The sequence below is a fragment of the Hevea brasiliensis genome, chromosome 7 (genome assembly GCF_030052815.1).
Source record: "Hevea brasiliensis isolate MT/VB/25A 57/8 chromosome 7, ASM3005281v1, whole genome shotgun sequence".
Classification (NCBI taxonomy): Eukaryota; Viridiplantae; Streptophyta; class Magnoliopsida; order Malpighiales; family Euphorbiaceae; genus Hevea; species Hevea brasiliensis.
The window spans coordinates 92784084-92856172 of NC_079499.1; the positions used below are offsets into that span (position 1 = coordinate 92784084).

A 72089-nucleotide genomic window follows, 5' to 3' on the forward strand; every position below is an offset into this window, starting at 1 on the left:
AACTTGTTCAAATCAATTTAGAAGTGAAAAGTAACAAAATAGTTAGTTGTACACAAACCTTATACGAGTCACCTCTTGGCCTTGACTCGATGTCTCGGGTTCTTTCCCGGTATTCTTTTCTATTGAAACACATAGTTTCACAGTGTTTCAGTATCATCATTTATCATAACTCCAAAAGTAAATTCAAATATACTTATACCTAGTTTTAATATGCTAAACTTGACATTCTTTAAAATTTGTATTTCGAGGTTACTATTCATGACACTATTCAAGTTAATTTGTTGACTTTCTAATGCTTAATAGGTATGGGAATTCTAATTTCACCCACATACCATATTTTGGTTACCTAATTTGTTGGTTTTGGTTGTTTACTCAAAATCTAAGTCTTTTAGGCAAATTTGCAAATTTTCAGTTTTGGTGTCTTATGTTGCACTGTTCCATTGGTAATTTTTCTGTTAGAATTTGGCAAAACTTTCTTTATAGAAAATGTTCTCTATTGTCTTAAATTTATTCTCCTTTTTGAATTACTCCATTTAGAGTTTTGTAGCTCAAGTTATAGCCATTTGAATCATGGCTGCCGGATTGGACTTAACCCAGATTTCTGGGCACCAAACTGGTTCTGGCAGTTTTAAGTCATCAAATTTGGGTGGCCAGATGACTTGGTTAAGGGAATAATTTGGGTTTGTGTTCTTCATAAAAGTTTTAGGTCTATATCTCAGCTGTCCACTGGTAAAATTTCAGGTCATTTAGACCTGCCTAGCCCAAGTTATGGCCAAATGAATAAACACTATTTATTTGGTCATTTTTGTATAGGTTAGACTGCATAAGTCCAGATTTGGTCAATTTGTTCACTAGGTTTTGGTCACTTTTTGGGCATGATTCCTAAATGAAAAATGTTCCATTTTGTGTCTATTTTCATTCCCAATTGGCCTCACACTAATTGGACTGGTAAATTTTTAGTTTTGGTCCCTCAAAGGGACCTTGGTCCTGCTGCCTACAGCATGGCCATTTTTAGTCCGAATTTAAACTCACTTCTAACACTTTCAACACATCTCAATTGGTCACAAATAACCATATTTCATCTCAAACAAGGTTAAACTCACCATTTGACCATTTCTCCAAATTTTGTCTCCCAAATCCTAGGTGCCAAAAACCCTAACTTACACAATTCATTCAATTAATGAATTTAAAGTACATAATCAACATCTATACACTTAATTCATCTCAAATAATCATTCAAAACCATCAAAATCATTCATTTCAAACCCTAATCCTAGCTGGCTGAAATTTCTATTTGGTCCCCCATAATAGTTTTTTTTTTTGAATTTAAGTTAAAATCTAAGTTAAATTAACTCAAAACATATGTTTTAAACTAAAAATTTAAATTTAAATTCTTACCTCACTTGAGCTTTCCAATCTTCTTAATTCTTCAATTTTCTTCAAATTTTCTCTTTCAAATCTTTTTCTTGAAGCTCAATTTGAGGATTTCTACAAGTTTTCTAAGGGATTTATGTGGTAATTTAGGGTTACAAAAGCTCAAAGTAAGCTTTAATGGAGGGAAGGAAAAGAAAAAAAAAATGAGAGAGAAGAGAGTTCACGGCAAGAAGAAGAAGAAAGGGAAAAAAATGAAATTTCTTTCAATTTTTGCTATTTTTATGTCTTTTAAAATTGCTTTTGACTTGGTCAATTTAGGTAGGAAAATCAAAATTAGTTTTGACATCATGATGATGTCATAAAGGTGATGTAATAAACTTTTTCAATTTTCTTTTTCTTTTGCATTTATTTTTCCATTAGTTCTTTAATTTAATTCTTGGTCCTAAAATTTTCTTTTCTCCGATTTTATTTGACAGTTAGGTCAGTAGTCAGCTCTAGGGGTGAAATGACCAAATTGCCCCTCGCCGGTCTGATCCGGTTGCAAGTTATTTGATATTTCTTTCGAATCCCTGACCTAATTATTTGACCTGCTTAACAATTCTTTTTTGTGATTTTCTCTTTTCTACTGTGTTCGCAATAGTCCTAAGGACCGCAGCGTCACATTTTACGGTTTAAAATTTGAGTTTAAATCGACTTCGCAGTCTTTCCCGAGAACGTCACCCATCGCTGTGACTCTCGGCTCGTTTAACTTCTTATGTTCTGTTTTTCTTATTTATACTTAACTAATTGACAATTACTAATTATTTGTATTCAGAGCTTATCTAGTTGTCTTAAGTGTGGTTCTAATCCCCTTAATTGTCCGGACCGACACTGGTCACTGGAATAGTAAAATATACCAGGCTATACAAATAGGGGTGTTGCAATAACTCAAGCTATAAAAATGAAAATTGCATGATTCTAAAGCTAAAATACATAAAAGACATAGAACTATAACTTTCATGCTTTGACCTAGACCCAGATGTAAGGGTAAAATGGTTGAAATTTTAGAGTAAATCAGAATTTCAAAACTGAAATTTCTGCAACTCAGCAATTCAGCCTTGTGACCTCTGTGTGGTTAACAAGACATATCTTCCTTTGTACATCTCCAATTGAGGTGCTACAAAATGATTTGAAAACTTAAGACAAAGGCCTAAAACTTTTCTTTAGAGACCTGGTACAAATTTTGGGCATAAAGTGCTCGGATATTGAATACAAATTCAGGTAAAAATCTGGAAAACCTGAGAATTGCAGGGTGAGACACCCAGGAGTAGTACCTAGTATTTTGACCATAACTAGTGATCTAGACCCCCAAATTGAGTGATTCAAAATGATAATTAAAGCTAAGACATAGAGGAATAACTTTCATGAAGATCACTTTGACAAATTATGATTAAAACTAGATTGAAATTTGAGTTCTAAGGATATATTTTAATGCTGCCTTGTAACCTAAAATAGTTAGAATGTATAGTTATGTTAAGAATCCATTAGGAATTTATTTGGTTAGCTATTAGTGGAAGTTAGAACAAGTATTGAAGCTTTTGAAATTGTGTATTTTCAGTGGAGAAAAGAACTTTGGAGTAAAAGGAGAATTAAGTCAAAGAAAGGAGTCTAAGATAAGGTTTGTGCACAACTCTAGTTTTCTTATGTTTTAAAATTTCAAATGTGAATTTCCTTTATATTTGAGAACTGTTTATATTATTTTAAGAATATTTTTAATATTGAAAAGAATTTGTAATTGTGTTGAAAATGTGGATGTTTGGCCATTGAATTTATTATAGTAAGGAGGTGGCCGGATGTATGAAATTTAGAAGTATTTGTAAAACTGATGTGTTGCCAACCCTATGTGAAGATTTGTGATGATTTGAAATGTTTGTTATTTGAATGAAAATTGTTTTAGAATTGTTTTAAAATCACAGTTGGCATGATAAACTTTAATTGCTTTCCTCATTAGTAACGGCGAGGAGGGTTAAGATTAATTATGTTACCTTCCCTCTCCGGCTTGCCAGTTGAGGTTGAGATCGGATGGGTGTACTCATATTTGCTAGCTAGCTTTGCTTTCCTTAGTAGTAATAGCTAGTGAGGTTGAGATAGTTTTATCGTGGTGTACAACACGGCATTGATCATGAAATTTTGTGTCATGGCTTAAACTGTGAAATGTTGGTAACACTAATGATTTTTGAATGTTATAATAAATGTGTTATTGAAAATAAAGGATTTGGTAATGATTGAAAATGTTATTATGGTTTCATGATTCATGAAAATTTGAACATCTTAAATACTTTGTTATGCTTTACCAAATTATGTTTAATGTTGGTTTTGCTAATTGATAGTTGTGTACCACTGAGTTTATATACTCAGCGATAGCTATTTTTATGCTATCGCAAGTAAAGGAAAGGAAAAGGCAGTTGAGTGAGCGTAATAGAAGCTGTTTGCACTCGGTAGGCAGGGTACACTTCTAAGTTACCCTTTTGTATTTTGTTTTGATGTAAATAATGGCTATATGTATGTAAGAATATTTGAGCAGTTATACAAAAGTGATGTAATTATTATTCTTTTGATATCAACTGAATGTAAATTGTAAAGAATTATTTCTTTTGGGTTGTGAATGAGGAAACTGTAGGCATGGAAGCATGGATTTAAGGACATTAGAGCATTGAATTTTAAAATTTATTCTAGGGTTACATGCAACATTCAAATAAGTTATGAGACCTATGTGACTTCTAATGCCCTCTAGCCTACCAAAACACACTTTTGGCACATAATAGGAGTTCATTTGATATTTAAGATTGAGAATTAACTTTTAATTCATTTAAACCCTAGCTTAAAGAGGGATTGAATTCAACTAACCTCCAAGGTGCAGAATCAATCAATCTTACTCCCTTAGGGTGCTCCTAAGACTCCAAATGTTGTCCCTCTAGCTTGTCCACCAAGAGCTTCACCAAGACTTACCATTGGCTACCCTTAAGCTCTCTTTTCTTGTTTGTCAAACAACCAAAGTGAGATAGGCTTGCTTTAGTGAGGGTTAATGGATATGGGTGCACTAGAAACACTTTCTAGTAAATTAATTCAAGATGAAAATGGAAGTTTGTTTTAGGAATTAATTGAGAATTGAAGAAGAAATAAGAACTCCCATGGTTGCTGTCCAACATGAAAGAGAAAGGAGAAGATAACTTTTCTTCTTCTTTCTTCATTTATATACACAAGACAAATTCACTTAAATGCTTGCCACATGTCATGCTAGGATTAAATCTCATTTTTGGAAGACTTAATCACATTAAGCCACTTGTCAAAGCTATATTTAATCTTCATTTAATCATCTTGCATGAATAAAAGACAAATGGCAAGCTTGTATGGTGCCATGTGTCACCATCTCGTGGTGCCACATATCACCATGTGAAAAGACCAATTTGCCCTTATGTATATCCTTGAGTTTTCAACCCAAAACTAGTATTTCTCTTCTTTAAATTAATTTATATCATATATTAATTAATTAATTAATTAATATCTATTAATTAATCTTCCAATTAAAGTCATATTTAAACCTTTTTAAATATAAATTTAATTTATATTATACATCTAATAACCTAAATTTGGTTTCAAGTCATGCTAGGGACTTTGCAATCTTATTGCAAACCAAACCTAATTAATTAATTAATTAATTAAACTCTTTAATTAATCAATTAAATCATAATACACTTGGTGAATTGCTTATGTAGATGTGTAACTTACTAGACTCATTACTAATTGGCAATAAGAAATGATATTAACTCTTAATATCATTAGAATTCTTTCTTACCATAAATGATTTCTCTACATCATTATAGGTATCTCATAGACCATGGTTGACACCTAGCATAGCATGCCATGGCCACTCAATCAGTAATAAGGAATACCTTAAATGAACCTTTTAATCATCCATTACCATGCACTAAAATCTCTCCGTTACAATATCCCAATTATAGCTGGAGTCATGGTTAATGTCAAACTCCATATGCTATGAATATTATGTTTTCTTTTTAATTCTAATTCTTGATTAATCAGACTTTCTTGTCAGAAACTCTTTTCCGACTAAGTCCATCTATCCTGACCAGAAACTTGAATCATCAAGAACAATTAAATGAACATAGGGATTTATCCCTATTTACTTAGGGTAATGGATCCCATCTTGATCAACACCTATCTCCATATATAACTAGTAGGAGCCAACACATGCCCATATACCCACACACAGTATGAGTATGAAAGCAGTATCAAACTCAAACCACCTATAAACAAGATAACTGTGTTATCTCAGGTCTAAAGATTATATGCACTAATATGATATATGACAATGCAGTGACAAGAGTAAACTCCACGTGATTGTCATAAGTGTCACTTGTTCGGCCTACTTATCATATATAAGTGCCTATCATATTTGTTATGTGGCATGAGACTCACCACTCCAACTTATTAATGTCTCATTTTAATATTTTGGGAACAAATATGATTACAATCTTTCTGGATAAGTCATATCCTTTGTGAAGTATCATCTATTGTGAACCAATTTATGATAATTTATACTAGAAATACTGTCACTCATATTCTTAACAACTTAAGAATAGAATTTCTAACAAAATATCAATGGACCTTTTCAATTACACATAAATAGATTATGCAAACAGAAAAGTGTAATTGCTTTTTATTAATAAAATGTATTTAAAATACATACAAAATGATATACTCTAGGGCATACTATTTACAGAAACATTTGATGAATTATGGGTTTGATGAAATTGTGATAAATATATTACTACAGGTTTTGTTAACAGGTTTAAAATTTTTGAATATACAGATTTTTAGCCATCACCACGCTGGATTTTTGTCAAATTTCTTTGAGTTTTAAAAATACTATTTCTTTTATTAATTAATTTCATGGTATTTTCTTACATTAAAGAATCACTCTTAAACCTTTTATTGGCAAGTTTAATTTGAAAAGAAATTTGGAATCATTAAAATCTCTTGTAATATATTTAATGGATTATCAATAGAGAGTGTTTCAGTAATTTATTAAGCATATTAAGGGATCATGTCGTATCTTATGTAAGGGTAAGGTGAGACATATATTGGGTTATGTCTATAGGAGACTAAGAGGACTAACTAATATATTTACTATGAGAAGTTTCATTTAAAGATTCTCTTGAGTGTAATTAGGTTAATATGTAGTATAGTTTTGAACTTATAATGATGATTTATTATTTGATTATAGTGGATGATGGCATGCATGTGATGTAGCCGTATGTGGAGAGGGTGAACTATATAAATAATGATATTTTATATATTTATTTTATTTCTTTGTATTTTACATGCTTTCACGATGTACAATAATTGGTATCAAAGCTTAAGGATGATCTTGGTGAGTTTGGTTGAAGGTGGAGCTATTGCGACATGTAGAAAGTTGCACATACAACAATAGTGATGGTGGAGAGTTAAAATTAAGGTGGAGATCTTGAAGCGAAATTAAGATGGTTGAGGATGCGAAAATTTTTTAAAGAAAGAAGCAGGTTACACCCAATATGAAGATTGAAAAATTGATGACTTGAAGAGTTCAAACTCAAGTATGTAGATTAGATGATTGAAGACACCTAAAAATTTAAGGTATGCAATGGTTGATGGATTTTATGTTAGGGTGGAGATTGTTACATTTATGACAAAAAATCCTATTTTATTTGAAAACTTTTAATAGACAGGAGTTTTACCAATTGTTGATGACTTAGTTTTGTCCATTGATGAGAGGTTCTTACCCATTGCAGTCCTATAAAGGGAAAGAGGCTTTGACCTAAGGTGGAGAAAGGACATAATCCAAGAGGAAGGGAGGCATAATCCAAGAGGAAGGGATTACAGCCCATTGTAGTTGAAGATACCTTTTATGGTATAGTAGTTAAAGTAGTAAATATATTAGATTTTGTCTAGAGGAGACTATGAGGACTAACTAATATATTTACTACGAGTAGTTTGATGCAAAGGTTTTCTGAGGTATAATTAGGTTAATAGGTAATATAGTTTTGAGCTTATAATGATGATTTATTATTTGATTATAGTGGATGATGGCATGTGCATGATGTAGCTGTACGTGGAGATGGTGAATCACATAAATATTGATATTTTGTGTATTTACTTTATTTCTTTATATTTTACACGCTTTCACGATGTACAATATTTGGTATCAAAGGTTGAGAATGATCTTGGTGAGTTGGTTGAAGGTGGAGCTATTGCGACATGTAGAAAGTTGCACATGTAGCAATGGTGATGGTGAAGAGTTAAAATTAAGGTGGAGCTCTCAATGAGAAATTAAGATGGTTAAGGACGCAAAAGTTTTTTTAAAAAAGAAGCAAGTTATATCCGAGATGAATATTGAAGAATTGATGACTTGAAGAGTTCAAGCTCAAGTATGGAGAGTTAATGATTGAAGACACATAAGAATTTGAAGTATGCAATAGTTGATGGATTGTGTCAAGGTAGAGATTGTTAGATTTATGACCCAAAATCCTAGTTGATTTGAAAACCTTTAGTAGAGAGGAGTTTTGCTAATTGTTGACAATTTGACTCTACCCATTGATGAGAGGCTCTTGCCCATTGCAATTCTATGAAGGGAAAGATGCTTTAACCTAAAGTGAAGAAAGGGCATAATCCAAGAGGAATGGATTATAGCCCATTGTAGTTGAAGATACCCTTTGTAGTATAGTAGTTAAAGTAGTAAATACATTTAGTTATGTCTAGAGGAAACTATGAGGACTAACTAATATATTTACTATGAGTTGTTTGATATAAGGATTCTTTTGGGTGTAATTTGGTTAATAGGTAGTATAGTTTTAAGCTTGTAATGATGATTTATTGTTTAGTTATAGCAAAAATTGGAATGCCCATAGATGTAACCCAATGTGGAGAAAGTAAATCACATAAATATTAGTGGTTTATATATTTACTTTATTTCTTTATAATTTATACGATTTTGCATTGCACAACATTTAGATTGAAATATAAATGAATTTGACTTAATTAATTATTATATTTCATGCAAAATCGGGATGACAAACTTCAAGGAAACCTTTCTTCTGCCGATTGGCCTACAAAGCAAAACTTGGAAGATCTGGTGAAAGCTGGAGAAAATTTGTTAAAGAGTCAAGTTTATTTTGAAAGTGATTGTCTTCCTTTAACAAATGTCATCTTGTCCCATCTTTCTCCCATCCTATGGGAGTTAAAGGTTGTCATTCTTGATACCGTAGGTTGTTAATGTCCTATCCTGGTTGGTCTATTTACTTTGTTCCTAGAACTACTAATTGTACTACTAATTGGGTTGTTATAAAAAGTAAAGAGGGCTCCCTTCTCTCGGGTTGGGCTTTAACCCTCCTCCTCTTGTAGCTAGCTATTTGCAAAAGAATAGGCTGCAATTTCCTAGTTTCTAGAATGATATTTCATCATTTTCTGTTAAAAAAAAATTATGAGTTTTATGCTACATATTAATTAGGAAGCATCTGTCTAAAATCACCTTTGATGTACCAAATTGTAAATTGTTTGCATGATTGAATCCAACTGCAAGCATAACACTATTTTGTGTACTATGTTTAATTGTACAAAGGCCAAATTATACAAAAAGCCAAATCTTTGTGTACTTTTGCATTTTAATTTTATTATTTTAATTTTGGCAAAAAAAAAAAACTAAAATTGAAAAATTTGCAGAAATTTTATTCAAATTTGAAATCTAATTTGGGGGGAGCGTGTGTCTCTGATGATGTGGCATGCCATATGGATTATTTTTATTGTTAAAATATGAAACCCACTTGACACATCATATAATAAAAAAAAAACTAACCCTCTCTCTCTCTCTCTCTCTCTCTCTCTCTCTCTCTCTCTCTCTCTCTCTCTCTCTCTCTCTCTCTCTCTCTCTCTCTCTCTCTCTCTCTCTCAGCTTGCACACTTTGCCATAAAGATTTAACAAATCATGCAAATAATGTTAATAAATCTCATAATTTGTCTAAAACAAATGGTAAGGATCTTTCATCAAACCTCAAGCTTGGTGATATACTAGAGAGCTGCATGCAAAGTGAGTTGATATTGCAGGAATCATCGGTAAAAACTTTGGAACCATGTTTTCTCAAATATATAGTGTAAAAAATTATGAGCGTTAAGTGCGTAATATGCTCATGCAAGCCTATGCTTGCAAGTATGTGATGCCAACCCAAAAAAAAACATAAGATCAATAAAGGAAAATATGAAGCCTATGTTCAAGTCTGTGACTGCCAACTATAATTAAAAGCATACTATCAATTGTCTATTTGTTGCAATCTAGGTAAATTTCAGAAAACTTCCCACCCATTATCCACACAAATTGTGATAAGAACTCATTCATGGTTCCATCCTCCTTAGAATCATTAGAATTGAAGTTCGGCTTAAAACTCAATTCGTTTTGCTCAAGTTTGTTGAGCAAAGTGCAAAGCATCTCTTTAAAGGCAAATATGTTTAGAGAATTTAGGGTTCTTTGGAAGAGTTGGGAACTAAGGTTATCAATGGATGTGAATAAACGGAGGGAGCGTAAGAAGTTGTACTATTAGAGAAGTCTATGTTGATATGGGTACATATACAACAATCTTCCATTGAACCTAAAAGTTTACTTAAGCCATTCATAAAACCTTCGTATTGGTAACCAGAGGTAGGGAGACAATGGATATGTTACGGCCAATCTAGCGTCAAAAAGTAAGATTGATCTATCGACCAAACATCCAGGAATTAGGTGTTGGTTCATCACGTGAACCGAATAAGAAAGAGGCTCCAAAGGATAAAACTGGCTGACGTCCAAGCAGGACACTTGAGCATGAAGTTTCTAACAAGGTAGCTGGAGCAAAACATCAATGGCACTTGGCAAGGTTGGGTCGAAACTGATTGTGTCCGTCTTTGTCTCGTAGGCAATTAGTTCATAATCCAAAAACCATGAATCTGATCTTTGTATGGTATTTCCTCTCCTCAAACTTAGTGAAATAATGACATGGTAATGGGTATAGTATTTCCTTTCTTCTATGTTTGATGCTAACAAAACTATGACAGATTTAAGGAAGAAGTATTTTAAGCCAAACTATGCAGGCCAAGAGAGTGGGACAAGAGAGAGAGAGAGAGAGAGAGGGGAAGTTTTTTTATTTTTTTAATTATTATATGATGTGTTAAGTGAATCCTACATTTTAAAAACAAAAAAAGTCGTATGACATGCTGAGCCATTAGTAACCATTCCCTCATATCATATTTCAAATTTTGATAAAATTCCTCTAAACCTTTCACTTTTGACATTTTTTTTGGTTAAAATATAAAAAAGATAAAATTAAAATAAAAAAATGCAAAGATTTGATTTTTTTTATTTATATTATTTGGCCTTGTACAGGTACGCTAATCTCCTACTGCATTGATTTCCGTATCTCAGGTTAGATATGGGCTGCACCGCACAGAAGACAACATGAATGGGTTAAAGAAATGGTTTCCTCCAGCAGCTCCTAGCCAAACTAGGAGTATCATCCCCTTTGAATTTTAGATCCTTTCGGCTGTTGACTGGTTCTGAATTTTATTCATTTATTTTACAACATAATAGAATTTAACAATTGGGTATCAAGTTTAAACTTCCAATAATCTTTCATTAAAGGATGTTGTACTTGAATAATGCCCTGAACATAGGGCTTATAACCATCGATAGGAGAAGCCCATACATTTAAACATATGGAAAGAGCTAGTTATTCCAAGCATATCGATACAAAACTATCGCCTTCAGGGAAGGGCTTTGCTCCAATCTCCATCATTGTTAACCATATCCCCATGAAAATCAAGACCCCACAAAAATACTGATCAATTGCTCAAATAGCTTGGAGAGAGAGAGTCAACATCAGTCGAGTCGATTAAATAATTTGCTTTATTAATGACAAGAACACATGATGTAAAATGTACAGAGACCAACAAAAAAGGCTGTGTTCTTTGGCATATGGTACTAGCGCTATCACTATGCAAGTCATCGTATTTGTATATCTACAGCTATGATACAAATTGAATAAAATAATATTTCTTCGAAATAAATAAAACAAATAAAAGTTTTTTTGATACAGTTGTGCATCCCAAGCTATGCAAATATTTGCTGGATGACCGTCTCGGCATTTCCATTGTACTGTGCAAGGAGATGGATGGCATCAGCCCTTGGCAAAGCAAGAAATTCCTGCATCAATCCATTAATTAAACAACAGCTATGCGAGACACTGTGATGAGCACAAGTTGAAGATGGATAAAACAAAGACTTGGTTTATTTAAGGTGAAATTACAGAATTAAAATAATCGACTTTTCAGAGCAACCATTTTAGAGAAGTAGAGATAAGATGTTTCCCTAAAATTATTTTCTGTAAACAATACATTTTGCAATATCCTAAAGATGAAGCTGATCTTTGCAGAGGAAAAATGTTGAGATAAAACATTCCCTAGAATTATTTTCTGTTCACTATTTTGCATAAAGCATGATTGAAAAGCTCAAAAAAGCTTTCCTAGTAGTAAAACAGATCAATTTAGGCAAGTACACTATCTTTGTAAGAGCAAAACAGAAGTCCAATTGTAGTTAAGAGAAAGAGGGCAGAGACAAAAAGCACAGACCGGACATTAATGAAACAGTAACAAGTATGCCTGCATTGGCCTATTCTCATTATGAAGATTAGCATTGAATGAATACTTGTATTATACACGAAGAGCTAGAAAAAGGGTTATTCATGAAGACAAAGAGACTAATTTGGCTAGAATTTTCAGGAGTATTTGAGATTATATGTACAAAATTTTGGACTGGTTGCAGCCTTATCCCTGCTTTGCAGAGAGGCTGTTTCCATGGCTTGAACTCGTGTCCTCCAGGTCAAAAATGGATTAACTTTACTGCAGCAGCTCCAGTGCTTTTTTTTTTTTTTTTTTTCAGAATAAGTTTGACTTGATTACCCCAATGGAGAGAAAGAGAGAGAATCAGGAAGAGAGAGGAATAATCAAAACTGCAGCACAGCAAGACATGCACAACTTACCATAACTTTGAGTATTGCATTTTCATCACATACAACATCTCTGGATGACACTTGAGTTGGACTGCCACCATCTTCAGACAATTTGGTGCTTGAAGATACTGTAACTTGGTTGGATCCCTGGGTGCAGCTATCAGCATTTGACTTCGACAATGAACATGCAGAAAGCATGGGAGTATTAACTTCTTTCAAGGAATCAATCCTCAAAAGACTTTCAAAGCGATCTTTACACATTTGAAGTTTAAACCACTCATTGTGCGTGTGAAGCATTGCTCTCATAAACTTCATAAGCTGCGGTTCCTCAATACCAAGCCTCCTACCAATTGCAACCTATCCAAGAAATTACCATAGATACTTTAATGCATCTACATATAACCCCCAATCAAATATAGAGTTGAGATAGGAATAAAATTATAATTTTCCCAAAATAAGACGCTAATGGAAGTATGGAAGCTGAAATATTTTCAACTCTAAGCAGTCGTCTTTATGCCAAATTGCTTTTTGCACATGAAACAAGAGCTAATTAAGGTGAACAAAATTAAACAGTCAGCTAGAAATCTCAAATGGAGAGCAGATGCATCAACACATTTTGAACATAATTAGTCACTCTGCCCTCTAGGATGTAAGCTTCAACATTTGTAGTGGTTAAAACTGTTTTATTCTTCTAGAAGATTATCAAATTAAAAGACAAATCATCCAACACATGGACAGGAGAAGTACATCTAAAAACTTTATTGCACATTCTTCCCAGGAAATTATTGGGCCCATGCTTATAATTCTCAAAATGTTTGACAACGAACAATGTAATAGTTAAAATATAACCTCATAGTATACTAGAAAAGGACAATGAATACATCATGTTATTGAAAGCATAAAACAGAATCCTATCCACACAAGCAAGAAGGAAAAAGTCTAAAATGGGTCATTTGATGAGTAATGACATTGCTTTTCAAATATGCATGCAAAAACTACTTTAGTTACCAAATTTTGTGTAAATACTCGTAGCTTGGTTTATCAATAATATCTCTGTCGGTATATGGAAGAACTTATGAACAATCACATGCCCTCATTCAGTTAAAAATTTTGGCATGTTACTTCCAAAGCTTCCAACTGTAATTCAATACGATCATAAAACTTGCAACAGAGGAACATTCAACAACAATCATTACCAGTTATATTATGCAAGCATGCAAACCCAATTATCAAAGATTCAAACAGAAATAGCGAAACAAATTAATGGAAGACAAAGTTGACAATGACTGTTATATAATCACCCCACCCAGTCACAAAATACCTGGAGAGAAGTTGCAAGAGCATGTAAAGGCAAGCCTTTTCCTAATGCATCTTCATTAGGACGGAGCAATGCCAACAAAGTCTCCTTCAAGGGCTTCAGCAGAGTTGGATCATTTGCAGCTAAGGGCCCTAAATGTGAGCACGCAACCCTTAGGGCACTTGAATGGTCGCCAGAACCGACCAGCTTAAGAAATTCAACCTGCAACCAATAAAAAGTCAGAATGAGCATCCAGCAAAAATAGCAAAAAATAAAGCCATTATCCTTGATATCTAATTGATGATTTCAACAAAACAATGAATATAAGATCCATTTTCACCTGCTTCAACTGGAAAAGCAAGATAGGATTTTGCATAAAAAAGTGTGGATCCAAAGAATTAACTTCTTCCACAACCTCTGCAGCCATTCCTCTACTTGCTAGTTCCTTCATCCCCAGCACAATCTCATATTTATCCTCCCTAATGTTTAGGTCCATTGGGGAACTTTTCTCAAAGCCCTGCAGAAAAATCTATTACACAGTGAATCTATCACAGAAAAACGTAACAAATTACCAAGAAGTTACCTGTTGTTCCTTTGACATATTTAAGCAGGTAGCAGTAGCACTAAAATCTAGCTTGCTGCATCCGTGGACAGAAACTCCAGAAATATAATCTTGGTCATCTACCCTACCCCTCCATCGCTTGCGTTTGCTCCTTTCTCCAGTTATGTAGTTTCTGTTTCTGTGTAGAACTTTCGAAACTGCAGTTTGATTTGATCCACTGGTGCTACAATCTTCACAATTGCTAGTAGATTCACAAGAATATCTTAACTCAGCATCAGTTGTGCTATTCATATCCACATTATTTTCAGGAGAACCATCTGTATGAGCATTGCTCATGGAAGTTTCACCATCTGAATGTTTACTGGTAGCATGATCCACTTCAAGAGAACAGTTTCTTGATGAACAATAGCTGGGTTCTGGTTGATTGACTTTTAAAGGTTCAGAAGGGTTTTGCACTCCTGAGGAATCATAAATAGTTGATGTGAGAGAGAGAGCATTTAAAATGAAGAGAAAGCATAAGATGGAAGTCTGAGAATCACCAGAAGGGAGAGTAAGACCAGAATCCACAATGCCCCTATAGACACAGTATTCGCAAACAAGCTCATCAAGCATGGAGACATCCAATTTCATCCGACACAATTCATTCTGTAACAGATAAGCACATGAAATTCAAACGGTAAGCTTTAGTCAAGTCACTCAAATACAATAAATTCTAGGACAGCCTCGCACCCAAATACTCAAGTGCACAAATGCAGGTGTGTATAGAGTATTGCCTATTAGAAAGTAAAGCATTGTTCCTTTTATTTATTTATCATTATTTTTAAGGAGTCTCTGTCTCTCAGATCTTTCCCCTTTCTTCAGTAGGAAAACGAAAATGCAGAATCTGAGATCAGAAAATCACAAACTTTGCATGATCAAATTCTTCAATTTAGTAAACTCTCAAATTTTTAACACTGCAGATACATTAGAATCACATCGAACACTACATATTCATAACCTCACCCTTCCAATACAATATGTTAAGTGAAAACATTCAAGCAAAATTCAAATTTATGTCGTTATGATGCAGTAAACATATTGGCTAACAGCTAACAAAATAGCTCAAACGTGTAGAATGACTTAAAGAAGGCATTGGAAAGAAGTTGATATATATATATATATATATATATATATATATATATAGGGAGAGAGAGAGAGAGAGAGAGATAGAGAATTCTATATATTTGTATATGGGAAAAAAAAAATACCCGGAATGCTTGAAACAGATCTCCCTTAGCAAATCTCAAGCTATCAACTGCCCCTTGTCTTGTAAGCTCCACAGCATGCGCAAGAGCTTGTATATCCACCTGAATCAACATGACATATATAAAATAAACAAAGAGATATGCTAGGGAAAAATTATTGATTGTAGACAATGAGTTTCTAGACCATTGATGGCCTAATACATGAAGATAACATGAGGTGTCTCATACAATTTCATGTGCCAGCCACTGGAATGCCAACTTAGCAGTAATTTTTTGTACTATCATCTCTAAGGTCTAAATTTTAGAAACTTACCTCATCAAATGGAGGTGCCTCATACAAACTCTCTTGCGGTACAGCAGGAGGATCACGTTCTTCAAGAAGCAACCTTTCAGTAAGGTTTGAAATGGGTGATGAGACTCCTTGACGATAGCAAAAACCTTTATGTATGCTGAAAAATATAAGGAACATTGAAGAAAATCACACTTGGCTTGATGCATCAAGTAATAACCATACAAAGACCATGAAGAAATTCTTGCAAAGTTAAACTAAAGTTCAACGCCAACCTTATCAAATAACTCAACGTCATTGAAAAGACTGGATCATATGCATGTAAATGAGCTCTTAGGACAGAAGACATTAATCCAGCAATGTCAAACCTTCTCCTCTCAGACCACTGAAACAGACACAGCATGGCAGATTATATATGTCCAATACATGTAGTCTTCGCCAAAAGTTTTACATCCATATCAATATTCTTCGATAAATTATGATACATGAAAAAATAGTATGCTTCATCTACTCTCCACTAATTCCAGAATAAAAGTCTAAGTTGAAATGGTTTTCATGTTAAAAATTATTCCTTTGATGTTAAAAATTATTCCTTTGTGTTTGTTTGGGGAAAAAAGGAGTGAAAACTTTTTCTAGGTTATAAATAAAGTCTTAAGTTGAAATGGTTTTCATGCTAAAAATTATTCCTTTGATGTTAAAAATTTTTCCTTCGTGTTTGTTTGGGGAAAAAAAAGGAGTGAAATTTTTTTGTAGATTAAATAGAAACACTCCAACTGTAACATTAAACAATTGTATTTATATATGCCTTCATGATCATGGGAGGCACCACAATTTCCCACATAATTTCCTCCAAAATCCTAAATTGAAAAAACAAGAGTTCTCAAATCCAACAGGCAACAGATCATTTATTATAACCCAGAAACCTACAAAAGTAGCTTGTTTCACTAATTACCCTTAATAATAAATTACACAATTCCACATATTATAAATATGTACCAACATGATCACTTAATTCATCAAAGTCACTGAAGACAAATTTGTACTCAATGGAGTTGGCATCATTTAAATTAAATCACAAAGAAAAATTCAGCCCAAAAAACCTGTGAAAGAACTATAGAAGTACAAATATAGAACGACACAAATTTCAACTCTCAAGTTCTTGAGTATACGGAAGAGACATGCTGTTATAGCCTTTATATCATATTCGTAAAGATACAATTTGATTCAGACCATAGTTAATCCAGGAAAAAACTCACTATCCTAAGAATTAATAGGATGCCAGGCTTTTTCTTTATTTTCTAGTTAATTCCAACATTTATGCAAACATAGCTGAGAAGAAAAAAGTAAGTAAGCCAATATTGAGGACCAAAAAAAAATGAGAAGAAGAGAAACAACAACAAAAATAATAATGGAGCCACCTCATTTGCCACAGGAGAACTCTGGTCATCTTTGTCATATATGAAGGCAAGAAGGACATGCTTAAATTCCTCATATGCTTCCTTGAACACAGTAGAGAAATGTGTCAGATCCCAACAACTAAAAGCAAACCACTGTATTCAAAAAAAACATTTTTGTATATCGATTCCACATATAAAGCCATTGTTCCAAAGCTCACAGAAAAATAGATTCATCACTTAAAAAGGTTATAATACTAAATTGGTTTAGCAAGTGTAATGCCAATATCATATTGCTAGATCATGCATATAAAAAATTAAAAATGAAAATGAAAATTCACAAGAAGATAAGATACAAATAAAATGGCAACATAATTTAGTCTTTCCTGAGATTCAATTTGCTTAGTAGGGTTTGTATGGTACATCATTTAGACAGAACCCAGACATCACGACTTCAGACTCGTACTCTGCAAATCTTCAAATTGTTTTCAACCACTATGAGCTAATTGAGAGATTAATTATCAACATAGCGACACAATCATTATAATTACAATGTCCAAAGCATACCATCTTAATATTTAGATAGGCATTGGTGACTAACCACCAGTCTAGATGATGTTGGGTTATCCATACAAACCACTCAACTATTGGACATAAATTCACAGCTGCAGCAACTTGACGATTATATCCATGTCAGTTTTGGATATATGTGATTATGTTTAAACATGTTAAGGTTGACTCAAAATAATCATTAATTAATTTATCCGTAAAACGTGTCATATGGTGTTATGTTTGCGTTAGTGGGATTTGTGGCAAATCATATTCAAATTTCTCTCACAAATTCTGTCCATCCAAAATTGTTATCTTTAATTCATCATCTACAGTCTGCACAAATTTCAAGAAATTGCAAATGATGAACCTCCAAAGACAGTCCCTCTCTAATCCCAAGTGGCAGGTCTAATCCACAAATTCAAGTACTTTAGTGATATACAATGAACACACTAACTATTCTATTCCTATATGTCCACTGTCTCAACTGAGTTAAAGAGCCAGTGTGCAACATCTAAACTAAGATCTAAGTTCAGCTTCTGGACAATGTATTCACATTTGCTCCAAAACTTAAATTAATTCACAGCCATGGACTATTCTAATAGAATAAATGAAGCAAAGTCCAAAAGTCAGTTCCAGATGAAACAGTGACTCATGAATTGAAAATTACCATCCTCAAGGCATGGTGTTGATATATGGATAGGAAAGCTACAAAAAAAAAAAAAAAAACAAATAAATAAAGCCTCCTCCCTTAAAAAAAATGAAGTAATTACCGGATAGGCATCAAGAGCACAGGGAGCAAGAGCCGTTCTTATGCATTCAATTGCAGAATCTCTAGCCTCTTCCGTCCCGCTCCTCAATAGCTCAATAAATTTCTTCACCCAAAGACAGAGAAAAGTCTCAATAAAAAAAAATTCTAACATTATAAAATCAAACAAACTAATTTCAATTCTCGTAGCAAGGAAACAATCAACACACAAACAAGCAACATAAAAAACAAACCTGCTTCTGCAACCGAAACAGAAGCCTATGGTCATCGAGGACGAAAGGAGCGTGAGTCCGGAGAAGATCGATGGCTGAATCAATGTCACCAGCCTCCAAGCACCGTCTGATCTGGCGAATGATCAATCTGGATTGGTAAGACGAAGAGGAGACGGAAGGGGAAGGAGAAAGAGTAGGAGAAGATAATGGCGATGGAGAAGAAAAGGAATCCTCGATTAAATTCTCTGATTTCGCAAAATCAATGACAAGACAGTCCAAAGCTTCCCAATTCACGGGCGTCGAGTCCATATTTCGTTTTCTCGGGAAAATTTTGTAGGCTGAGCGCGCGTGACAGAAAATATTTGGAGTGTTTGCCTGGTTTTTCCTTTTTTTTTTTTTTATTTCAATATTTGGTATCTGGGATTTTCTTCCTTGTTGAGAGAGAGAGCATCGCTTCAGAGAGAAAGGCGGCGATGCGAGGCTAAAAATTAAAAAAATAAATAAATAAATAATTATATTCGCAAAATTTGGAAAGCGGGTTTTGTTACGACTACAAGTGGTAAATCCAATATTTTCTTTTATTGTTTACGTGTAATGTCTGCATGCGCGCTTAATTTATGTATGGATATGAAACGACGTCACATTTTCGATCTTATCGGGGGATGGTAAAAAATCTAAAATTGATGATAAAAGTGTATTACCTGTTTAATTATATGTTCAGAATTCTCCTGTAATCCAAAAGTTTGCGGATAATCACGAAATCTCCAAAAGAGATTACTATCATCGAAGAACTGTGCGGGTTGAACAAATTATTTTAATAATATTAAAATATTTTAAAATTTAAAATTTTAATTTCAGTTATTTTTTAAAATAATATTAATTAAAAATAAATAATTAAAAAAAAATTATCAAAAACAACTTAAATATTTATTGAATAAAACTATTTTGTTTATCTACCTATTCAAAAATATTTTCTTTTAATTACTAGTTATATAAATATTTAAATTTAAAATATTAGATAAAAAATCTAATTCAATTCTAAAAATTAGAGGGGATTGAGATTTAAAAGTTAAGACATATATATTCTATATTTAATCATGACGTTAATATTCACTTTACCTTTTTTTCTATAAAATTATACCCTCTTCTCAACGTTTTATACTTACCAAAGAAATTTGAAATTCAAAACCACAAATTTTTTATTTTGAATTGCTTCGTAAAAGGTATGGAGTTACTTATTTGCTAGCCCCTATGTATACACTGGCTAAACTTAATGTCATTACTGATTACTTGATCAATGTGGTTAAAATCAATTATTAAAATATATACTCTAATGAGCAAGTAATTTTTCATAGCGTTTACACCTTCTTTCACTATGATCTACAATATTGTATAATTAAATTAATTTTCAATTTTTTTTTTTTTTACATTTTAATGATGGAGTTTTATAATATGTGTTGGTATTTCATTATATTTAATTTTAGATTCATAATTTATTATGTATAGTTTTGCATAGATATCAATAATTACATATATAAGTTCTGCAGAAAATAAACATTAGTTGATCATATAGCTATCTGCTATTTGTTTTAATATAATTAATTAAGTTAGACAAAAAATAAAAAATAATTTTAATAATATCGTTAAGAAATTCTGATTGTTTTGATTTATAAATAAGTTGTAAATTTAATTTTAGCGCTAATAAATAATTGATCAATTTATAATTATTTTTAATTGAATATACTTATAATATGATGGACAAAATTATAAAATGGTAAAATACCTTAATTATATATATATATATATATATATATATATATATATATATATATATATATATATATATATATATGTGATTAAAAAAAAGCATTTGCTAAAAAAATGAGGTAATAAAAGTTTTTATAGGAATGTCCATTTTCATTCATGTGCCAAATGATTCTAATGTTGAAAATTTTAATAAAATTTAATTTGTATTTAAGATAATTAATTAAAATTTTTAATATTAACTGAATTTTAATATGGTTTTAAAAATATATAAAAAATAAATATTAAATTATATTATTAAAATAAAATAAAAAATAATTCACACAATACAAAGACAATCTGATTACTTTCCGTGTAATCCCAAAGTAGACAGATAATCACAATATCTCCAAAAAAGATTAATACCACGGAATAACTGTGGGGTTAAATAAATTATTTTCATAATATTAAAATATTTTAAAATTTTAATTTTAATTTTAATGTATTTTTTTAAATTTAATTAAAATTAAATAATTAAAAAAGATTTTTTTTTATCGAAAACAACTTGATAAAAAGTTCTCTCATAATTTGTGTTTAATTCAAATAAAAATTTCACAAACATTCAACTATTTTACACGTTAAAAATTCATAAAGAAATTAAATTGAATATTAATAAATTTTGATGACAACAATTTATGCCCTTATTTTCCTCTCTTTTCTTAATTTTTTTTCTTTTTTTTTAATAGGAATAACTCATTTTATTGAAAAATCAATCAATGAGTACCTTTTATTACAAACTTAAGAAAGCAAAAAGGAATAAAAAAAAATCCAAAAAAAAAAAGAAAGAGAAAATTTATTACTAAAGAAACAATACATTGCTCCTAAACCCGTTACTCCCACATGACGTGGCATAGAAGCATTTGTGCTTGACTCCGGAGATGTTTAGTTCAGTTATTGGATGCAACTGACAGCTATTGGACATTTAATCAATCGATAGCTATTAGATATTTAAACAGCTGAATCAATATGCTTAATAATTAATTACTTATAGAGTACTTCTCAGCTATATTTTCTATCATCTCTATAATATGAGCTGTTCATGAGCTGTTGTATAATTTTTTTATTATTTAACAAGAATACCCTTAATTGTAATCCTAATTTAATCAGTTCTTACATTTTTAATAATGGCACTGATTTTTTTCTTTTTTTTTATTTTATAATATCATCATTTATAATGTTAGGTTTTAATTTTTTAAAATTTTTTTATTAGTGATATAAAACATAAAATATTTATTTATTATGAAAATACAAATTTTTTACATGTAAAATTTAATATTATAAGATTTTTTTTCTAATATAATTAATGTATTGTTTCAAGAAAAAATACAATTACTATATTATTTTACAATTACATTTTTAAAAACTATTTAATTTTTATTTATTTATATATTAATAAAATAAATTATATAAACATAATAAAACAGTAATAGTATATTTATTTTAATAACAAAATAAATTATACGATATAATATATTAATAAACATATATTTATTTTAATAATAAAATAAATAATATAATATAATATAATCAATTAATAATTGTATATTTATTTTAATATTAAAATAAATTATATATATATATATATATATATATATATATATATATATATATATATATATAATCTTATTGGTCATTTTACACATTAACAGTAATAGTTACACATAATTTTACCAAACACTTTACACAAATCAGCTATCATCAGCTATCAGCTATCAGTTATCTGTTAACAGTAACCGCTATCAACTGTCAGTTATCAGTTATATCCAATTGCTAAACCATACAGGCCCTTAGTAAAACTAGTAGAGGGCATTGCTAGCAGAGAGACCATTGAATCAGGGAGGATACTCTTTCTTGAGGTTTAGTCATTCCTTCCACATACATACTAACACCAATTGAGCAAAGATGTTGAGGATAATGCCTGAAATTTTCAAACGCTGATTTATTAGTCATTCCATATAAACTGTTGCATAAGAACGAAGAAGATCGTAGCATCATCTTTTAGCTTTATATGACAAGGAAAGAAACCAACTCATACAACCTAAATAGATAGGGGCATCCACATGTAAACTAAGAGGTGATAAGAGCCAAAGTTTCTCCTTCCAACACATGCCTAGGGCACGAAATAGACATATAAACTCTTCTACCTATTAAAGATGTACATTTAGGGAGGCTCACTAATAGGAAGCGTCAAAGAAAAATTCACACTTTGGGAGGGACTTTCATCAACAAAAATTCACACCTTGGGAGGGACTTTCATCAACCATAAATCCTTTCAATTTATAAAAGAATTATATGAGGAGGAAGACATGTGAGGCGCATCATGAAAAGATTATGCAACATAATAACCAGACCTCACACTATAAACACCATTATGGATAGTAGGAAAAAAGAAACTATTATCTAGATCCCTTGGACTTAATGGCAAACTAAGAATCTCCTTATCGTTAAAAGGAAGTGATACTACGGGGAATCAGATAGTTAGCGCTTGGAACAAAATATCCAACTTGGTAGTCAAAGTGTTAATGAGTTAAAGCTGAGCTAAAATATCCAACTTGGTTGTTAAAGCATCAAATGCTCATTCAGAGAGTCAAACCCAAGCCAGAGGCCACTCAACCACCTAAATCGGGCAGGATTAAACCAAAAAAAAGATAGTTTGGTCTAAGCCCAATCCGAACAGCAATGTAAGAAGGAGCAACGTTATCACTCGAGAAACAAGCTGAGCATAACCTATATCGAGCAATAAAAGCATTAAGCAAAGATCAAGCCAAATTTGCAGGTGACAATCTCTATATATCAACCTCAGATTGTCTCCATGATTAAAACAATGACTATTTTCCTTAAAGCCTATATATATCAAAGAAGAATCAAGAATCAGCTTCACATATATACAATTGAAACCAATACTAAATTACTCTCTTATTTTCTCATTTTCAAACTACTATTTTCTAACTTGAGCGTTAGAGTGGCTGGTTAGAAGGCCATCGACCTCACTTTTCTTTGTTTGACAGGCTTACATGGTAATAGGACTGGTTTCTTAAAGCTCACGACTACATGAGTGGCACTGTTTGTGGGAAACTCAAATTACTAGTTAATACCCCACATCTGAAATCATTCTCTTTCTCTTTTACATTTTCTGCGCTATTAAAGAGTTTTAATTTCCACTCATAATTTATATTCATTTTTTTGCACCTTTTTACTATCTTAATGGTTGCAGATCTAAGGACTCTTAATAAGAATGCTGTCCCAATTACCCTCACACTAGGTGGAAATCTGCCAGTAGTCGCAGTAACCTAGAACCTGGCCACACCTACCATTCCATCCAGCGGCCAGGTTTCACCACATAACACTATGGTGCCCACTGTCAAGCCTGATTAATAGGGCCCACTGCAAGGAATGACATTAGAGCAAGTATATCAGTGAATAAGAGAAATAAAGGCTCAAATTGCTTTACTCAAGGAACTAATCCCAATAACTAATTTATCACCTGGAGCACTTATTCTTGGGGCAGAACTTCTCCCAAGAGAACCTTTTGGAGAGGCAAATCCAACCCAAACTAAAGAGGCCGGTCTTGTAATTGTCCGATCGATAAACAATAACGGGAAAAAGATCAATCTAATAGGGGTCGATGAATAGGAAGAGCTCACTGATGAGTCACCCCAACTGAAGGTGAATTGAGGTATAGTGAAAGCTAAGCAAAGGTACAAGAAATAGGTGGAGGAAGAAAATTTTGTGGGTGGGGACAAGTCTTCACTATCCAAACCAATCCTAGCCGTATAGTTTTCATCAAAATTCAAGTTATCCATCTTGGACAAATATGCTAGGAGAAATAAATCTAAGGAGCCATGTGGCGAATTTACAGACAATGATGATGCTCCAGAATGTCAATGATTACCACTTATGTCGAGTGTTTCTAACAATGTTAACTGGGTTGGCCCAGAAATGGTACCAGTGCCTTAAGCCTAGGTCAATTCAAAAATTTCATTAGCTTACCACTGAGTTCAAGAATAAGTTCATATCCTGTATCCCGCTAAAGAAACTATCCTCGGACCTATAAAAGGTGAAATAGCAGGAAGGAGAGTACCTGAGGGAATATATTGATCGGTTTAATTCCAAAGTAATACAGGTTGAAAACCTTAACCATGAGACTATGTGTAACACCCTCACTGTAGCAATTCTGTGCATTCTACTGTTTCGGTGACCGGTGTCAGTCCGGACAACTAGAACGTCCGGAAAAATATTTAGACTAAAGTGAAAAGCCATAATTAACTGAAATATTAACAAGAAAAATGTAGAAAAAATTTTAGAAATAAAATACAACCAAGTTAAATGAGCCGGTGCCCTAGCAATAGGTAACCCAGTAGGAAGTTGTGGTCCTCACAGCTAGAAGCCCTAAACCCATGGGAAAATTCATGAAATAATTTTTGGGACTCCAGAGAAGAGTCATTAAGGTTTCTATGACATTAGAATGCCAAGAAAAGGCTTAGAAAAATTTTTCGATTGGTACAAACGATTTTGGCTCAATAAGCCAAACGGAGGGCATTTTGCTTATTTCGTCTTCGGAGATGATTTTTGACCTGCTTGTCCAATTAAGTAAATAATTATTATGACATAAAATGTGAATAAATATTGCTAAAAATTTAATTAAAAATGAATAGAAAAGAAAGAAAAAAAAATGAATTAAATACCTAATTATGACATCATAATGATGTCATTTAAAAATTTCCACCAACCACATTTAGACAACCACTTAATAAACTAATAAAAAGAGATAAAATTTACAAGAAAATCAGTTGTCTTCCTCCTCCCATTAGCTGGCCGAAACCCACTTATTTCTTCCTCCATTGATTTCTTAATTCAAAGCTTTGATTCTCACCCCATTTCACCATAAAATCTCTTACTCTCTTCATAAAAACTCATCCTCATACCTAGAGCAAGCTTTGGACAGTAAAAAGAAAGGAAGAAAGTGAAGTTTTGAAGTTGTGGAAAGTGACTAAGTCAAGGTTAGTGCCAATTCCTTTTAAAAATTTTGTGTATACCTTATGTGGAGTAGGAATTGAGTGAGAAAATTAAGTAGAATTAAACAAAATTTGCATGAAGAATTTCTACCAATTTTGGCAGCCTTATGGTCTCTTAGGATTTCATCAATTTGATTGCATAATAGTTGTATATGGCTGCCATTGAACATGATTTTGGTGTTTTAATTTATGGATTGTATGTATATAGAGAATTGAAATTTTTGGAGTTAGGGTTTGGGTACCAAAATTTGGATTTTGTTTATGTATTGGTGAAAAGAGGTTGTAATGGTCAATTAGTGACTATTTGGTCATGTTTGAGTAGGAAATTAAGTGAATTGTGCCAAGGGAATTGGGGTTAGGTATGTTGTCCAGTGTGCACTGCAGGTCTAGATGTGAGTCCAGCAAATTTGGGCAGCTATAACTTGAGTTGTGTAAGTTCAATTGGTGCAAGGCCAATTGGACATGAAATTAGACACATAATGGTACAATTTTGATGGAGTAACCCTATCCAAAAAACAAACTTAGGATGCCCTAAAATTGACCAAATCGGGGTAACACACATTCTGCCTGGGCAAAATGACCAAATGAATAATGTTCATTCATTTGGTTCTAATTCAGTGTAGAAATGTCCAATTGACCTGAAATTTATATCAATGAAAAGCTTAGACAATTTAGAACAACTTTTGTGTAGAACACAAACTCAAATTCTGGACTTAACTAAATGAAATTGCTAGCCAAAGTTGAACTACCAAATCTGGCAGAACCAAAATTACCCAGAAATTCTGGGTAAAGGCAATCTGACCAGTTATGGTGAAATATCCATAACTTGAGCTAGAAAACTCCAAATGGATTCAAAAAGTGAAATGTAACTAGACACAACAAAGAACAACTTTAATTAAGAACACTTGGCCGAATTCTCATTGTAGAATGACCTAATGGAACAGTAAACTCTAGTACTCAAAACTGAAATTTTTTATTTATTTTCCATTGGTTAGAAGTATGAATTGGCAACTAATGCCAACACTTTTGGGAACCAAAATGTGATAAATCTATGTGATTAAAACTCATGTAACTATTATATATGAGAAAGTCAATATTTTGACTTAAATGACTAAATGAAGAGTAACCTTACATGTTAAGTACAAATATTCAAGAAATAAGCTTTGAAATGAAATTGACAAGTAATGCCAACAACTTTAGAATGCAAAATGTGGTATGTTGGTGATATTAGAACCAATATACCTATTGTCTATGAAAAAGTCAACATTTTAGTTGACTAATGAAATGAATAGTAGCCATAAAATTTCAATTTTAAAGAATTACATAAATTAAAAGTGTTAAATGCCCTAGTAGGCCTAGTGTGATTGGTTTGGATAGGTTGGCATGCCAATAGGGTTCTGATAGCAGTACTGCATATGGCTTCATGCCATTCTGTGATATGATAGCCTATGGCTATACTGATTATGATGTTATACTTGGCTTTATGCCTTATTGCTTTTATGGCTTATTAGCCATTCTGTTTGCACACCAGGAGACACATTATTACCAATAGTATGACGACCCGAGGTACCTGGTACCCAGTGCTAGTTTACCCGTTTATCCAGTCCGGTCAATTTGTATAGGTTACTTGGGCATAGAAAAGTATAAATGTAATTGAATTGATTATTAAAGAAAATAAGAAAATTAAATATCAAGATAAAGAACAAGAATGATTACAATAAAAAGAGGCTCAAAATCATGAATTAAATAAATGATTGAGAATATTTAAAATAAATTAGATTAGTTATTTAGCAGAAAGAATTGAAATGAATTGGAACGATATTAAAATTTAATTATTATGAAAGAATTGAGCGCTTCTGAAGAGAAATAAATTAGAATAAATGATAGTTAATACTAGAAGTATTATATGAAATTAGATTAAATTCCAGAATATCCAAATTTTGATCAATTTCTTTTCTTTATTATATATTATTTTCTTGTTATATTATTGCACCACTAAGCAGCAATGCTTAGCGCGATGGATTTGTTTCTTCGCGCAGGTACTAAAGGTAAAGCCCAGCGAATATTAAACAGAGATTTTGGAGTTCTGATTTGCAGAAGTGTCTGAAGTATTCAAGGTTGTCACCTCCTCAGCAATGCATGTAGATAGGATTCACATTAGTTTGGCTATTTCATATGTAATCAATTTATATATCATGTAAATTATGAAATTATGTAATTATTTGTAAACTATGTAAATTAAGGAAATTTAAAAATTTTGCTTATATAATTTGAGAATGTTTACATATGAATTGAGTATGAATGGAAATGCATGGAAATGAATATGTAAATAAAATATATAGATGATACATGAAATGATGAGATTTTTATTTTAAAATATTATTGAAATTTCAAACATGTGAATAGTGAAACACGTCAAACGTTAATAAAATAAGGGAAATTCCGTTAGTTTCTCCGTTGAAAAATAATTGATATTAAAAAATAATAACTTGAAATTGATTCAAGGAATAAACTAAAATAAGATAGGGTGCTCCGGCACCGAGTGTGACATGCCTTGTTCAGCTATACTGTAGATGGGTGAGGGGTGTCATAATGAGTGAGAAACATATAAATCACTACAAGAAAAGCGCGGATTAGCAATGGATTTTTTCCATTTCTAATCCCTAAAAATCCGTTACTAAATTATTTAGCAATGGATTTGCAACCTATTTTTGTTTGTTGCAGCGAGGCTTGTTGCTAATTCACTTAGCAATGGATTTAGCAAGGGATAATCCGTTGTTAATAGTAATAGACAACGTTTTTCGTTGTTAATTTAATTTATTTTAAAAAATAGAAAAATTCGCAAAAAAAACTGTTACTATTTGCAACCGATTTAGCAACGGAATTCCATTGTTAATTGCAATTGATTATAATCCGTTGCAAATTTGACTGTTATTTAATATTATAAATTTTTAATTTCAATATTTAAATTTAAATTTAAAATTTAAAATTTTAATATTATAACTTGTTTATAAATTCTAATTGATACACAAATTGTCATTAATAGTTATTATAGATACATTATAATGAGAGCAAAATGTATTATTCAAAAAAAAATTACGGTGAAATAATGAATTGAGGGAAAATCATATTAATGAAAATGAAAAATAAAAGTGAAGAAAGTCATAGGAAAAGTGAGAAAATAAGAGAAATGATAGAAGAAAATAATATTAGAAAATGGAAGAAAATGAGAGGAAAATTGAGAAAATGATGAGAGAATTGGAAAGAAAAGGGAAGAAATAAATGATAGGAAATGAAATAAAAAGGAAGAAAATGAAAGAAAAGGAAGAAAAATAATTAGAGATTTGATAAGAAAATGAAAGAAGATAGAGAAAAATTTGAGATATGGGAAAAAAATAAAATAAAAGGGAAGAAATTGATGATAGAAAATCAATATAAATTGAATAGAATGAAACAAAAAGAAGAAAAAAAATTATAGAATTGGGAAGAAAATGAAAGAAAAGAAAAGAAAAAATTGTAATGGAGAGAAAAGGAAAAAAAATAAGTGAATGAGTGATATGAAGAAGGGAAATGAAGTGTATGAAGAAATATATACGCGAATTAACAACGGATTTAGTAACAGATTCATAATCTACTGCTAAATTTAAATACTGAAATTTATTTTTTCCACCAAAAAGTAATAACAGATTACAATATCCGTTGCTAAAGCCATTGCTAATTAGCAACGGATTTGTGATCCGTTACTAATTATAATTACATACACTTTCAAAATTTTAATGGCGAGATTTTTTCCTCGTACAATAGTAACAAATTATATACTCCGTTGCTATTAGCAACAGATTATCAAATCCATTGCTAAATTTATACTCAAATATTTTTACAAATAATTGTTGACAAAATTTATATAATTATTATTTTTTTAATTTCACGAAAATGGCAACGAATTAAATGCTCCGTTGCTATTAGCAACAGATTGGAAAATCCATTGTAAAATTTTTATTTAAATATTTTTTACAAATAATTGTTGATAAATTTATATAATTATTTTTTTAACTTAACGAAAATAGCTACGGATTAGATACTCCGTTACTATTAGCAATGGATTTTTAAATTCGTTGCTAAATTTATATTCAAATATTTTTACAATGTCGATTTGCAATAAATTTTAGCAACGAATGTAAATTCGTTTCTAATAGCAATGAATTTAGAAACAAAATGTTGTTTTTGTTGCTAAAATATTGCTCTATATAATTTTATTTCAAAATTACAACGAAATCAAAAATTGATTGTAAAATCCATTACTATTAGCAATATATTACAATCCGTTACAAAAATCCGTTGCTAATTCAGATTTTTCTTGCAGTGAGTGGGAGAAAAAATGGGATGAGTGAGAAACATATAAGTAGTAAGGACTTGTTGCCTTAGATTTTGAGTTTGATGTGGTGTCAAACCCATGTGTGTATTTTTTTAAGATCCATTTCTCATGGGTGTATTTTTTTATAAGACTCGTTAAGAAAAATTCTCCTTAACCACTCTGGGCTTGTCATATCTCTAACAAAAAATTTTGGGACATGATAAGATTTTGTATAGAATAGAAAAAGATTTTTTTTTTTTTTTGGCACTTTGATTGGGATTTGATTCTAGAACCTCAAAATCGAGATTAAAACAACAACAACTAACAAATTTTAATGTTGAATGTAAGGCTATTAAAGAAACAATTTAAATAAGATTTCTCTTTTAGTTTAGCCAATGCATATATCAAGACTATGTATGGACATTTAATTTCAAGAAACAATAAAAGATTCAAAAAAAAAATCTAATATGACACTTCAATAAACCACCATTCTGGTATATTTAAACATTTAAGAAAATAGATTCAAGAAATTTATGATTAAATGGTATCCTAATTTTGATTATAATTCACGCCTAAAAAATTCTTCAGGTTAAACACTAAAACAGCTATAGAAAACAATAGAAAATGCATATCCAACAATAGAAAACAGATGAAAGACGAAATTGAAAGAGTTATAAAGGTTATTTTTAATTAATTATTAATTTATTAATTATACAATGAGTATAAATAACATGCATGCACACATTAAAAAATACTAGACATTATAATGTAATAAAAAATTTTAAAACTAGATATAATAATTATAATATCATTAGATGATAATTATAATATAATTATTATCATATTATTTAATAGTTAATGATGAAGTCCACAAAAATTTTGTTGTACCTAACTACTATATGTATTATAAGATTGGAGTAGACGTTCCCAATTCCTGAACTTTTAGTGATAGTTACATACATATCTCCATGATAATATTAGAATTAAATTATGCCATTAAGCCATAATTTAATTGTTGCATTTATATATCCTATTCTCAATTCCATATAATTATATAAAATAATGGTGCTATTTACACTTCACCCTTCTATATATATATATATATATATATACTCTTTATATATTTATTTATTTTAAACTAAAAATAATAAATTTTCCTTGCAATATTTTTATAAATGTCCTATTTTAATATCTCAATATTTAGAATGTTCTTTATTTAGGTACAAGGGAATGTTCTTTTCTATAAAGAAGCTGTTAATTATCTAATATATAAAATTTTGCTTTTAAAACATTTTTATATATGCACTAAAAAACTTCTTTATATAATATTATTTTATTAATAATAAAATGTATAAATAATGAAAAATGAAACAAAACCATGAATAATTAAATTTAACAAAATAAACAAATTTATAAACATTTTATTTTAAAAATCAACTTTAATTTCTTGAATAATACTATTTTCTTAAAAAAATAAAATATATTGAAATGTAATACCCATATAGTAAAAAAAAAAAAAGAAACTAACAATGAATTAATTGAAGTTAATTTTAAAAAAAAGGGTTTATTTCCAACTAAAATAGTTAATGCCACCATTTTTTAAATATAGTAATTTTAATTTTTTAATTTAATTGTCCCTATAAAATATCATCCATAAATGTTAATATAATTAGTTATATTAAGCGTAAAAAATTAGTATCTTTTCTATTTTTGTATCTTTTTATCTTTATTATAAATGATTATTTCCATAATAAATTAAACACTATAATTTTCATATCTCACAAATAGAAAAACTTTATTATGTTCATGAATCATGAATTTTTTATATATTACTATTTGTATAAAAAAATCACTATTTTAATTTAATATTTTATATTCTTTTTTCATTTTTTTTCTTACTTTAACAATTAATAAATATATTTACAACCAATTTAATTTTTGGACATTGAATGCTCTCCAAAATTTTTACAGCGTTCGCAATTAATCACTGTTATTACCTTAAAATAACAAGTTAGCCGTTATTTTCAAAGAAAAAAAAATAATTTTGTAAGATTATAATTTATTTTTGAGAAAAAATAAAATAAAAAAGAAACAAATTAAAAAAAAAAGAAAAAAATATTAAAAATTAATTAAAAATATGTACTAAAATTTAGAAAGATTTTTTTAATGATAACGAAAAATAAAACTAATAAGTTTTTTCTTTTATAATTGTAGAGAAATGAAAAAATTAGGTAGATACTATGTTTAAAATTTATTTACGATGATCAATAATTTATTTATTTATTTATTAAGGAAAAATTATTTACAATAATTATGAAAATAACTAATATTTTTTATTTAATAAGGTAATATTAATTGTAGCTTTATATAAATTACATTATTCAGGGATAATTTAGCCAGTATCTAAAAAGTTGCAGTGATAATTATTATTATGGTAAAAAAAAAAAAAACCCTCATGCGTTAAAGAAACCAACAGAAGTCTATTCAGCTGCCATTTAAAAAAAAAAAAAATAATAAATAAATAAATAAAAAAAACCTAATTGAAGAGGGAGAGCTAATCATAACAAACATCATACCAACAATTGGCTACGTTCAAAATATATCCCAGCATAGCACGACTGGAGAAGCATCTAGAACTTCTTCCAAGATTTGGATTAATATTTTTTTTTTCCTTTTGAGTTAATACGTAAAACCTGTTGATCCTTTTCACAATATAAGATAGGCATAAAGAATTCCCCTTCGAAAAGACATTCAGTTTTCTATTGAAAAGACGCAGACACGTACGACGGAGTAGCCATGGCAGCAGCTTCCAATGGGGCCGAGTACTTGGAGCTCCAGATTGATCCTGCCAGAGAGTCATTTGCTCGTCCATCCAATGCCGATTCTGTCAAGGATGACGAGGACGACTTACTATGGGAAGCCATTTCCAAGTTACCGTCTCAGAAGCGAGGGAATTTCGCATTGTTGCGGCGATCTTCATCGGGCCAAGGAGGAGAAGGTAGTAGTCGAACGGAGACGATTGACGTCACGAAGCTAGATCGAGCCAACAGAGAGCTTGTTGTTAAAAAAGCTTTGGCCACCAATGCCCAGGACAATCAGAAGCTCCTTTCCGGCATCAAAGAGCGTCTTGATAGGTAATATGGCAATTATGCAACGCACGCAAATTTTTTCTTTTAGATCCAAAATTCACAATAGATTTTTTTTTTTTCTTGTGTGTGTGTAAAACTTTTAAAGAGTTGGATTGGAGGTGCCAAAGATCGAAGTAAGGTTTGAGGAATTGAATATAGAGGCGGATGTGAGAACTGGCTCAAGAGCTTTGCCTAGCTTGATTAATGTCGTACGAGACACCGTTGAGGTTAAGTATCATCTCCTAATCGTGATTTTATAATTAGTTATCTATCCTTGTTTGGCTCTGCATATATTGCGGACGTTCTAATTAATTAAATATGGATCGAATAATATATATATATAATGCAGGATATACTGACCACTTTGAGAGTATTTCGACCTAAGAAACATTCTTTAACCATTTTGAACTACGTCAGTGGCACTATCAAACCCGGAAGGTAACTACCTTTACCACGTTACGACTCATACGGTGATTTTCATTCTCAAGTAATGTTTTAGATATGTGCTTACTCCTTTCAATTTCTTTCTTATATAAAATTAACACGCAAAAGGCAAGCTGAATTTGTTATTTTATTGCGTTGGATGATTTATTAGGTTATTATCTGTGTTTAATTTGTAGGATGACATTGCTGTTAGGACCACCAGGTTCTGGAAAATCAACATTGCTTTTAGCTCTTGCTGGAAAACTTGACAAGAAATTAAAGGTTAGTATTGCTGGGTGCAATTATGTCCAGGTGCAGTTTACGAACACGGGTATCTCCTGCACTAGACCTAGATTAGTTTTATTTCACGGGCGTAATGATCTTTTTGCTTCCAGACTTGAAACGGCAATAGTTTCTCTCTTAATTTATTTGTCATTGCACATGGTTTGTTTGCAAATTCCCTCTTGTTAACAGGGCTTCCAAGGTCATGAGTGCAATGTAAGATTAGGAGACAACAAGGAATTGCAATGAGTCCGTATAGACAGTAATAGATGCTAAAATATTAAAATTGATGATATGCATGTTTAATTCGGTTTCTTCTTCTTGGCCTAATCAACTGTCAACCTGCGTCTGCTTGCATATATATCATTCTGAATACATAAACTGCTGATAATGGTCTAATGGGATTGGCATTAGAGGGAAAGAATAGATTAACTCATGTTTTGCCTTGAATAGAAATTGGCTTTTCTTAGGCATTTCCTGTACACTCAAAGCAAATAATGAAGAAAAGAAAACAATTAAAAAAATTATTTGGAAAAATATCCAACCCAACTAGCCTTTTTGATATGACTAGCTATTATTAGTACAAGCCTTAATATACAGATTTTTAATATTTTCAGAAAACTGGAGATATCACATACAACGGCGAGAAACTTGAAGATTTTTACGTTAGGAGGACTTCTGCATACATCAGCCAAATAGATAAACACATTGCAGAGCTTACTGTACGAGAAACCCTAGATTTTGCTGCTAGTTGTCAAGGTGCAAGTGAAGGCTTTGCAGGTTCGTTAATTCATTTAAACTCTATCCCTTAAAAATTATTTGTATTGAATTTTAGGAGATTTGTTCCGAACGAGATTAATATTCGATTTCCATTCAATATAATAATATTTTTTTTATATCAAAGTTTTCATATTATTGATATGATTAAATGTAAGAATTAAAGTTTAAATTGACTACCTAGAAAATAGAATATTATGACTTTTCAAATTTTTGTGGTATCTGAAACATGGATTATATAGTATTTATTACGGCTTTAGTTAAGGTGTAAATATATATAAGAAATTTGAAAACATATTAATATAATTAATGAATCAAGTGTGCTACAAGAATCACAGTTAGTAAAAAATAATCAATTGTTAGACACATGATGAAAGTGCGTAACTTATATTGTCTCATATACAAGTCTCATTTTGCTATTTTTTAGATATAACCATATAGTCTATATATCGTCTACTTCTTAAATTTTAAGAGGTTTTCTTTTAACTATAACTATAAAATATTCGAGTCTTATATATATAATCTTGTTTAAAAGATTAATAATAATAATAAGTGATGCTTAATATGATTATCATGAGGATGCAGTTTAATGACGTGTCTGTTTTTATCTATATGTTCTTTCTTCTTTTACTTGCAGCTTACATGAAAGATCTTATCCGTTTGGAGAAGGAAAGGAACATACGCCCAAGTCCAGAGATCGATGCTTTTATGAAGGTTATTCATCTTAAATTAATTCCCAGTCTTTTTTGTCTTTGTATTTTTCTACTTTTAACCCAATTTTATATTTTGAATAATTTCACTGAACAGGCATCTTCTGTTGCTGGTAAAAAGCACAGTGTCTCAACAGACTACATTTTAAAAGTGCTTGGTCTCGATGTATGCTCGGAGACAGTAGTAGGCAGTGACATGTTGCGAGGTGTCTCTGGCGGCCAGAGAAAAAGGGTTACTACAGGTCTCTCTTTATCTATATTTGTGTGTTGTGTTTGTGTATTAGCGCATTTTAGCCCTTGAAATTTGGCAGATTAGCTTCAATTATTGGGTGTTGCCGGTTGCCTTTGCTCTTCCCTTTCCTTGGGGAAAATGCATGCGAATTAAGGTTCTGAACCCAGATTCCCATATAAATAAAGAGAAAAGATATACACACACGTATATAATAGCATTCAAAATGAAATCACTAATGAAAATGATTAAAAATAATCTAAAATTTAGTTTTTAAAAAATATTTAAAAATATAACAATAGAATTCAATATAATATATTACTAAGTGAAATATTAAATATAAATATAGAAAAAATTATGATAATGAAGCTTCAGTAAAATGTTACATAAAAAAAAACTTTAATAAAATAGTTTATTTCTTCGATTCTTGTATATACACTAAATTTATGAAAAAGAAATAATACAAATATAATTACATGCACAGCGCATATATATTTGTTAATTTACAGTTTAGTAGTGTTTCAAGTTAGTTTTACACACACCTTTAATTGATTCATCTGCTCGCATGATCCATCCCATATTCATGTTATACATTAGGAATTACCTTTTAAATTCTGTAAAATCTGTGATCAAACTAACGCTAATTGTTATTGGGATATAATCACGCAGGAGAAATGATTGTGGGGCCAAGAAAGACCTTATTTATGGATGAAATATCCACTGGACTTGATAGTTCAACAACGTACCAAATAGTGAAATGTATAGGGAATTTTGTTCATCAAATGGACGCAACTGTACTAATGGCTCTTCTTCAGCCTCCGCCTGAGACATTCGATCTGTTTGATGATTTGGTGCTATTATCAGAAGGCTACATGGTGTATCAAGGGCCACGAGCTCAAGTTTTACAGTTCTTCGAGTCTCTAGGATTTCGATTACCACCAAGGAAGGGCGTTGCAGATTTTCTTCAAGAGGTAATTAATTAATTAATTCCTTTCTTTTTTTTCTTGTACTTAATTCCTTTCTTGACATGGATTCTTTTAGAGTTTCTCGTTTTATTTGGTTCTTGCTTAGCTAAATAATTTGATTTATTGCCAGGTGACCTCAATAAAGGATCAAGCACAGTACTGGGCTGATCCTTCAAAACCATATGTATTCATGCCTGTTTCAGAAATTGCAGAGGCATTCGATAATTCGAGGTTTGGAAGGGCTGTGAAGTCCACACTTTCTGTTCCAGTTGACAAATCCAGTTATCATCCTTCAGCTTTGTCAAAAACGAGATATGCCGTGTCAAGATGGGAGCTCTTAAAAGCATGCTTTGCTAGAGAAATACTACTGATCAAGCGGCATCGTTTTCTTTATTGGTTTAGGACATGCCAGGTAAAGTTTATAAATCTTGTGAAATCATTTGTTACTGGTTGCTCTGGCCGTCTCATTCGTGAAATTTTGTTTTTAGGTCTTTTTTGTTGGATGCATCACTTGCACTATATTCTTACGGACAAGATTGCATCCCACCAACGAGTCATATGGGAGTCTATATCTTTCTTGCCTCTTTTTTGGGCTGGTGCACGTGATGTTTAATGGGTTTTCCGAACTATCTCTACTGATATTTCGACTCCCAGTCTTCTACAAGCAACGGGATAATCTCTTTCATCCTGGATGGGCATGGTCTCTAGCCAGTTTTGTTCTACGTATACCCTACTCTGCTGTTGAAGCCTTTGTATGGTCTTTGGTTGTATACTACACTGTTGGTTTTGCCCCTGCTTTTGGAAGGTATCACTAGTTTAGAAGGTTATTTGGTGTTTTCACTCTTTCTTGTTTATCTTATATTTATTAGCTTCTGTTTTTTGTGCAGGTTCTTGCGTTTTATGTTCTTACTCTTTACAGTGCACCAAATGGCATTGGGTCTCTTTCGGATGATGGCTTCGATAACACGAGATATGGTTATTGCCAATACATTTGGGTCAGCTGCTCTGTTGATTGTATTTTTATTGGGTGGATTTATCATTCCTAAAGGTGGGTCATTGTCTATCTTCATTGCATGATTCAAATTTCATTTCCTTACTAGTGATTTAATTGTTTCTTTTATCAGAATCGATTAAGCCTTGGTGGATTTGGGCTTTTTGGGTGTCACCATTAACCTACGGACAACGAGCAATTTCAGTCAATGAATTTGGTGACGAAAGGTGGATGAAGGTATGTGCCCTTGCGGAGAAAATACACTTTCTAGTTGACACCATTTTTTTTTTTTTTTTTTTTTAATGTACATACCATTGACAAAATAATCGAAACATCTTTCAGAGATCTGCAATTGGGAATAATACAATTGGATACAATATTCTCCATGAGCATAGTTTGCCAATGAATGATAATTGGTATTGGATTAGCATCGGTGTTTTATGGCTCTATGCGGTGCTTTTCAACCTCGTTGTGACTTGGGCCTTAACCTATCTTAATCGTATGTGTGAATAAGTTTTTATGTTTGTATGTTCCTACCTCTTTATTTAACAGTAGAAGGCACACCTAATTCTTTCTGGTATTGTTGGTTGATCAAAGCTCTCCGGAAGGCTCAAACAGTGGCTGATCCAGTTGATGCCACAGAAGAAAATTCTGCTAGAAATGCTAATCAGGGGACTCAGTTGAATGGAACATCTGCTAAGGAGGACAATAAAAAGACGGGCATGATTCTTCCATTTAAACCATTGACAATGACATTCCATAATGTCAATTACTTCGTTGATATGCCAAAGGTGGTTTGCTTTTATTGCAGTTGTGGTTTCCTTGACTTTTTTTAATACATATTCAGCTCATATTTCTAACAATTTTTATTTGATATTCTCAGGAAATGTGTAAACAAGGTATACCAGAAAAGAAGTTGCAGCTTTTGTCAAATGTGAGTGGAGTATTTTCACCAGGAGTTCTCACTGCATTGGTTGGGTCAAGTGGAGCAGGAAAAACTACTCTGATGGACGTGCTTGCTGGCCGGAAAACTGGGGGATATATAGAAGGGGATATTAAGATATCAGGTTACCCTAAAGAGCAGCGCACATTTGCTAGAATTTCAGGATATGTTGAACAAAATGATATACATTCTCCTCAGGTTACTGTTGAGGAGTCTCTCTGGTTTTCTTCCAGTCTTGGCTTCCAAAAGAAGTTACCAAAGAACAAAGACATGTAAGCTGTGCAATAATTAATTTGGATATATGCAAAGAGATGATTCTTAAGTGTTTATTTGTTTTAATCCTTATCTTTAGAATTTCACTACAATGAACTGCAGGAGTTTGTTGAAGAAGTAATGAGATTGGTAGAACTCAATAATCTACGGAAAGCATTGGTTGGTTTGCCAGGTACTAGTGGCTTATCAACTGAACAGAGAAAGAGATTAACAATTGCAGTTGAGCTTGTTGCAAATCCTTCCATTATTTTTATGGATGAACCAACCTCCGGACTTGGCCTTACGAGCAGCAGCAATTGTGATGCGAACTGTTAAGTAATACCGTTGATACTGGAAGAACAGTGGTTTGCACCATTCATCAGCCAAGTATTGACATTTTTGAAGCATTTGATGAGGTTAGGTTAAAATTTTGCTTTGTAATATGTAGTAATTTGAAAATTGTATATGCTAATTTTAGTAGCTTCTGGCGTGTGATATTTTGGGCTTTGATGTACAGCTACTTCTCATGAAACGAGGGGGACAGGTTATATATGGAGGAAAGCTTGGCTTGCACTCACAGATTATGATAGACTATTTTCAGGTAAAATTGCATTATATAAGATGACTAATTTTAACTTCTAAGCTTTTCTGTTCATTTGTGTACAATTTGAAATGATATCCACAAACCGTTATTGCTCCAAAGAGCTTCTGACTTTTGGCTAAAGCCCGCATGCCAATCCTGAGTCATTCTTCGGCCTTCCCCAATTTGATCATGTTTCCATCTTGAGTCTTATAGCTAGTGCATGACCATGATATATGGTGCCTGATGGATACTCCTATTTCTGTAAGATGAAAAGTAATTGTCATTGACATGTTACAACGATACTAAGTTTCCATCAGAAAGTAAGATTAGTCTATTCACTAGCACATTTTCAAAGGCATATCTAGTCCTCACTTTCCTTTCCCTTGTCTAGGGAATTGCAGGAATCCCTCCTATTACTGATGGCTACAACCCAGCAACTTGGATGCTTGAGGTTACTACTCCTACCGTTGAAGAAAGGATTTGTGAAGATTTTGCTGAGTTATATAAAAATTCTGAGCAATACAGGTAATCCAAACTTGTTAGACTACAGAGAATTGCTTGAGAAATTTAGTATTGTTTATTTATGTAGTTTGCTTAGTTGCACTAGTAAGACTTTTTTTATGCCCTTGGATCCTTGCTTCAGGAGGTGGAAGCTTCAATTATGCATTTCAGTGCTCCGCCTGCAGGCTCAGAACCATTAAAGTTTGTTTCTACATATTCACAAGATATATCGACTCAGTTTGGGATTTGCCTTAGGAAACAAAATCTTGTATACTGGAGAAGTCCACAATACAATGCCGTGAGGATATTTTTTACTGTATTAGCTGCATTTATATTAGGCTCAGTGTTTTGGAAAACTGGTTCAGAAAGGTAAATTTCCATTGATATCTCACTTCTTCAAAAATAAGTTTTGTAAATACTAAATAGTCTTCATATATGTCTCCATGATTTGTAGCCATCTTAGTTTTTCAAAAATGTTTGACAGGGACTCTACTCAATCTTTGTTTATTGTCATGGGAGCTCTATACTCTGCCTGTCTGTTTCTTGGGGTCAATAATGCTTCCTCAGTGCAGCCAATAATTTCTATTGAGAGGACGGTGTTCTATAGAGAAAAGGCAGCTGGAATGTACTCTCCATTAGCCTATGCCGCAGCACAGGTAAGTGAGTATCATTGTACTAAAGAAGCTTTGGTGATGCAATACTTCTTGCAAAGAGTTGGTGATGAATACCTTTATATTCTTGTAAACAGGGTCTTGTGGAAGTACCATACATCATTTTGCAAACAATTTTATATGGAATTATCACATATTTCATGATTAATTTTGAAAGGACGGGCGGTAAGATCCTAAGTTTTTATGAAGAATTCCTCTGATATTTTTCATGGTCTTTTTTTCATTATATTTTTTTTTTCGGAATTGTTGACCATGTAGAAAAAATTACTGAAAACAATTCATTCATGTGAATATTTCTCTTATGTTACAGGCAAATTTTTCCTCTATTTGTTGTTCATGTTCCTTACTTTCACCTACTTCACATTTTATGGAATGATGGTTGTTGGTCTCACGCCTTCTCAACACATGGCCGCTGTCGTCTCCTCAGCATTTTACTCTTTATGGAATCTCCTCTCAGGTTTTCTTATCCCAATGCCTGTAAGTAACATAATTAACTTTACAGATATGATTTACTGCTTCAAACCCCTAACTGAACATGTATTCATTCAGCAGCAAGTTCTTCTTCAAGTTTCTAGTGTTCTGTATAACTAGGAACAACAATTTTAAAAAAAAAGAAGCTTATTCCAATGTCTCAGAAGTCACAATTTGTAACAGATTCTTTGTTCCATTGATGTTGTAGCCTTCCTTATATATATATATATATATATATATATATATATATATATATATATATTCTGACGCTCAATGCCGCTGCCCATGCTCAAAGCCATTTTCAGAAATTTCTGTGTTTAACTTTGCTTCTAATCACCAATAATGGTTTTTCAGAAAATCCCAGGATGGTGGATCTGGTTCTATTACATCTGCCCCGTTGCATGGACTTTGCGGGGCATTATCATTTCTCAGCTTGGTGATGTGGAGAGCACAATTGTAGGACCAGGTTTTGAAGGCTCTGTCAAAGAGTTTTTGAAAGTTAATTTTGGCTTTGAATCTGATATGCTTGGAGTTTCAGTGGTGGTGCTTGTTGGCTTCTGCGTCATCTTCTTTGCTATCTTTGCATTCTCTGTGAAATTCCTTAACTTCCAGAGAAGATGAGCAGTGGATTCATTTATTGAAACAGGGGGTCCTGCCTGCAGGGGACAATTTTTTACCCTAGAATAATGTGAGATGAATATGTCATTTATTGTTTGGTTGTTCATTTAGAAAATTATATATATTAATAGCAAAAAAAAATCCCCTTTGCAATGCAGGGTTTTGAGGCCTTTGATGTTGGTTGAGTTACGGGTTCAGTTGACTTGAGGGGTCTGCAATTGTCCTGAAACACATTTTGGCAAGGTTATGGTGGCATTGGATATGAGACTTGTAATGGTGTGGTCACTGTGCAAGCAGTTGCTTTCAGGCAAGTTTAAAATTGCATTTGGGATATCAAAGCTTGAAACGCTTGTAGGGAGGGAAATTTAGCTTGGGACAGCTGCCTTGCATTAGGCTATGGCTGATATTGTGGTAGAGCTGCTGCAAAAGTGATGAGGGAGAGGAGCCTGTTGGCCAAGGACATGTAGGCAACTGTATCTTTTAACAATTTTCAGCGACTTTTTTAATGGATTAGCTTGTTTGTACTTTATAGGATCACAAGGAATGTTGACTCGGTGTTCATAGTTACAGCATACTTAAAGTTGAATTTGAAAGCTGCCAAGCTTTCTGATATTGATATGTTATTATTTGCTTCCCACAAAAGTAGATCTAGAAAGGGAGACATGATAATCTTCTCTAAATATCCGTGCCCAGTGAGAAAATAATGTCTCTTGCTTGCTCCGTGGGAGTAGGATTTGGACGTGAACAAGTAAGGGCATCTAATTTGCTCCTCCGAGGCAGAGACCAGTAAGAAGAGGTGGGCGCTTAATTGGCGAATCTGGGATGCTTTTAAATAATTCATAATATCCACCGTATCATATTGACTCATAAGAAAGAGCAGCACTTTCTTTGCGGTGCACCACTTTCTTTCCTCTACTCATAATCAAAGTCTCAAATTAAAGATCTAATAAAAGATTTAAGGAATTAACTTGTCATTCCTCATTGAGTCAATCCAATACAAGATTGATTCCATTGTGTTGGATCTCATGGTAAAACCCAACTGATCAGTTTTCTTTCTGCTCCCCAGCAGTTTCACTGGACAACGAAACAAGACATCCAAGAACTCCCAATTGGCCAGATCTTCCATCTCTGTCTCTACTAGTCCTTCTGTTGCTACAATCTCTTGCCACACTTTCTTGTTGTCACTCATTGCCGTCGCAAACCTGAAGTCACTCAAGAACATGTCTTGAGGCACTTCCACTTCAAATTTCTTTCCAAGAACTGGCCAGATTTTCTTCCAGGTAAAGCACGGGCCATTAATCGCATTGAATGCCTGACCTTCTGTGGAAGATATTTCATCATTAGTGGCTGCCCAAATGTGCTGTTCAGCCACTAACCTAGCATCAGACCCATCCATGCATACCTCCTCCCAAACCTCCCTTGTCCTCCAAACAAAAGGGAGATTTAAATATTTGCAGATAGCTCCATAAACGCACAAACAACCCATGACATTGTACAAAGTCCTATTGGAACTACCCATTAACAAGCCAGGCCTTATCACAGACCACGCCACCTTACCTGCAAGTCTCTCCTTGATCAAGTCCTCAAGGACATAGTAGAAGTTGTACCCTTCACTCGCTCTTGGACAATCCTCGTCATGGAAGCAAACTTCTTGTTTCAAATTATGTGTTTGTTGTAGTGACACATAATGCTTCATTCCCGTCTGGAGCGAAACATGCTTCAATGTCTTAGTTTTGGAGAGGATAGCATTCAAGGCATTGGACATCATGATCAGGTTCTGCTCGCAACATTCCCCGCTATCAAGAGGAAATTGGCCTGCCCAAGTGATCCAAAACACATGACTGACATCTTGTACAATAGAGAGCTTCTTTTGGGTTTCTTGAGCGTTTAGCAAGTCGCATGAGATGAAATGATAATTAAGATTTTGGGTAGGAAAGCTCTCAAACCTTCTAGCTATACCATAAACTTTCCATTTGGATTCTGAGAGCAGACGTCTCAACAGCTCTCTTCCAACAAGCCCAGTAACCCCAAAAATCGCAGCAACATTTCTAGTGGCAACTTGTGTTGATTCTGTAGGAGCTGCCATTGATACAGAGAGGTGAGCAGCTTCTGAAGCTTAAAGCAACTATATATAGAGGATGTTAATGAGCTGACGAGTCCAAAAGGTAACTAAATTTCAAAATCAAACTGCTTGTATTTCTTTTAAGGGTTGGTCCATGGAGATTATTTAAATAGGTTGCTTTTGATCTCCAAAGTAGTAGCAATAATTAATTTAAGCAGAGCACATGGTGAGCAGCTAAAAGCTGCGGCGTCAAACCTTAGAGAAAGTCTTGTTCGCCGGCAGATTGCGACCCTGGCCGCTAATGTGCCGGCATCATGGTTACATTGAAGCTTTAATTATTTATATTTAAGACTCTAAGTTTGTCTATAAATGGCTAAGCATTATTCTCAACACTATATCATAGCTATCTAAACATTTTCAGGACCACACTTTCTTGGTAGATGTAACTTAAATTAACTAACCTAACGTGTTAAATTCTACATGGAAAGTCTCCTATATAGTCCAAGAGATATGTAGATAATTTTAAAACCCATCTTTGAAATGCTTTTCTCTTCTCTTTCCTTATGTTGAAAATTTTCTAAAAAAATGGAATTTTGGATTTCAATTTTTAATGGGACATGCTCATTTTTTATTTGATTCTGTCTCAATTTTGAAAACAACTTTAAGTTACCCTTGTTCATTGAACCTTTTTGCCCAATAGCATAGCATCTTCTTAATGTTTTAATACAATTTGGAAAAAAAAAGGGCTCATATTATCTTAATTAGATTCTCTACAGTTGTGCAAATCCCATACAAACTTGCAATGAATGTATACTTTGAAGTATGCATGAATCAACGCATTAAGTAATGCACTGATGTGTTGTCATGTACTGGGTACTATCATATATTTTTAAAGGAGAGGAGTGAAGAAGGCTGTAACGTATATATAAATATATCAAAACTGAATGGAGAAATAAAATACTACGAATCAGTCTAATAAAATTAGTTTCATAGGATATGAAAAAAAAAATTAAAATATATATTCAAGTCCTTTATTTATCAATATAATCAGTGTTAAAAGAAAAAAAATTATTCATTTCTTTTAATGCATGGAAAAGTAGAAATTTTGAATTTTGAATTAATTACCCTATTCATCCATAAAATATAAATTAAAAGAATAATATGTAGACAATAATGGATGTAATATTTAGATTTGAAATAAGCAATGGATGTAAGGTGTCTTATATTTAAATATATTGGGTCAGTGTATATAAGCTTTACAAAAAAGGAAAAAGAAAGAAGAAAGAAGGAAGATAAAATGACTGTGCCATTCCAAATAGTTGATTATAGTTTCTTTAAGGTACTATAAACCCTGATTTTCATAGGTAATTATTTATTTATTTATTTATTTACGGATTACTATTAATTACGTTGCGATAATAACTTAAAATTAATCAGAATTTATTAGAGACAAAAAAAAAAAGTCATGTATAAAAAAAAAAATCCATTACCATTTGTCGCTGTTTTAAACTTAAAATAAGTAACAAAGACGTTATTACAAGAACATAAATTAAAGAGAGAGCTATATACAAACATTTTGTTGTATGGAAACTCCCATTCATTCCAAAACTACCAATGCCAATTTTTTATAGCTTTATCTTCCACATAAGCTCTCATATTTCGCAGGATCCCTTTAACGATTACCCCAAAATGTCGATCAAATCTTCCCGCTGCTTTTCCGTGGTTGATCAACAAACTCTAAATGACATAATTAACTGCTGCACTTTTCTTTATTTGGGTTCAAAGTTCAAGCCCCAAATGCCATTGCCATCCACCTACGCAGCAAACACTCCACTAAATGGTTTCCCAATTGTAATTTGATCTGCCATCAAAAAATGATTGAATTAATTAGGATTAGTCTAATTTGTCAATATTTGAATCTCTAACTTTCTGTGATACCAGGAGAGCAACCCATGGAGTACATAAGTAACTTTGGGTTTTGGCTAAAAGTACTTACTCTGAGGAATTTTGTGAACCCAAAAGCATGCAGATATAACAATGTAACACAGGAAAAGAACCACTCCTTTCATGTAATGTGAAGTTCCATCCTGACAGAGTATCAGGAATTGCATCATAACCAGCAAAAATAACATGAATAATCTCTAGTAATGAAAAAAAAAAATTGAAAAAGGAAAAAGGAACTAGATGAATAGACCTGTAAAGTGAAGGCTGTGATAATTATTGTGAAAGCAAGAGAACCAGTTTCAAGAAGACTGAAATCTAGGTCCATATGGACATGCATTATCCATCCAACAATAACACATAGAGGGACCTGATGGGAAAAACATTGTCACAGAGAATTCTTCTCTCAAGGTTAATTTTGTAAATAATTTTCTTTTGTTGGGTTACTTGTTTCTCACCACAAACATTGAAATCTGAGTGGCAGATCCCAATGCAACACCCAAAGAAATATCCTGCAAAGCACCCAATAAGTAAAACAGCTAGGTAGTAACTGAGGATTAAGGTTTAAATAAAAAAAATGGCATATAATCATACCAACTTGTTCTTGAAAGCAAATATGATTGATCCTGCGTGTTCTGCTGCATTCCCCACAATTGGTAGCAAGATTATGCTAATGAAGCTGACAGAAATGCCCCAAGAATCCGATGCAGCCTGTTTCAGAAACATTAAAGAAACTTTTTTTTTTAATGTGCTAATGATAGCCTATGAATTTAGTAATTTAGAAATGTAATTAATTTACCTCAATTGTGCCCACAACATACTCAGATAATAATGCTATGATAACTGTCATGCCAACCAACCAAGAAAATGCACTCCAAAATCCTATCACTGCTTTTTCTTCTTCTTCTTCCTCTCCTTCCTGTAATTCCACTCAAACCAGTAAATTCTATGCATCATTATATATAAAGACATTTTAAAAATGTAGGGAAGTATTGGGGAAAAACCGTTGTAACTAAATAGTTAATCACCTCCTGAGATTCAAATAATTGTCTGTGAGTTTTAAGCTGGAAGAAGATATAAGCAACATATGCTACAAGCATAACAATGCTGCTAGCTCTAGACAGCTCAAGTGTATAGTGGAAAGTGAAAGGGCCTTCCCCTAAGGCATATCTGAACATTAGTGGCAATATGTGGCACAACAACCCCAGCAATAGAAGTAATGAATTCACATCAGCCTGCTTCTGTTAAAGCCCAAGAACAAAAGAAAATAAATAAAATTTTAGGTATCCAAGCTGTCAGGCTAATTAGGGGTTCTGATGAGTTTGTCTTACTCTATCATATCTTTGCTCCTTTTTCAGGTTGGCCAAGCCTCCACAGAGGAGAGAGGTCCCAAGAACAAGAAGTAGATTTGACAAGATGGAACCCAATAGAGAATACTTCAAGACGTGTATTTTGTTTTGGTAAAGAGCAAACAGTGCTATTATCAGTTCTGTTGCATTACCACATGTTGCATTAAGAAGTCCTCCAACTGCAGATCAAAATCTCATTTTCTTCAAGATTAAAGTGATCATAATCGATAATTGATAATGCTAAAATGATTGTAACAAAAAAAAAAATGCTAAAATGATCGATTCTCATGGGTGAGAATTAGATTACCTGTTGGACCAGTATAATATGCAATTTGTCTGAAATTATTTAATCAGAAAAAAGAGAATTGAAAATAATAATGTTAGAACAAGCAATGAATTAAAAGAAAAGAAATTTTATCTGAATTTAGTTGCAAGCTTACTCAGTGAGGAAGCTGACACGTTCTGCAAGCGGCGTGAGTCCAAGCAAGCTCAAAGCAAATAGCCAAGGCTACGTGTGCCAAGACAAAGTTCAGGATAAATAAATAATTTGATATATTATCGTATATATATGGTAGCCATCACTCAAAAAAGGAAAAAGTCACAAGTTTGATTCTATAAATGGTAGGAAATATGCCTGACAAGAAAAAAAAAGAAATGAAATAATGAGAAAGAGAAAGAAACTTACTCTGCCAAACTTATAAAAATCAGCAGCTATAGCAAGAGGAATGGCTGGGAAGAGCACAGCCAGCTTAGTTCCTAGAATGACTTCTTGGAGGTTGGCCAATAAATGCCTGAGCATTTGAAACCGAACGCTTGAAACAAGAAGTGGGTCAGATTTCTTACGCATAATCGAAGACGATACATTCTGCAGAGTTCTGCTGCCACTCAAAACCTCCTTATTGGAGGGCTTGAGCAGGTCATATCCATTTTCCAATTCTGAGACCTCCTGTTGCGAGTGTGAGTAGTCCATGTCTGATAGCTGCCACCCCCCACACTTGGAACTGGTACTTGTAGCTGGTCGCTATATAGCCACTGAATTGTATAGATATACTAAGAAAAAACTACCCGGTAGTTTGTATAGCACAAAGCATATCTATGGTTGAAAGAACCGAGGTGCCTTTGCATGCATGGTTAAAGCAGCTTCCTGGAATTTTCCCTCCTTGTTTCCATTCACGCATGCTACTCCACGTACCTCCTAATTCTACAGTGTAGGTGTTGCTCTTTTAGCTAGTTGCATGTTAAGGTGGCATCACAAATTTTCTCTCTAAATTTTATACAAGACACTGATATATAAAATAAGATTGATTATTAGTAAATTAATTAATTTGCTTAATTTTCAGATTTCTCTAATTAACGAGATCAGAAAACGTTAAGTTTAATGGACGTAACTGTGTTGTTTCAAGTAATGCAATTATTAATTAGGATTAGTTAATAAAGTTTACAGTTAAATTGCTTTATGTTAAATTACTAATTAATTAAGAATCGATTTCTGATGCGTTGTGCGAGTTTATTTGATAGTTTCTATGAGTTTTCCTCTTCCAGATATAGCTGTAGCAATTGCAACGTACAAAAGCTTAAGATTAATAAAGAAAATCACACTATCCTTTTCTGCTTTATGATAATAAACTAATTTGATTGTACCTATTTTTTTTATTATACCATTATTTATGATAATTATTAATGAAAATAAAAAAAAATAAATTTGGATTAATTAATTTATAGATTTACAAGATATATAATTGAGATAATTATTTAAAAAACTAGAGGATTATCCATATTTTTGCACAAAACTAATAATAATTTTAATATGTAAAAAAAACACATTTTAAATGAAATATTTTTACTAATTATAATAATTAATAAATTACAAAATTTAATTAATTATCTCATTTTAAAATTAAATTATAGACATTTGTAAAGATTTATTCATCAACTCAATTCAACTCAACTAAGCTTTTATCTCAAAAATTTACGATAGGTGACAATCAGCATAAAAATTTCGTTACACCTTATGATATGAATTCAAATGATATAAAGATTTATTCATCAATCTTACAAAATTGATAAAGCATATTAAAGAATTGTGAAAATGAAAAAAATATCCATGATAAAAATATATATAAATACTTTTTTTTTAATAAAATTTTATTAATAATTAAGAAAAATTTAACAAAGAAGGTCCAAACTAAACCCAAGCTAGCAAGTCTCCTAAATACACTCAATTTAAAACCTAAAATGTTAAGTAAAATGACCTAGCTAGTGTAACATCAGAAACAAGAATATTAAATAAAGAGTTTAGATGTTCAGACCAAACAGTGGGATTAACATATAAAACAACCACACTAATAAGATTATAAGCAACTGAGTTAGTAAGACTAGGAATACTCTGTAAAAATAGATGTATAAGCATTAAAGAAAAAAATATATACAAAAAATTTAAGCCTTGAATATTGTAATCAAATGATAAATAAAACAACCATTTAAATTATAAAAATTAAAGGAATAATAATAGTAATAAAGATAGTCAAAAAGGGAAATAAAAATAAAATTAAATGCCTAATATAAATAATAATAACTATTAATTATAAATAAATTAAGCCATGTGGCATTATTAAGGATAAGTGTTAAAGAAAATTTCTCTGATTAGACAAATAAATCTATAATAAAAATATATGAATTTCTTTACTTAATATATATATATATAGATAGATAGGTAGGTAGATTAATGAGATTAATTGAAAGAGACCAAAAATTCCGAGAAAAGTAAAGTAATATGTACATTACAAATTTTGGGATCGACTACTGAAAGACAAAGCGTAAGTAAGCTGATGGGCAAAGTCCACAACCACAAGATAGGTAGAACTTTCGAGGAATTTTCAAGTCTCCTCGCAAGGATCCGAATCAAACGGCTGTCGTTTCTTCACCCTATCTGATGAAAATGAAGGTGATGAAGGCGTACAGAAACACAAACTGTCGTGTGGTTAGTACGTTTTCAAAACAAGTGCACGAATTCTAGAGAGGAAATTTCCACTCCAAAACAATAAATTTCTTGTTTTTACTATATATATATATATATATATATATATATATATATATATATATATATATATATATATATATATATATATATATATACTTAATTACCATCCATATTCATTTCTCTTTGCTTCAACACTCGAGATTTTTTCCAACTGCTATTTTATCTTTAATTTTTTACATTTATTTTTACAGTTAAAATATTTTCATATTATAGGTTGAATTATAGATATTTTTAAAGGTACGCTCTCTATATTAATTTAAAACATTTAAAATTTTTAAGTAATATTAAAATATGCACAACGAAATTATAATATGATTAATAAGAAGAAAAAAACTTTCATCCTTAACCAATTAAATTATGTTGAGTTATTTTTTTATTTAATTAAAAGTAAATATCTCATATTGCTCAAAAAATAATTATTGAAGCCCTAATTAACAACATGCTGAATGCTTCTCTAAAAAAACACAACATGTTTGGTACTTTTACTATTCAACCAAGCCAAGGCCAATCTTTTAAATTGTTCGGAAATATTAGCAGCTGATTATTATAGCAGTTCATAAACATTTTACTCGTCGTTAATTAAATATTAATTATTAATAATTAATTATTTATATAATAATTTAAAAATAAAATATTTGATAAAAATAATTATTAGATTAATTGTTAAATATAAAAATAATAATATGATTCTTTTTATCTTAGTCAAAATACTTCCTCAGCCTATAAAAATTAAGAGAGATAATATTTTATAAATTATTCTCTCAAAATCTAAACACTATCACCTTATAATATAAATAAAAGAAGTAGTGTTTTGACTCTATAATTAAAAAATTGAATACTACTTTAAAAACTATTGTTAAATAAGGCCTAAATTATTATCCAATTATGAGCAAATATAGAAAAAATTAATCGTACCAAATTTAAGCCGAAATTAAGGTTAATTAAAATTAAGCATAAAAAATATTGAACTTTGATATATTCTTAAATTTTATAAGATTTTTTTTTCTACTCTTTTCAATTATTTGATAAAAAAAAAACTTTTTTAATTTTATGTCTAATTAATTGCATGGTCGGATGTTGCTTATACTATAATCATACCAATTAACTGCGTTGTGCTGAAAGGAAAAGAAAGTTAAGGATCAAGAAGAGAAGTGAATCACAAAAACGTTTTAGTTTTTTCTAATCATTTCAATAAAAAAAAAAATTATTTCTTTATTTAGAATTTTAATAAAAACAAAACTCAAAATAATGTCCCAAATTCTAATTTTAAATATTTTAGCATTGTTGCTTGCCATGATAACATTTATAAAAACAAGTTTCACCTGCAATTTAAGGTATACAAAATGAAAAAAAATTATAATTAATGTTTCGATTGTTTTATGAAAAATATTTTTTTATAAAGAAAAAATTAAATTAATTTAAAAAAATAATTTTATTTTTTTAAACGAGAATTATTTTTTATTTTATAAATTTTGATAATCTTATTAAAATATAAAAATGCTTATATAATCACATATAATTAGTTTAATGTTGCAATAAAAAAAATTTATAAAAAATATTTTTTTTTAAAATTATTTTCTATGAGAATATATTTTATATATAAATTATTTTTTATGAAATAAATGGAGTATAAATTTCTTAATATTGTCTTAAAATTCAAAGTTGGAGGAATTTTTCGCAAGAGTAATTGGCCAAACAAATTAAGTATATATATATATATATATATACATATATATATTTTTTCCTGCCCTCTTCTCCTATATAAGAGAGGGTCCGTGATGTTGTAAGGTTATAAGAACATCAATAAAAATTTTCAGTGTGTTTCTCTTGTCAAAGGGGTTTTATGGTCATCAACGAACCCTCACCAAGTGGAAAAGAATGAGGATTAGCCACCTTAGTTTTGAGGGAAACTAAAGAAAACCATTTGTGAAGACAAATCGAAAGAAAACCACTTCAAAACAGAAATTCTAAGTTCGGGGTCCGTAAACGGGTGGGGAAGGTGTTAGGCACCCCCCCTCATCCCTTAATATGGGTAAGTAGATTTAACTTCGCATTTTTATAAATTAGTTAGGAGGGTTTGAATGGAAATGTTAATCCTTTTAATAAAAAGGAATATTTAATTTTTCACTAAATTTGGATTACCCAGATACATAAGTAAATGAGATAACCTTAGTGAGTTACTGTTGTATATTAGTTTTGTTTGAAGGGCTATTTTATTAGAATTCAATTTTTGGAATTGGATGAGAACTCTCCTCCGATTTCTTTTGAATATTCATTTAAATTTTAGATTGAGAACCGGATAAGAACTCTCCTCCGATCTCTTTTAATATTTATTTGAATTTTAGATTGAGAACCGGAAAAGAACTCTCCTCCGATCTCTTTTAATATTTATTAAAAATTTTTAAGCTTGAGAAACGGACAAGAACTCTCCTCCGATCTCTTTTAATATTTATTTGAATTTTAGATTGAGAACCGGATAAGAACTCTCCTCCGATCTCTTTTAATATTTATTAAAAAATTTTAAGCTTGAGAAACGGATAAGAACTCTCCTCCGATCTCTTTTAATATTTATTTGAATTTTAGATTGAGAATCGGATAAGAACTCTCCTCCGATCTCTTTTAATATTTATTAAATTTTTTGGATTGAGAATCGGATAAGAACTCTCCTCCGATCTCTTTTAAAATTTATTTTTAGCTTGTGGATCGGATAAGAACTCTCTTCCGATTTCCTTTAAAATTGTTGTTAACATTTTTAAGCTTGGGAACCGGATAAGAACTCTCTTTCGATTTCCTTTAAAATTTTTGTTAACGTTTTTTATTGAGAATCGGATAGGAACTCTCCTCCGACCTCTTTTAATTAAACCGTGGTCGGATGAGGATTTTTCCGATCTCTCTAAATTTTACCTATCGAGAGAGCGTAAGGCTAAGGGTTCTGACTTTCAAAGGTGTCAGGGGGTCTGCGCGAGACCTCTTTAACTTATTGGTACCTTAGGGCTGGGCAGGGGATGCCAAACCGAATCCTCCGACCTTCCAATATGGTCGTCTTACCAGCATTTTTGGCAACCGATCTATTCCATTTAGTTACCCGAGTTTTGGTTTTGCTCGTCTTAGGACGTCTTGCCCTATAACCTATTGAGTTATTCTAGTGACTCAGCTTTACCATTTTCCAGGTTTATTATTCAGACCCTTCATTATTTCAAAAGGACTCTTAAGTTGCCGTTACCTACATCTCATTCAACTACTTATGTATCGCTTGGAACTAGATGACTTACGCTCAGAAATAATAGAGATTAACAAAGGTATCGACACGGAAATAAACTAGAGCACAACCTTTCTTTATATCTTTCTAGCGTGATATGAACTTAAAGAAAATATCATACATAAAGAAAGAAGAATGGGAATGCGTAGAACAAAAACTAAACTTAATAAAATGGCAACATGAATACTGACCTGTAAGGAGTCGATTCTAGTGAACTAACCGAGAATCACAAAACGCAATAAGATTGCAAGTTGATAGTCGGGAGACTAAGGTTCGCCTTGGAACAAAGAGTGCTTCACTAAATGCAATCGAGTCAAAATTATACTCGAGTTTAAACGAGATCGAACATGGATGATGGAAGTGAATATAAAGATAACAAGGAACTGCAAAATGTGAACGCTGTGGGATGATGAACGAGCTGAAAATGGAAAGTTTCAGTGTTCAAAATCTTTTTAAGAAAATACTTCAGAAAACTAGTTTCAAAAGTTCTTCTTATGAAAGCTGAGTAACGATCTGAATTAAATTTCAGAGTTCTTCCGCTATAGTAACTTCCTTTTTTTTTCGTCCTCCCCTAACAGCTTTTCATGCAGTATTTATAGGAACCGTGCTCCCCATGAAGGGTCGGGATCTATTTTGAGGAGATGGAGGGTCGATTTCAAGGACATGATCTCGAGGCTCGAAATTAAAGAGGATCGAACGGACTACCGAGATCCCTTCGTAATTTTTGTCATTTTCTTCTTCTAATCTGACGGTCCTAAAATTTCTTGTCCAGGGCGATCCGAAGGCTGGGAGTGAAGGGCGCTGATTTTGTCGTTTTCTTCTTCGATCCGAGGGCTCCGAGCTCGTACTTACAAGTAAGATCAACGGTGGAGATTATGATGTACGCCATCTCGACGACGCATGTCGAAATGCGCGATTCTCGGGCGTGCGTTGAGATTTCTCCCGCAACGCTTTAACTACCTTGGCTCATTATGACGATAATTGCCGTGAGTCGTCTTATTCTCTTTGTCTCCGATCTCCTCTTTTCCGGTCTTTTCAACGAGATCCTTCTCCGATCTTGCATACCGGTCTCCCATCTTCCGATCTCTCGTTATTCCGATATTTCCTTAATCGCCCGGTCCGGCCAAAGCATTAATTCCTCGATTCCCAAGCGCCCGCTTTTCGCTTAGCAATAAATGCCCGATTTTCCCTATATATACCCCGACAGAGGAGACTTTCTTCATTCGATTTCTCTTCCTTCTTACTTTCCATTCTAGCCGCTCCGGCAGATGTTCCGCCATGATTGTGGTCATGATCCCTTTCCGATGGACCTCTTTATTCCCGATCAAAATTTACTACCTGCTCGAATAATCGTGATAACCTTGTCCGATGATGGTGAGAGAACTGACCAATTAACCGATCTAGATCGCGACCTTGATCGTGCCGATCTCGAGTCGCTCGACGGTATAATCGCGAACCGATTTCGCGAGAAGACTACTAACGCTTTCACGACCCTTGGCGGTCGCTTCTTCCGAAGTTTATTTAGCTTCTCACCACATTGGGTGTTCCGGCAATGGCTTTCCTCCACATTGGGTGTTCCGACAATGCGCTTGCCTCGGCCGATGACATCCTTTGGATCACCACAATGTTGACTTTGACATAGGTCCTTTAGATGGGATGTTCCACCGGTCTCGAGATCGCCCAAATGATGTATTTTATTTTAATGTAATCGATCTCTAGAGATCACGTAAATGATGTAGTCCAATTTTAATGCAATCCGATCTCTAGAGGTCACCAAATGATGTAATCCGATCTTTTGGAAATAAAGATTTTATTTGTCAATTATCATCTTATTATTATTGCATTAATTATTTTTCGATCTCAAGTATTTATCCAATCGACCTTTAATTTAAATGACCCTAAACCGATCCGCCATTCAAAAGATTTATCTTAATCGCCGATCTCTAGTTAGCCGATCTCTTTATGGAATTTCCGAATATTCATGAGATGTCGTAAATACCGCGATCTCACGACCGATGCACCGCTCGATGCCGTGAGCATTAAATGCTCTGACGAGTATAAATAGGGGTGGGGTTAGCCATTTGCTCTCTTGTGTCATTTTTAGCTTCTCGTGAACAACTTCAAAATTCTCTCGCTTTCTCAAGCTCTTCCGACTCGATCAAGCTCGTAAGGGTTTTGATCCTTTTTTAGTTTAAATTCTTTATTTCCTTTGAAAATGAGTGGCACCAAGGTCGAGAGCGCGAGTCCTCCTTCCATCCAGCCTCGTGGTCATCGATGAAGTAGAGGTGGTCGCCAAGGGCGCGACTGAACCTCCTAGAGTCTCCGCCCCACTGGAACAAGTGACGCCATCAAGGCATGCGCCTTCTTCAGTGGAGAGAGAATCTTCCCATGGACGAGCCGCCATCGGTCCTTCAAGAAACCGACCGCAGCCATTCACCAGAGTACAACATTGAGCCCGATTCATATGAACTTATCCGGTGTCACGGCGATCTCCGCCGATCATTTCTTCAAGAGAACGACATGATTATGGTATACGAAGAACGCTTGAAAGCCGGCCATGGTTCCTCTCTTGACGACTTCTTTAAGGAAGTCTTAAAATTTTTCCAAGTGTGCATAGCTCAAGTTCACCCGAACTCGTGGCGGATCTTAGTAGCCTTTCGAGGCCTCTGCCTACGCCTAAGGTATTCGCCGAATTGCATAGATTAACTCGTCGAAAGGACGACGAGTACTGGTTTTTCCAGCGGCCACATTGCGGCTCTTCATCGATCCGCCTCCTCCTCGAAAAATCGAAGAACCGCTTCTTCATTCTAAGGAGCAAAATTCCGAACGGCTTTAAGGGTTTCCCTCGTAGCTGGCTACACCAAGGCCCTTTAATTCCGAAGCGTCTCGTATTGAATAGGGAAGAGGGTGCCATGGTGATGGAGTTGAAGGAGCAGGCGTCCAGAGAGAAACTCTCTTGCTTGGATGCAAGGATCCGAGCCGCACCATTGGACTATGGAATTGATCACCGCCAAGATCGCAGTGCTCCAGCTCTCGACTGCAGATCGGTATTTCCTACATCTCGATCTCGTGACCTTAGCGATCTCACCGACCTCTTCTTTGTGCAGTATGGCAAGCGCAAAGCCTCCAAGGAGAGCCGAAGCGAAGAGGGAGATCTCCTGAAGGTATGGGAGATGAAGCGAGTTGAGGAAATGCGCACACCTAGGCATGAGCCTGTGGAAATACAAGAAGGCTCGCCTCAACCTTCGACCGGTGATCGCCGGTGGTCCGATCCTCTCGCCGGAAGAGCCGCCTCCACCTCCTCCGCCGCCCCGAATGCGTAAGAGGGTTCTTCTCAACCTAACGTGAGGACTATCTCCGCGGTGCCCAAGTCTTAGTCCACTCACCGGAGAAGAATCAGACGGCTCGAGAAAACCCCGGTTTTGCTAAGGTCTTGGCGCCCTCTATCTGCTCCAAGAAGATCGGATAGGTCGCCTCAGATAACCTTGATGATATCCTCGACCCGATCCATGAGCTCAACGTGGAGTGTCCGGTGAACCAAAGACATCATACGAGAAGGCGACGCTCGGGTAAAGAGGTCGAGAGGATGGGTCATGAGGCGCCTTCCTCCGATCTCAACTTTCATCCGCTCAGGCTACATATCTCAACTTGAGGGGCGAATGAAGTTTTATGAGGACAAGTTGGCCGAGCAAGCTCACGCTTTTGAAGAAGTGCAAGCGCCCGGCCGATGAAGTCGCCAACTCGCCACCTTGCCGAGGAGCTCAAGGTGAAAGAGGAAGAGATAGTGACCGGAGTGGCCGCGCTACGTGAATGCTCACAGAGATCTCCGGCCGAGCTCAAGAAGCGCACTCGAGGAGGACTTCTCCGGATGGCCAACCCGGCTCCCGAGGATGAAGGTGAGGAGAGTGAGGAGGAGGCCGAGGGTGAGAGAGGGGACTGACAAGATGTAGATCAGGGGGTGATCCTCCACCAATAACTTGTACAAATTCTTGAAATGAAATGAAATGGAATGCCTTTTGTTCGATGAATGGTTGTGATCGAAAATTTCTAAATTATTTAAACACTTGATTGTCGAGTATGTTGAAATAACTCAAAGTGATTATTAACCTAAGTGTGAGAGATCTGAAACACAATGAGCATGAGATCGGTAGGAACCAACGCTAAACGGACTTGATTAAAATTAGAAATTTGGGCTTGAACATTTAAGATCGGATCATCATTAAACCTAACGGAACCTTTGATTATTCTTAAACTTTTGAAAGGGAGATCGCAACAAAAATGGTAACAAAGATCTAGTGTCACCAATTTCGCTTGTCAACAGAGATCGTGAATATACTTGATCGTCGAGATTCGACAATGGGTTTGAGAGATCGTGAGTGATTTAATAGACCGATAAGGCTTTGATCGATGTGAGGACTTAGCATTGATTCAATTCCTTGTGAGGAGAGATCGGAAATGTGGTTATCTAGCACAGAGAGATTTAGTACTGGGGATCGGTTTCAAAGTTTATTAATTCTGGGGATCGGCCAAAATATGGTGTCGACAGCTGCCCCTCTTTACATAATTTCTATTAAAGGGAAAAATTTTCCCGTGTAGGAATTATGTAAAGATTCAGACCCATATTTTGGACGATTAGGTGTTCGAAATTAGGGAACTAAGGCATACCTAATTTAGTGACCTAGAGATCGGCAACAGAAGTTAAAACACTAGAAAATTAAAATCAACTTGGGTCAAGGAACCAGAGGTTGATAACAGGAAATTTAAATTGCATGAAATTAAAATCAACTTAGATCAAGGAACCAGAGGTTGATAACAGGAAATTTAAATGCATGAAATTAAAATCAACTTAGATCAAGGAACCAGAGGTTGATAACAGGAAATTTAAATGCATGAAATTAAAATCAACTTAGATCAAGGAACCAGAGGTTGATAACATGAAATTTAAATGCATGAAATTAAAATCAACTTAGATCAAGGAACCAGAGGTTGATAACAGGAAATTTAAATTGCGGGAAATTAAAATCAACTTAGATCAAGGAACCAGAGGTTGATAACAGGAAATTTAAATTGCGGGAAATTAAAATCAACTTAGATCAAGGAACCAGAGGTTGATAACAGGAAATTTAAATGCATGAAATTAAAATCAACTTAGATCAAGGAACCAGAGGTTGATAACAGGAAATGTAAATTGCAGGAAATTAAAATCAACTTAGATCAAGGAACCAGAGGTTGATAACAGGAAATTTAGATTGCGTGAAATTAAAATCAACTTAGATCAAGGAACCAGAGGTTGATAACAGGAAATGTAAATTGCATGAAATTAAAATCAACTTAGATCAAGGAACCAGAGGTTGATAACAGGAAATTTAAATGCATGAAATTAAAATCAACTTAGATCAAGGAACCAGAGGTTGATAACAGGAAATGTAAATTGCATGAAATTAAAATCAACTTAGATCAAGGAACCAGAGGTTGATAACAGGAAATGTAAATTGCACTTACAAAGCAAGCCTAATCCGGACACAAGAAATTTCTCCCCAATGAAGTGTACTTAACAGAATCCCGAAGGCTAATGATGAATGGAGGACGAGTTGCAAGACTTGACCTATGGCCTCATTTCTTCTAATGCCCCATTTCTGTTTTTTCGACTTTCTCCCGAAAAGTACCCTTACGGGTTTTCACTTCCCTTTCGTCTATATGACTAGAAGCGCCCTTCCGGGTTTTCACCTCTAGTTTTTTTTTTTTTTTCACTTTTTCAGGACGCCCTTCCGGGTTTTCATCCTTCACTCATTTTACAGAAAGCGCCCCTTCGGGGTTTTCGCCTTCTTTCACACATTTTGCTAGGAGCGCCCTTTCGGGTTTTTACTCCTACCCCTTTTCTTCCAGGTCATTTCCTGCAAATCTCATAGTAAAGTACGTGAGGTTATCAATTGTCAAATCGTAGTCTTATGGCAAAAATTTTAACCGATTAATAGCGCATTAAATAACGAGATTGCAGAAAGATAATGCTAAAGAGTGGGTATAAAGGGAAGATAAAAGCATAGGGAACGAAATGTGACTTTATTATAGCTTTAATAAAAACAAAGATAGAGTTTCAAAGGAAAAGGGTACAAGGATAGATCTCACATATTCCTTGTGGCTGGCTTTGAAATCCCTTAACTGCCATTATTTCAAGTCTTCTGAAGCCTCATGTCGTGACGGTTTCTTCTCCATCCTCGGTTTCATACCGCATTCCTTATTTCTCCATTTTGGTTCTTGGGACTCCCCCCCTTTTTTTTTTTTCACTTTTTCAGGATGCCCTTCCGGGTTTTCATCCTTCACTCATTTTACAGAAAGCGCCCCTTCGGGGTTTTCGCCTTCTTTCACACATTTTGCTAGGAGCGCCCTTTCGGGTTTTCACTCCTATCCTTTTTTTTTTTTTTAGGCATAGTATCTCTTGACGGTGTCAACATTCACAGGTCTTGGCAATTCTTCACCGTCCATGTGAGTCAAGATCAAGGCTCCCTGAAATGCCTTTTAACCACATAGGGTCCCTCGTAGGTTGGTGACCATTTACCCCGGGGATCGTTTTGATTCGACAGTACTTTCTTCAGAATCAGGTCCCCAGGTTGGAATTCGCGTAGGCGAATGCTTTTGTCAAATGCCCTAGCCATTCTCCTCTGGTACAACTGCCCATGACATGTCACGCTAACCTTTTCTCATCCAAAGAAGTTTAATTGATCCAACCTTGACTTGATCCATTTTGACTCATCGATACCTGACTCCTTCAGGATCCTTAAGGAAGGAATTTCAATTTCAATAGGTAATACTGCTTCCATCCCGTAAACCAGTGAGTATGGAGTTGCCCCGGTTGAGGTTCTTACAGAAGTCCGGTATGCGTGAAGAGCATAGGGAAGCATATCATGCCAATCCCTATATGTGACTGTCATTTTCCGGATTATTCTTTTGAGATTTTTGTTTGCGGCTTCCACCGCTCCATTCATCTGGGGACGGTATGGGGAGGAATTGAGATGTCGGATCTTGTATTGATCACACAATTTCTGAATCTTAGGACCATTCAGATTCTTGGCGTTATCAGTGATGATTTTGTTGGGGAGACCATGCCGGCAAATGATGTTGTTTCTGAGGAATTTGAGAAACGTGTTCTGTGTAATATGGGCGTATGATGTTGCTTCGACCCATTTGGAAAAATAGTCGATTGCTACCAGGATAAACCTGTGTCCGTTGGATGCCTTAGGGTTGATGGGGCCAATCACGTCGATGCCCCACATTGCGAAAGGCCATGGCGAAACGAGGTTGAACAATTTGTGAGGTGGAACATTTATCGGATCTGCGTAGATCTGACACTTATGGCATTTTCGGAAATATTCGATGCAGTCCTTTTCCATGGTGGTCCAGAAATATCCCCGTCGCATGATTTGCTTAGCCATCATATGTCCATTAGTATGGGTGGCACAGTTTCCCTCATGAGTCTCAAAAAGGATTCTCTTCGCCTCTTTTGCATCCACACATCTCAACAATTCGCCGTTGGAGCTCCTCTTGTATAGGGTCTCTCCACTGGGGAAGTATCCCAATGCTAATCTCCGAATCATCCTCTTTTCGTTTTTGCTTGCCGAAGGGAATTCTCCGTTTTGCAAGAGACTGTGATGTCATGATACCAAGGTTCATCATTAGGTTCAATCACGGCAATAAGTCGCTCATTCCTTGTCTTAATCTTCAAGATTCGAGTCATCCGCCTTCTTCGATTTGAGCCATAACAATAGAGTAGCTAAGGCATCAGCAAATTGATTCTTGTCTCTACTAAGGTGAGTGAAAGAGATTTCTTCGAATTTCTTAGTCAGTTTCAGTAAGTATTTCTGATACGGGATTAGCTTAGGATCCTTAGTTTGCCATTCTCCCTTAACCTGATAAATGATCAGAGCTGAGTCTCCATACACCTTCAACTTTCTGATTTTCATTTCGATGGCAGCTCAGAGACCCATCACACAAGCTTTGTATTCCGCGACGTTGTTGGTGCAACAAATCTCAACTTGATAGCTATCGGAAAGTGTTTTCCATCCGGATATCAACACACTCCAATTCCATTAATGACAAATTGATACTCCGAAATACATTTCCCATACATCGGCTGGCCCTTTTTCCTCGCAGTCTACTTCATTAATATGCTCATCAGGGAACTCAAAATCCAGGGCTTCATAATCCTGGATAGGATTTTCTGCTAGGAGGTCCGATCACGCTACCTTTCACCGCCTTCCGGTCATGTAGACTATGTCATATTGGGAGAGTATGACCGCCACTTGGCTATCCCGCTCGCACGAATGGGCTTTCGAATACGATTTGATAGGATCCATCCCGAGATGAGCCATGTCTTGTGATTCAACATGTAGTGCTTGAGGCGGTTCACCGCCCAAGCTAGTGCACAACAAGTCTTCTAAGAAAGAGTACCTCGACTCACAATCATTGAACTTTTACTCGTAATAGATAGCCCTCTCTTTTCGCCGTTGTCATCATGTTGTCCCAAAACACATCCCATCGAAGTTCGTTGGATCGCCATATACAGATCGCAGGCCTCCCGCCACTGTGGAACCAATACCGTGGGCTTGACAAATCGCTTGATTGTCTCGAAAGCCTCTTGACAAACCAATCCCATTGAGTGGTATTGTTCTTTCTGAGCGCTTTAAAAATAGGCTCGGCCTTAGCGTGAGATTGGAAATAAACCTTGATATATAGTTCAATTTTCCCAGAAAATCAGCAACCTCCCTTTCTGTTCTTGGGGATGGCATCTCTTGAATAACTCGAACTTTATCGAGATCTACCTCTATTCCATTCTTGCTCACTATGAATCCCAACAATTTCCCTGACCTAGCTCCAAATATGCATTTGGCGGGATTCAGTTTCAACTGATATTTCCTGAGTCTCACAAATACTTTCTCACCACCGCACGTGGCTCTCTTCTCCCTAGATTTGATGATCATATCATCCACGATACCTCCACTTCTTTATGCATCATATCGTGGAATAATGTGACCATAGCGCTTGATAGGTAGCACTGCATTCTTCACCCAAAGGCATGACCCGATAGCAAAATACTCCCCATTGAGTGATAAAAGCGGTTTTCTCTTTGTCTTCCTTATCCATTGGGATTTGATTGTACCCAGATGCCCCATCAATGCATGAACATCTGCCCAATCCCACCGCATTGTCTACTAACACATCGATGTGGGGGAGAGGGAAGTCATCCTTCAAGCTTGCTCTATTAAGATCCCTGTAGTCAACGCACACCTTAACTCTCCCGTCCTTTTTCATTACTGGGACGACGTTAGCTATCCATTGGGGGTATTTGACTACTTCCAGAACCCAAAGATCATATCGCTTCTTGACTTCATCCCGAACTTTGAGCAAGGTGTCGATTCATTCTTCTTAGTTTCTGCTTTCACCGGATTGTCCCCTAATAAGGGGAATTTTGTGTGCCACTATCCGGGGTCCAAACCAACCATATCATCATAGCTCCAGAAAATACGTCCAGGAATTCTCTAAGCAAACTGATCATATCTCCCACTTCTTCACTCTCTACAACCTTAAGTTCCCTCTTTACTTCTTCCGTGCCTAGATTTATGGTGCGTGTTTCATCGCCACAAGGCACTAGGGATAGTTCATCCTTTTCATCGTTTTCTTCGTGAGCTCCACCTCGTAATCACTTGAAGTAATGGCGCTTATAGGGGTTTCAAAATTAACTGCAGGAATTTCTGAGTCTATTGAATTATTAGGTGTTAATTGATGAATGGTCCTGAATGAATGAAAATAGAATATATTATAAGGATGGAATTCAAATGGAGAAAAGAATTGGAAATAAATGCGCTATTAATTCATTAAAAATTTATGACCTAAGAAAAGGGTCCATTTACAATGTTACACTTGTCATCATGGACAAAATGATCAACTGCAGATAACCAAAGGTACTTTACTCAAATTAAGTACAGTGGATGTCCTCCATCGCCCAGCTTGTCCAACTCTTGCCCTCACCATCGGCGAGACCAGAGCCTCATACAAGGAATCTAGGTGGATGACGCCAATGGACGGTTCATCGTGATTCTTCAACCTCTGCCGGATTTTCAATGACCTGCTCGTGAAGATCTCCGCGATTCTCGGGACTACCTCCCATTTTCTGATCAAATCTTTGATCCCGAAGCATTTTCCTCATTCAGAATCACCCATTCATAAGGGCATCTTCCTCATATCCCAAACCGCAGCGGCCTATCTTCTGGATAGTTGGTATGGGTTCAACGATTCCCTGTAATGTGGCGCCTAGGCCTTTGCCTTCTTTGTACCCACTCTCGACATTATCTTGGCTACCATAGCCGAGCCCCTTCATTTCTGGTTTCTGCAACTCAAGGGCTTGGAAGGAGCTTTCTAACGACTCTACCGCCCACATAAGGGAGTGATTGTGGCTTGGTGACCAAAATGGCTTCTTCACCTCTTACGGTGATGATTTTGCCATCCATAATGTATTTTATCTTCTTGTGCAGAGTTGAGGGAACGGCATTCGCAGAATGGATCCAAGGCCTCCCCAGCAACATAGTGTAGGCCGGCTCAATATTCATCACCTGGAATGTGACGTTGAAGGTACATGCGCCAATTTGGAGTGGTAAATCAATATCTCCCAACACTTCTCTTCGTACCGCCAAAGGCTCTACCACCATAGCACTTTGACGCATATCCGATTGATCAATCGCAACCTAGCCAAGGTAGCACTAGGGAGTACATTGAGAGCCGATCCGTTATCAATCGCACTTGGCTACTATACAACCCTTTACATTTCACCTCACGGTAAGGCTTTAGTATGTGTCGCCCGCAGATCTATCTCGCCTTCCGAGAAAGTAACAAACCGATGCCCGGATTTGTCCCACTATCTTCTCAAATTGCCCGAGTGATGTCGGGTTTACAAAGGCTCGACCAAGATTCTCTGCAAGGCTTGTCGGTGCACTTCGAACTCAGATCAATGATAATAGTGAAATTCGGCAGTGTCTTTCTCAATCGCTTCCACCACATCATACTCACTTTGTTTCATTATTTGGAGCAGCAGCTCCTCTTCTTCTTTATGTCCGGCAGGCTCCACTTCCCCTGTCTTCTCATCCTCCTCTTCTGTATCCTTCGGTGACTCTCCCATTTTTACTTTCCCCTTCTTCTTTCTTTCTATTCTTTCTCATAACATCTCCCACTTCGAGTTATAAATTCGACTTCTTGCTCAGGTGGGGAGGATTTTGTGGCAAAGAACGGGTCAAGATTAACTCGGGAGTAGTATCGACAGTAGGTCCGATAAGTCATTTTAAAATGCTCATGAGGAGTAAAACATAGTTTTGGTGGCGCCGGAGGTGAGGCAAGATTAGGAGCTAATGTACTGCTTGACGCTCCTTGAGTGAAAACTTGGAAATTATAGTTCCAAGGAATAGCGTGAGTATTGGTGACAGGAGTCGAGGAGGAGTTCGATAATCACATCCGGTGAGGCTACCGGGGTGAGAAGGTGATTTTGGGTTTAGAGGTAGAAGCATTCTGGCTGTATCTAGTTGTGTTCACTCCCCCTTCTGTTTTCGACCTTGTCCGGCACCTCAGAACTTTGAGGGATAGTAAGTTTTGAACCTCTTGCTTGAATTCTCACGTCGCAGCTCATGATCACCGCCTCCATGGTAAGGACATCCCGCATCCTTTACTGATTTTGATGCCCGAGGGTAAAGGTAGCCTTCCTTTATTGCCATGGCAAAAATATCCCCAAAGTGAGGAATCATCTTGTCTACCTCCGGTGTTGACCTCTCTCCGTCAGACTCTATCATATTTACACCATTGCCCGCATTGTGGTTGGGCAATGGGTTTGAGGTAACATTAGGGAGGGAACCATTTCCCTCAATTTTCAGCCATCCGTTTCGGATTAAAGCGTGCACTCTCCCCCTGAGTGCTCCGCAGTTGTCAGTTGAATGCCCTTGTGCCCCTCCATGATACTCACAATGGGCAGTGGTATCATACCACCTGGGATATGGAGGCTGGATTGGGTCTAGGGGAACTGGTACTATCTGGTTTATACCAACAAGATATCGGTATATTTCATCGAGAGGAGGGGAAGAGGTGGATCAGGGTTTCTTGGGGGTCTTGGGTTGTTTTGTGGTGGTCTTGGTTGGTAATTTGTAGGTGGGGGATACTGTGGGCGCGGGTGTGGATAATTCAGGAAAGGAGGCGGAATGTTTGCGATGGTTTGGCCAGGAGGAGAAGAGTATGGTCGATAGTTATTTTGGGTAAATGGGGAGTAATTATTCTGCCGAGTGATGGAATGCACATCACCCTCCTTTTTCTTGCCAAAATTGGCAGCCTTCTTTGCAGGCTTCTCAGCCAACTCCTGCAATGTCCCATTCTTAAATTGGCCTCTATTCTTTCACCTACCAATGATGTCGAGAAGCTGTTGGAAGTATTCCCAATCATCAAGTTGAAGTAAGGAGCCTTCAATGTTTCGATGAATAGGAGCAGAGTTCATTGTTGGCCACCGGAGGATATACTTCACAGCCTTTTCTCTCCATCTCTGGCATACTCTTTGAAGCTTTCCTGTCCCTTTGCACCAAATTTTGGAGATCTCTCCTTGTGGGGCCACGTCACGCTTGAACTTATACTGCTTTAAGAAGGCGCCTAAATCCTTCCAGAGCGCAGCTTGCTCTCGCCCAATTGTATGCACCATCTCGTGCTCCCGAGAGGCTTTCATGAAAGAAGTGGATGAGAAGCTGCCATCTTCTATCAAGGCGCATTTTGGCAATGTAGGTTGCCAGTGAATGCGGGATCTGAGTTCCTGTACTTGTCAAACCGACCTTGAATTTAGGTGGCACTACCACATCAGAACCAATCTAAGTGATGCCACATCGATCGAACCATACATATTCACCTTCGATTGCTCTCAATCTCTCTTCTAGAGCAAATAGTTTTTCGCTTTTCTCTCGCCTTATTTTCTCCTCCCATCGCATGAAATGCTCCCAATTGGGAGGTGAGGGGTAGAGTGGACTGGAGGGATTAGAATTGAAGGGTATGGGTCGTGTTTGAAATGGTTGGGTAATGAGAGTAAGGTAGGTCATTATTCATGGTAGCCGGATTGACAAGTGATTGTCTGTCCTAATAGGCGATCAAAGGTAAAAGAAGCCTGGTGAGGATCCATTGTTGTAAGAGGTGGAGGAGGCAGTGGTAAGTTAGGTTCTGAAGCAGGCTTATTCTGGGACATTTCTCTCATTAGTCTCATAAGTTCCGAGACCTGATCCTTCAATTCTAAACCGCTCTTGTAGGTTCTGCATTTGTTCCCGATCTTCCATTATCTTCTTTGTTCGAGATCTTGTTAAGTACACTATTTTAGGTTGAACTGCAGTGCTTGGTCGCTTGCCTTGTTTGCAGAATGTTGACTTTCTGTAGGAGTAAAAATTTTAATGAATTTCAATTTCGTAAAAACTAAAAGCCCGTCCGACGAAGGATACAGTGGCATTCGGGAGCCAGAATATAATCTGCAAAAGGATAATTGCATCAACTTTATCATGGCATCATTCGATAGTCTGACTGTGAATGACTGGATTGAATGCGCATTTATGATACTTGTCCATGTAGCGCATTCAATTTTTCACATAACCCTAGCGAGGGAGTTCCTACGGGAGTCATATTATTCATTCACAAATTTGCTAAACAATGGTCCAAAAATCATTTCATTAACCGAATAATTTGTACACCGTGTTCTTTACATCGGCCTAGGCTCTGGGAGGTTTTTTATAATGAGATGACATTTTCTGAGATACTCATATAACCTTTCTTCTTGTTTGGCAGGGTCGAATGCTTTCAGAGCATACTCGGATTCAGGTAATAGTTCTTGTTTTCCCTGTGCTATTGTTCTCTCTAGCTGGTCAACATTCTCTTTCAGCTCTTGATAAAGAGCAGCTTGTCTTTCTTTCTCCTTCCTTTCCTTAGCGCATTCTTTCAAGATATCGTTGATGAGTAGTGCCTGTTCTTTCAATTCGAGCTTCTTCTTTTTGTTTTCTTGTTTATACTCCTCAACGAGTATTTCTTGGTATTTTATTTTTTCCTGAAGTTTACTATTTTGTATTTCTACTTCTTTTACCATAACTTGGAGAGAGTCTTTTTCCTTTTCCCATTGTTCCTCTTGCTCTTCGAACCCTATCTTTTCGGCCCTTGCCTCTTCCCTGAGCCTTCTCACTTTCCTTTTTAATGTTCTGCCATTGGTTTTCCAGCTATTTCACTTGTTCTTGCAATTGTGAGTTCTCGGTATTTGCCTTTTGTAGTGAGTCACCTGCACGATTATCGCCTTCTTCTAATAGGATGTTTCACGAGGGTCATTGCCTTCGATTCAGAGTTGAGTGTTCTCGGTCCTCACGCCTCCATTCAAGATAATCGCGTGTGGCACTTGGACCTTAGGCGACCTTTCCATCAGAGAGATGTTTTCCCAAGATTTGTGAGCCATTTTCAACCCTTCCTCTTCCTTGAGCTCGTGGTAGAAATGACCTTAGTGATATTCTTCAATGTTGATTCTGGACTGTGTTGAGCCAAACTGCCTCATTACCAATGCCGGAGTGTAACTTGTGTATCCAATACCCGATTAGGATACCGACCGATTACCTCCCGTCCGATCAAAACGGATTGGCCCGACGCCCTACGCTTCTCCAACAAGAATCATGGCTATTGAAACTCAAAATCCGCTCCTCGCCATCGCTGCTCATTCTTCTGACCGACACAACCGGTCATCTTCTCGATGGGAGGCTGGTCAAGGTACCAAGTCAATCCTTTGTCTCCACAGACACATGTGACCGATAATCCAAAGGTACAACAATTGAGAACAACACTTAATGGACCCTTTGCCCTGTTGTCTGCAGTAGGTAAGGGTTAATAAGGTCTCCCCAAGAATCGCCGGTAACGGATTGACCTCATGCTTTTCTACCGCCCAGAATACTTCCACCGTGTCGCGGGTTATGATTCCCGATGGTCCCGAACAAAATCAGCCATAGATTCCCAAGGCGAGTATCATTGAAGCTCGATCCCACTGGTTCTCTTGGATGTATTGATCTAACCATTTCTTGAGATGTGTCCAATACCAACCAGGCGTGTTTCCTTTGATGGTTTCTTTTGACTTTACTTCATATGGGGAAATACCAATCATATGTGTCAATCGTTTCTAATCCTGCCTATGCTCGAGATGAAGGTAGATCCGTTTTTGTGTCAGGTAAGGAATCTCTAGTAATGTCTGATATTCTTCCATAGTGGGAATCAGATCAATATCATTGAAAGAGAATACTCCGCACTTAGGACTCCAAACCGACAAAGATGGCCTTTAATGCCTGGATTTGGACCTTGACTCGCATTAGGTTGCAATCCTCCGCATTTCTTCTCAAAACGTGCCTTGACTGATCGGAAGCGACCTCCAACCATTAGACAGACCCTCGAGGCTGTTCATTCTGACCTCAATTTTATTCAGATCCAATGAAGGTAGCAAGCTAGCATGTGCCGTGGAAACATAATTTTGTGGGGGTACTGGAGTATGAGCTGATTTGGACCAAAGTTTAGCATTCTGAACTTCTTCTGCTGACTGACTCAAGGATGCCATGATAAAAATGATGCCTATCCTTTTACAGCACTTTTGGTTTGGCGATGATGCCTCATGGAAAAACTCGTTAGCAGGATAAATTCAGGTAATCTTGTATTATATTATTGGCAGAGTGGTACCTACACATTTATCAAAGTAGGAAAATGTGTAGGTTTTCTTAACAATATGATTCAAGACTACCTTTAAAAATAAGAACAAGATAAAATAAACATAATAGGTTAAGAGTAAGTATGCCCCTTTTGTCCTAGGATAGGGAGACTCCTGATACCGGATGAGTGCTACCTAATTGGATAGTTTTATCTTATAAGGTAGCTTACTATGGCTTTCAGCTATCGTGATAGTTTAGCTCAGGATCTAGTTTTCTAAGAGCCACAGGTCCCCAAATTGCCCCATCAGAACAAGAGAGCCTCATCCTATCCCTATGATATTGTCGGAAAATTCCACTGATATCACAAGGAATAGAACGAGTTTCAATTTGAGCAGGTTTCATGGATACTAACGGGTAGAACCCACTGCATCGCTACATGACCCTCCTACTTTCCTAAAAGGGTAAGAAAGCCCGCATAGGGTCATGTGTGAGGACATCGTGTGAGTGTTCAGTGTGTGAAGGGACACCTTTACCTCTTCCCAATTCAGGGGGATTTTATTTTTCTTTTTTTTCTTTTTTTTAAACGAAGAGCACTGCAAGGAGTAAAACAAGCAAAACAAGCGGAACAGTTAGTAGGAATAAACAACACATAAAAATATTACCGGGTGAGCCCACCTAACTATAATTTGATTGAGAAATTAGATCTACTTTTGGACCTCTGGACCGGGGTTAAGTAAAAATACTCCCTAGTGGAGTCGCCAAGCTGTCGCAAGGGGTTTTGAGGTCGCCTGAACGAACCCTCACCGAAGTGGAAAAGAATGAGGAGTCGCCACCTTAGTTTTGAGGGAAACTAAAGAAAACCATTTGTGAAGACAAATCGAAAGAAAACCACTTCAAAACAGAGATTCTAAGTTCGGGGTCCGTAAACGGGTGGGGAAGGTGTTAGGCACCCCACCTCGTCCCTTAATAAGGGTAAGTAGATTTAACTTCGCATTTTTATAAATTAGTTAGGAGGGCTTGAATGGAAATGTTAATCCTTTTAATAAAAAGGAATATTTAATTTTTCACTAAATTTGGATTACCCAGATACATAAGTAAATGAGATAACCTTAGTGATCGTTGTATATTAGTTTTGTTTGAAGGGCTATTTTATTAGAATTCAATTTTTGGAATTGGATGAGAACTCTCCTCCGATTTCTTTTGAATATTCATTTAAATTTTAGATTGAGAACCGGATAAGAACTCTCCTCCGATCTCTTTTAATATTTATTTGAATTTTAGATTGAGAACCGGATAAGAACTCTCCTCCGATCTCTTTTAATATTTATTAAAATTTTTAAGCTTGAGAAACGGATAAGAACTCTCCTCCGATCTCTTTTAATATTTATTAAAATTTTTGGATTGAGAATCTGATAAGAACTCTCCTCCGATCTCTTTAAAATTTATTTTTAGCTTGTGGATCTGATAATAACTCTCTTCCTATTTCCTTTAATATTTTTGTTAACGTTTTTAAGCTTGGGAACCTGATAAGAACTCTCTTCCGATTTCCTTTAAAATATTTGTTAAAGTTTTAGATTGAGAATAGAATAGAACTCTCCTTCCACCTCTTTTAATTAAACGGTGGTCGATGAGGATTTTTCCGATCTCTAAATTTTACCTATCGAGAGCCTAAGGCTAAGGGTTCACTTTCAAAGGTGTCGTGGTCTCACGCGAGACCTCTTTAACTTATTGGTACCTTAGGATCAAGGGATGCCAAACCGAATCCTCCGACCTTCCAATATGGTCGCCTTACCAGATTTTTGGCAACCGATCTATTCCATTTAGTTACCCGGTTTTGGTTTTGCTCATCTTAGGACGCCTTGCCCTATAACCTATTGAGTTATTCTAGTGACTCAGCTTTACCATTTTCCAGGTTTATTATTCAGAACCTTCATTATTTCAAAAGGACTCTTAAGTTGCCGTTACCTACATCTCATTCAACTACTTATGTATCGCTTGGAACTAGATGACTTACGCCGTAAATAATAGAGATTAACAAAGGTATCGACACGGAAATAAACTAGAGCACAACCTTTCTTTATATCTTTCTAGCGTGATATGAACTTAAAGAAAATATCATACATAAAGAAAGAAGAATGGGAATGCGAGAACAAAACTAAACTTAATAAAATGGCAACATGAATATCGACTGTAAGGAGTCGATTCTAGTGAACTAACCGAGAATCACAAAACGCAATAAGATTGCAAGTTGATAGCCGGAGACTAAGGTTCGCCTTTGGAACAAAGAGTGCTTCACTAAATGCAATCGAGTCAAAATTATACTCGAGTTTAATCGAGATCGAACATGGATGATGGAAGTGAATATAAAGATAACAAGGAACTACAAAATGTGAACGCTGTGGGATGATGAACGAGCTGAAAATGGAAAGTTTCAGTGTTCAAAATCTTTTAAGAAAATACTTCAAAACTAGTTTCAAAAGTTCTTCTTATGAAAGTCGAGTAACGATCCAATTAAATTTCGTAGTTCTTCCGCTATAAGAACTTCCTTTTTTTCGCCCTCCCGAATAGCTTTCATGCGTATTTATAGGAACCGTGCTCCTATGAAGGGTCAGATCTATTTTGAGGAGATGGAGGGTCGATTTTCAAGGACATGATCTCGAGGCTCGTGAATTAAAGAGGATCGAACTGACTCACTGAGATCCCTTCGTAATTTTTGTCATTTTCTTCTTCTAACTGACGGCCCTAAATTTTCTTGTCCATGCATCCGAGGGTCGGGAGTGAAGGGCGCTGATTTTATCGCTTTCTTCTTCGATCCGAGGGCTCCGAGCTCGCCCCACAAGTAAGATCAACGGAGATTAGGATGTACAGCGTCCCGACGCATGCATGTCGTAAATGCGCGATTCTGGGGCGCTGAGATTTCTCCTGCAAGGCTTTAACTACCTTGGCTCTGATTATGTCGTTAATTGCCAGGAGTTGTCTTATTATTTTTGTCTCCGATCCCCTCTTTTCTTTTTCAACGAGATCCTTCTCCGATCTTGCATACCGGTCTCCCATCTTCCGAACTCGTTATTTCGATATTTCCTTAATCAGTTCCTGTCCGGTCAAAGCATTAATTCCTCATTCCCAAGCGCCCACTTCGTTTTCTCGCTAGCAATAAATGCCCGATTTTCCCTATATATACCTCCTCACAGAGGAGACTTTCTTCATTCGATTTCCTCTCTTCCTTCTTACTTTCCGCTAGCCGCCCGGCAGA

At 34.7% G+C, this 72089-nt stretch overlaps 3 protein-coding genes and 1 pseudogene across 3 annotated transcripts; 1 reads left to right on the forward strand and 3 right to left on the reverse strand.

Moving 5' to 3' along the window:
• Positions 1-11320: 11320 nt before the first annotated feature.
• LOC110638259 (uncharacterized) lies at positions 11321-19212 on the reverse strand. The gene is made up of 12 exons (XM_058150173.1): positions 18778-19212; positions 18549-18650; positions 17251-17331; positions 16108-16217; positions 15857-15992; positions 15547-15645; positions 14839-14944; positions 14321-14757; positions 14078-14254; positions 13762-13959; positions 12471-12797; positions 11321-11635 (listed from the first exon to the last, which is right to left on the reverse strand). Exons 1-12 carry the CDS (start codon positions 19063-19065, stop codon positions 11543-11545), a joined length of 2154 nt encoding a protein of 717 aa, XP_058006156.1. The 5' UTR covers positions 19066-19212; the 3' UTR covers positions 11321-11542.
• A 13497-nt stretch (positions 19213-32709) lies between these two features.
• On the forward strand, positions 32710-42095 carry LOC131181555 (ABC transporter G family member 31-like; annotated as a pseudogene).
• On the reverse strand, positions 42095-43679 carry LOC131181554 ((S)-8-oxocitronellyl enol synthase CYC2-like). The gene has a single exon (XM_058150174.1). The coding sequence runs from the start codon at positions 43556-43558 to the stop codon at positions 42428-42430; it is 1131 nt and encodes a 376-aa protein (XP_058006157.1). The 5' UTR covers positions 43559-43679; the 3' UTR covers positions 42095-42427.
• A 1325-nt stretch (positions 43680-45004) lies between these two features.
• Positions 45005-47833, reverse strand: LOC110654532 (vacuolar cation/proton exchanger 3). The gene is made up of 11 exons (XM_058150175.1): positions 47510-47833; positions 47265-47332; positions 47132-47160; positions 46807-47003; positions 46504-46716; positions 46275-46394; positions 46070-46186; positions 45934-45987; positions 45729-45845; positions 45531-45621; positions 45005-45395 (listed from the first exon to the last, which is right to left on the reverse strand). The coding sequence occupies exons 1-11, from the start codon at positions 47792-47794 to the stop codon at positions 45349-45351; spliced, it is 1338 nt and encodes a 445-aa protein (XP_058006158.1). The 5' UTR covers positions 47795-47833; the 3' UTR covers positions 45005-45348.
• Positions 47834-72089: the final 24256 nt, after the last annotated feature.

Coding starts and splice junctions, on each gene's coding strand:
- LOC110638259 (XM_058150173.1), bottom strand. CDS start 19,065: ATGGACTCGACGCCCGTGAATTGGGAAGCTTTGGACTGTCTTGTCATT. Junction 18,651..18,777: donor TGTTTCGGTTGCAGAAGCAG/GTTTGTTTTTTA, acceptor CTTTGGGTGAAG/AAATTTATTGAGCTATTGAG. Junction 15,993..16,107: donor ACGTTGAGTTATTTGATAAG/GTTGGCGTTGAA, acceptor TATATTTTTCAG/CATACATAAAGGTTTTTGCT.
- LOC131181554 (XM_058150174.1), bottom strand. CDS start 43,558: ATGGCAGCTCCTACAGAATCAACACAAGTTGCCACTAGAAATGTTGCT.
- LOC110654532 (XM_058150175.1), bottom strand. CDS start 47,794: ATGGACTACTCACACTCGCAACAGGAGGTCTCAGAATTGGAAAATGGA. Junction 46,187..46,274: donor ATGTTGTGGGCACAATTGAG/GTAAATTAATTA, acceptor TTTCTGAAACAG/GCTGCATCGGATTCTTGGGG. Junction 45,622..45,728: donor TCACAGCCTTCACTTTACAG/GTCTATTCATCT, acceptor ATACTCTGTCAG/GATGGAACTTCACATTACAT.